This window comes from Temnothorax nylanderi, unplaced genomic scaffold (assembly GCF_030848795.1).
Source record: "Temnothorax nylanderi isolate EJ_2023f unplaced genomic scaffold, tnyl_v1.0 TNYL_tig0428_pilon, whole genome shotgun sequence".
Lineage (NCBI taxonomy): Eukaryota > Metazoa > Arthropoda > Insecta > Hymenoptera > Formicidae > Temnothorax > Temnothorax nylanderi.
Window position 1 is genome coordinate 5,265 of NW_027249490.1, and position 72,089 is coordinate 77,353.

Consider the following 72,089-nt stretch of genomic DNA (forward strand, 5'->3'; position numbering starts at 1 on the left):
CGTTGATTTTTATTTCTTCAGCATTATTTCAGTTATTAATACTGTCAACGGGATTCGGTTCTGAAGCATTTGCTGAAGTGGAAATAATTAGTAATCAATACTATTACTCTTTGCAATATAGTCATTATCTTCATTGTTTCCGCTTTTGCTCACTGCTTTATTATAATTGTCTCATCTGTTCTGTATCTATTCCAATTTTTTGTTTTTATTTTACTCTTGTTTACTTCATGTATTTCCTTGTATTTTTCATCATTTGCCTAAAGTCTTGACTATGGCATAATAAACAAACTCAAACTCAAACTCAAACAATTCGTTTGGAGTGGGTAGTGGATGATCGTCAACAATTAACTACGGGTTTAACGTAACACTATAGTCTCCGCAGAGGCGTACCTGGCCGTTCTTTTTAAGTACTGGAACTACAGGTGTAGCCCATTCTGATGTATCTATTTTAGTGAGAACTCCTTCTGCTTCTAATTTACGTATTTCTTGTTCCACTAACGGGCGTAAACAAAAAGGTACCGGACGTGCTTTACAAAAAACCGGCTTCGCGTTTTCCTTTAATGTAAGTCTACATTGTACATTTCGAATCTTTGAAATTGTAGGGATCGTAATTGACTGATACTTCTGTAGAAGAGCGTTCAACCGATTTCTGTCTGCAATTTCTACTGTATTTACCGAACTGATATGATTTAGAAAGCTTTTAATGCTATTTTCTTCTCGTAATTGTGCTAGCCATTCTCGGCCTAGTAATGTATTCCTCTTTTTTTTTAGTAATATAGAGATTCAGTTCACGCAAATTATCACCGCACCGTACATTTACAATCATGTACCCTAATAGTTTAATTTTTTGTCGGCAATACGAAACTAAAGTTAATTCTGTAGGATGGATGGACGAACTTGGAAATAACTTACGTGCTAGGCTTACTGCCATCAATGACACTGCTGCACCACTATCAATTTCGAATTTTATTTCCTTATCGTTAACTAGAAGCGTTGTAAATATTTTCTCTCTGAATTGTGCATGTTCCAGCTGTAATATTTCCGTGACTGCGTTCGTTTCACGATTACGCTGAAAACAGACCTTCTGTAAATGACCACACTTACCACAAGAGTTACATTTAACATTTTTGTTTAACGAACATTTAGAAGCTAAATGATTTTGTCCGCATCTGTAACATGTAACTGAATTATTCGCAGAGGATGTATTTGAATTTTTTGTCTTGCCTGTATTAGGCTTATTATTCGCTTTGCGTACGTTTGTATTATTATTCGCTTTATTAGACTTATCTGTATTATTCGAACGGCGCGTAGATCTCTTCGCTGAGTGCACCAGGCCCACTTCCATTTCCCCTTGGAGTTGCAGTGCCCCTTTCTCTGACAATTCCATGGTTGTGGCTACCTGCGTTGCTTTATCCAGCGTCAGGTCCGGTATTTCCAGTAGGCGTGCTTGGATCCTTTTGTTGGCCAATCCGAAGACTAATTGGTTTCTTAGAGCTGTCCTGAGGTAGTCCCCGAACTTACAATGTAAGCTCAGTTTTTGTAAGGCTGCTAGGAATTCCTGTATAGATTCGCCCTTCTTCTGCTTGCGCTGGTGGAACTTAAAATTTTCCGCTATTTCAAGTGGTGGTGGATCGTAAAAACCCTTCAAAATCGTGACCAAGGTGTCGTAATTCGTTTCGAACGGGCTTTGCGGCGCTAGCCGGTCACAGAGGACATCGAAGGACGTCGGTCCGACGTAATGAAGTAAATATGGCGCTCTCGTTTCCTCCTTGATCGAGAATATTCGAAATGCTGCTTCGAGCCTCAGAAGCCATCGAGATAGATTGGTAATTGTAGAGTCGAATGGCTCAATTGTAAATGTATTGGGTACTTGCCCAGTAGTCGCCACAGCCATACTTGCTGTGTAATTATCTGTGTAACGTATTCAGATCACCGGTTACAAACTCCTATTGTTCTCGCGGTACCAGTGTTTGCAGCGCCCTCACTGAGTGACAGGGCTCATGGACGAGAACTAAAGCGCATAGTGTGAGTGTGCGGCCATATTGAAAAAGTACGTATATACATATACGTGTTACGCAAATACCGGATCAGAGACTGTCAGAGACGAAAGTTCTATTTTTCATAGCAGAATTAATGTACATACATCTCTATACCCTAAAGTGAAATAAGTATAAGTTTGGAATTTGGTGAAAGCGAGAACTTATAGTCCGATCCCGTGCGGTAAAACACAAATTAATGTGAAAATGGTGAGAGCGTGTTGTGTGCTCAACTGTACATCGACAGGCACTATGCCATCGCATACTTTTCCAAAAAATCCACAAATGCGTGATAAGTGGATGGCAAATTTGGTCTTGAAACCGCATAAAGAAGATGACATTTGTAAATTGCGAGTGTGTTACAAACATTTCAAAGAAACTGACTACACCGGTAGTTGTACACTTCGCAGGTTAGTTCGGGCTGCTGTTCCCTTCATGGAAATATGCGAAAGAATATGTGACGAAGAAACAAACACTGTGGAACATGAACAAAACACACAGCAAGAGACTATGACAGTCTTACAAGAGAATATTGAACAATTACAAAATGATATGGGAAAATTGTGTGAACAGCAAGAGAAACATCAAGAGAATGTACAAACGGACATTGCAAAATTGTCTCAAATGCAAACGCAAGATCATGATCAGCTGCAAGAAATTGTAAAAGAACTGGGATCGTTAAGAGCACAAATAGGACAAAATTCACAAGCAAGAAGACCTAACCTTGCAGAAGTAACACGAAAGAAGAATTTATCCTCAATGGCAAGGAAATTGTATAAAAATAATGTCAAACTGCAAGCGCAGAAGAGACGAATGAAAAGAGTTATTAAGAAGATGAAAGAAAAAAATGTAAATAATGTAAATAATAAAATAACATTAGATAAAGGTCAAGATGATAAGACAAGAAAAATACGAGAAGACTTCATAAATATGATGTTGAGAAATAATGATGTTTCACCTCAGGTAACATAATTCGTCTCTATTAAACCTTCCACAACATATTTAAATATTCGATAATAATGCCTTTAATGCCTATGTTTGATTTTTATTGCTTTGTATATACATATATATACACATATATAACATTACATATATATACATATACATTAGTATAATATCTTTTTATATACCTCAGTTAATATAAATATTATTGTATATACATTTTATAACTATAGCATTTATAAATAATGAAATATTAGAATGAGTAATTGTGACTTGCATCACTTGTATAAAATTTATATTTATCATGCAAAAATAGAGTGCACATATTGACATTTTATTTTTTTCTATATTATATATATATATAATATAATGTGTATATATTTTCAATATATATTTTTATATATAGTGTATATATTTCTTTTTATATTGTTTTTACATTTTACATTTTGTTGTATTATTTTTACATAGGCAAGACGATATACAATAGAGGATAAAATATTTTGCTTAGGCATTTATCGTAGATCCCGTTCCTCTTATAATTACATATCCAAATATTTATTGTGTCCTTCCTACAATACTCTAAACACACAATTAAATCGCATTTCGATCGATACTGGGTGTAACAACGTTATTCGAAAATATCTCACATTAATTGCAAAGAAGATGGATCCGAAAGACTTATATATTGTACTTGCTTGGGATGAAATGGCTATTCAACCTGCTGTTAAATATGAAGTTAAAAGCGACAAAATCGTCGGATTTGAAGATTGGGGGATGAGACGAACACGAAGATTTGCAGACCACGCTATTGCATTCTACATCAGGTGTCTAGCATCTGGTAATAAAATGCCTATTGGGTATGGCTTCTGTAATAGCGCAACAACGTCTATTCAACTTTCGAGATGTATAAAGGAATGGCTTCAACATCTGCAAAGATGTGGTTTTAAGACAATAGCAACTGTTTGTGACCAAGGAGGACCGAATATTGCAGCAATAAACACATTAATTGCAGAAACACGTGCACAACATTTAAAACATAATAGTAAGTATATTATGTGTATGTGTATATATTGTGTGCGTGTACACACATTATATTTACAAAGTTCACTAATTATTATATAATATGTACATACAACACTGGTTATCTTTTTTCAGAAACGCTGCCGGTAGAGAATACATTTTATGTGGGGCATGATTGTATTGTGCCTTTATACGATTACGTACATCTTCAAAAAGGTGTACGTAATAATCTCTTAACCAAACATTTACTTCTGAATAAAGATGCCGAATATTCTGAGCGTGAAGGCCAATGCGCTTCTTGGGACGATATATCAACGGCATATGCAATTGATCAAAAGTGTTTTCAACATCGGCGGAAGATGAAAAAATTAACAGACAGTCATATTCGTCCGAATTTAATTCCCAAAATGAAAGTGAAGTTTGCAGTACAAGTCCTGAGCCATACTGTAGCGGACTTTATAGACATGATACTTACTTTGAGTAAAGACGGTAAGAATAATTATTTAGTTTGTGTAAAACAGATACTTACCTTTATATTACAAAACAATATGTGTTACTAACATGTTATTTTTTATGACAGGTGTCGTACAAACAAACAATGAAACAATGCATTTATCAAAAAATGCCGCTGCAACAGCAGAAGCACTATTCTTCTTTGACAGCCTTTTTGACTCCTTCAATGGAAATAGTGAGCAAGGACTTAGTAGTATTATTACACAAAATAGTGGACATATAAAATTTTGGCAAGAAGCATTGCATAAACTAACAAGGGAACTACCACAACTGTCCGGCTCCGATTTGAATTTCCTTTAAGTATGTTGTTAAACACAAAAATCCAACAGACACGTATTTTTTTATAGGGGCCCTAATTCATCTTTAGGGGGTGAAACACCCCTTCGAAAAAATCGGTTTTTCTCTTTCGGGCCGAATATCTCTTTTGTGTGTGCGTGTGTGTGTCACAAAGAAAAAGCTCTGAAAGCCATCGAATAAACAAGTCCTGGAACATAAAAATACGAAGTAAAATTCGTGATCTTCTCTGCACGCACGCACGCACGCACGCACGCACGCACGCACGCACGCACGCACGCACGCACGCACGCACGCACGCACGCACGCACGCACGCACGCACGCACGCACGCACGCACGCACGCACGCACGCACGCACGCACGCACGCACGCACGCACGCACGCACGCACGCACGCACGCACGCACGCACGCACGCACGCACGCACGCACGCACGCACGCACGCACGCACGCACGCACGCACGCACGCACGCACGCACGCACGCACGCACGCACGCACGCACGCACGCACGCACGCACGCACGCACGCACGCACGCACGCACGCACGCACGCACGCACGCACGCACGCACGCACGCACGCACGCACGCACGCACGCACGCACGCACGCACGCACGCACGCACGCACGCACGCACGCACGCACGCACGCACGCACGCACGCACGCACGCACGCACGCACGCACGCACGCACGCACGCACGCACGCACGCACGCACGCACGCACGCACGCACGCACGCACGCACGCACGCACGCACGCACGCACGCACGCACGCACGCACGCACGCACGCACGCACGCACGCACGCACGCACGCACGCACGCACGCACGCACGCACGCACGCACGCACGCACGCACGCACGCACGCACGCACGCACGCACGCACGCACGCACGCACGCACGCACGCACGCACGCACGCACGCACGCACGCACGCACGCACGCACGCACGCACGCACGCACGCACGCACGCACGCACGCACGCACGCACGCACGCACGCACGCGCGCACGCACGCACGCACGCACGCAGCGCACGCACGCGCGCACGCACGCACGCGCGCACGCGCGCACGCACGCACACACACACACACGCACGTGAGAGGCAAGGGGATTACGCACTTTAAACCAACACCCCGAAGGGATCAGCTTCCTGCTACGTCCACGTCGTTGATCCTGGGTGATGCCGAGAGCAGGACACGCGCACATGGAAAAGTTATGCTACATGAAAATTTATGATTGATTCAGGGTCTTTTCGATTTGATTCTTTTAGCTGAAGGTTCAAGCTTCAATTTAAGCCTAGTTAGAGACTTCTAGCACCTCAGCTTCACTTTCTACATGTCATCAAAAACGGGCAAAAACAGGGTTTTTTGAGTCTTTGAGTCCGTTTTCCTCAAAATCTCGACGTGATGGGCAATTTTCGAGGCCAGATTCGTGTTCAGCGATGAAAAAGCTATAAGATAAGCTTATTCCGATGCTTGAATCATTTTGCGTGTTGACTTGTGTTACTTACGCACATAGTATGGATGAGCATGGATAGCGTATATACGGAGGCGTTTGTAATTAATTCTTGAAAATGGTTTATCGTAACATAACTTTATCATATATGGTTGAATTCGTAAAAAAATAACCTCTTATATGGTGATAAAAAATTTTTAAAATTTTGAAAAAAATGTATTGGTGTCGGGGGTATATTTAAAATAAAAGAAATAAAAAAATTATTTTGTCATTATTTCAAAGTACTTTTGAAGCCATTTAATTTCCATTTTGGAAAAGTTTTCTATTTCGTATAGTTTCGGAGATATTCGGCCCGAAAGAGAAAAACCGATTTTTTCGAAGGGGTGTTTCACCCCCTAAAGATGAATTAGGGCCCCTATAAAAAAATACGTGTCTGTTGGATTTTTGTGTTTAACAACATACTTAAAGGAAATTCAAATCGGAGCCGGACAGTTGTGGTAGTTCCCTTGTAAGAAAGATGGAATATGTCGAGAAAAAAAGTTACAAATATTTAACGAGAAATAAGCCTAAGTGTTTGGTAAACTGGAGGCAAACGATACAAGGTGCAAAATGTTTATGGCAAATGCTCCAGGCATGCGGATTTACCTCACTCAATTTAAAATATTTAAATCAAGATCATGTAGAGAATTTCTTTAGTCAAATTAGAAATCATGGACATCAGAACACAAATCCTACACCATACTTATTCAGCACATCGTTTAAAGCACTATTAACATGTAATCTGACATCAAAACATTCTATATCAGCAAATTGTACAGTAGACAAAGAAAGCTTTTTACCATTATTGGCCTTATAGTCCGGTCAAAGTAGACATTCAAGGTTACAATAATTCCGATAGAGCTGAAAATTTGTACGAATGTTCGGAACACCATTATAAATGAACTGTGAAAAGTCCCCATACATCCCGTGCCTGGAAAAAATTTTATTCAAGGTCAAAGGTGGCAAAAATGGGTTTTTCGTGTTTTTCAGCCGAATGGTAAGTTTTATCATAAAAATAACTTAGACAATAATTGTAGATCGTGCAATTATCTATAATAATTGTCTCTATACTTTTTTCTGTAAGAGTCACCGTTTCCGAGATATAATCATTCAAAAAGTTGAAAAAACGGTGTTCTTCATAATATGCACACGTTTCCACGCCACCTGTGAGGTAGTGTACTTGACGCGTTTTTTTTAACGTGGTTTCCCCGGTAGGTCTATTCCACGAACTATTGTGACCGTATTTAATTCAACACTATACTATTTAATAATAAAAAATGGAAAATGTTAAAAATAATGAAAGAGGTGTGAATTGTAATGAATTGGGTTAAATTATTGGTCTGATTCATAACCATCAAATACTTCTGCATCTTCTTCTTCTTGTTGTTCTTCATGTTGTTCGTCTTCTTCTTTTTCTTCTTCTTCTTCTTCTTCCTCTTCCTGCTGAGTGCAAATAAATTGTTCCAAGAGCGATGGATCAGATGTTTTCTCGCTGATATTGTATGAACCCTCTTCTGATGGCGATTCAACATTGGAACACGACTGACCTTGACAATTAGTACATGCTAATGAACAAAACAATCTAACTTTTTTACAGCCGCATTTAACATTACATCCCTTTTTACAATTGCAAAAAATTGTGTTGAGAAGTTTTTCCGGTGCAGGTGAGAGTAAAGTCTGGATTGGTTCCAATGTATTGTCGATCAACTTCCAACCCCAGTCCTTTGGATCTAGTTGATTACCAAGCCACACTTGAACTTGATAATATACCCGAAATAGATGTTGTTGGGCAGAAGCAGAGGTTGGAGGAAGACAAGCTAACTGCACTCGTTTTTTGTTACGAGTATTTTTTACAAAACATACGTAGCGGAACTTATCTAAGCAGGTAATTTTTTTTGGAGCTCCGTAGATGGAAAGAAGAAAGCGCATTCCATTGGTGATTACTTCTTGTGGAGTAGAGTTACTATTTTTAAAAACTTCAGCACAACCAACTAAATCTTGTTTCTCAAACATTTTCAGAACTGATGTTTTACCCCTCCTGTAAAATGCTGATGTCGTATCGCAGCCACTTATTGCGTGTAAAAATAAAATGTGGTTTTTACACTTTGCAAAAGCAGATAAACTTTGGGATGAATATATATCAGACTGATGTTGAGCTTTCCCAGGTTTTAAAAAATAAATTATTTTGTTAGCTGGAGTTCGAGCAGTAAGTAAAACCAGTAGATCTACGTCCTCACCAACAACAATAGTTGTGTTTGTCAAGTTGAATTGTTCTACTGCTGTTTCGATTATCAGAACGTCAGCATCGTTATCAGCTTGTTTGACAAAAACATTTTCACTGGTCAATCTTTCTTTCAACATTGAAATGAACCGAGACTTGTTGTTAGTATTTGCAAGAAATTTTTGCTGGCTAGTGGGAACTGTCATAAATTGATCAAATAAGATATCAGAAGATGAAGATGTTGTTGTTGCTCGACGACGTTGTTCTGTGGCTTTAATATTTCTCGTGTAATCAGTATAGCCATCAAATACTACAGTTACTCTAGTGCCAAAATGTCGACGTACATACTGTACATATTTATCCAAAATAACGTTAAATGTTTCTTCGCAATCCCACACAACGCGGTGTAATAAATATCCTCCATCGATGATGTATGTCACATTAATGTTGTTAATATCAATGTTTACTGTTTGAAAACAATCGTAAATGGCTGACTTTTGCGTTTTACGCATTCCAATATCATCGAATAGTGATAACGGGTAGGGAGCCAATTCATATTCGAAATATTTTTCAATTTCATCTTCAAATGCCGTTGTTATACTCATGCGTTGGAATAATAATACCGGGTCAACAGGTACTTTCTCATTGTGAACTTTTATGGTGCTACTCATCGCTAAAAGAGGGACTACTTTGTCAGCGCGTTTTAATTTAATATTGTTAAATGTCAGTCCTGTTATTTTAGACATAGAGGCGATTCCAACTTCGCGAGCTTTTTGACAATTGATTTTATCATCACCAACGACTCCACTGGCAATAGATATAATTTGGTCAATTTTAGGGAAAGGATCATGTAAAGAAAACCACTCGAAAAGTTTTTGCACGTCTTTGGTGTCTTTCTTCACTCGTGAATCACTTGCATCAACATGCTGATCAGTAGTATCCATCCTAACATTCGCGAGTTCTTCTAATCTTTCACAAACAGTATTCATAGCATGCATACTATAAACCCATTTGCTTATTACACTCTCTTTCGTACTTCTCCCTCGAGCAATACCTCCATCTGTTTTCATGGCTTTCATCATGGATTGCTCGATCACCATGTCTGTTGAAGTACCACAGCTTAATTTGTCTGAACGTCTGAATTTTTGGTAAGCACTAGGATCAATGAAGTTCTGTAATTGTTGCATATCCTGTAAATATAAGTGTGCAGACTTAGCATAAGGAAAATGTCCAGACGCATGAAAATAAGGGAGCATTTCTTTAACGCAGTTCAAATGAGCTTTCCAATCTCCCATACGTTCAGCTCTTATAAACTCTTTTGCGAGTGAAACCATATTAAAATATTGTACCCATAATTTTGCAGTAGGTCCTCGTTCTTCATATTCTTTTAGTTTTTGATTAAACTGATTAAGTAATGCTCCGGATATTTGGTCATCATTTTCAACATCATGATATGAAATAGTGTTATCTAATATGTTTTCAACATTGACTATAAGATCTGCATCCATGATGTCATCGATATCAAGTTCTTTTAATATTATTATTGCTAAAGTAAGCTGAAGTAATGTGTGAGCTCGAACAGCTCTCGCGTAAGCATGATCATTGAGCATTTTTTCTAATGACTTAGATGCATAAATCTCAGAAAGTACTTCTTTCATGCCACTTCCTTGCATTATATAACCAATAGCTCCAAGAAACGACATAAGTAAATGAAATCCTCCGAGCCTGATGATGATTTTCGATAATTCAGAGCTCTCAGGTGCAGCTGATACGATTTCTCGAGCTTTTGCATATAGAGGTTGATCAAAAGTTACTATACATACTTTGTGGCCATTATACTTTGCATTCTCTAATGCACACAGTAAAGTTGTGTATATAGTATTGTAGTTACTGGCTGGCTGGTGAATAAATGGTAAAAATGTGATCTGAGATTTAGAATAATTCATAAGATTATTTGTTAAACGTTCAATAAAACCATGCCAACCGGGTAACGATAAATTTTTCCATTTGCCATAGAACCATTGCACATCGATTTTTTTGAGTAAAGATACTGATGCTTCACTTCCATAAACAAAATCTTGGACATTTATTTTACTGTAACCTACTATACCATCATTTTGATAGATCTGTATTGGCACTTGAGCTTTTGCCGCAAAATCTTTTGCTGAAAAAGCTTCTTTTATTCGTGGTATAGGTTCTTCTAGTAAAACAGAACTTTTTGGAGTAACAATTTGAATTAGATCCATGATGTGCAGCGTGTTGTTACCGTCCAGCGTATTTACATTTATATCAGCATTGTCAGCAACGTATTGAAAAAATGTGCCGCTTTCTGGTGGTAGGATCAGAGGTGTACGATGAAAAACTGCTGCTGCCTCGTACATCATTGTATCATTATAAGATGCGCACAAACCAAAAGACGAAAAAATTTGTATAAGACGTTTTGACCCAAATCGTCGATGAAAAAAAACTGAGAGACCCAATTGTAATTTTGATTTGAAAGACCTCGGTCGAACAGCAGTCATAATACTATGACTGATGTTCGTGCATATTAGTTTTAAATGATCTAAATTTAATCGTTTATTCTTTAAAATTACTTGCTCTAAAAAATGCGTCATCGACTCCGGAATTTCACTGTTCAAATCTTCAAACATACGGCCTGGTGAGGGGTAATTTGAATTATCAAATGCTGCAGATTGGATATCTTCGCGGATGATTGCTGCAGCCGCTTCTAGGATCCGTAATCGTTCTTCTTTTTCGTTTAATTTTTTTTTTCGTACCAAGCTTGGTTCAAAATTTCATGATGATTGTCTATAAAACATATAAATGTTGATGTTCCTGATTTTTCAGTAATAATAATTTTATTCCCATACTTCAGCTTCAACCGTATCTTAATTGTCCTGTTATCTATAGCAGCATTTTTACAAATATCTTTCAATTCGTTTAATGTAAATTGACAATCTTCACTATTTTCTATGTATTTAAATATTTCGTTCATTGCAAGATTTGTAGCTTCAACCTTAGGCCGACCGACTTTACTCCCAGTGACCGGTTTCAAGAAGGAGCTGTAGCAGTCATTATGATATTTAGCCTCAGCAGCAACTAAATCGTATTCAAATTCAATTCGAGCTACGATAGCTTTTGCCACATCATCCTTACGAGCCCGAGCTACTTTTAAAATTGATTCTTTGAATGAAAGTGTAGTTACTTTGAAGATTTTACGACGAGAATCCAGTGACTTTCTTTTCTCACACTCTTCATTCAACTCATTGCCGCTGTTCGCGAAATCGCTGATTAATCCCGGCGATGGTAGCGGGATGAGAAGGACGCGCGTGGAGGATGTTAACGAATTAGTCCTTTATTTTTTGTGTAACTCAGACCACAGTCTGAGCCGTCTTTAATGAAATATGTACAGTCTGACCTGAGAAACGATGAGCGGTGTATAATGAGAAGTCTTTTGATGCGCGAGGCAATTGTATAAATTGCCTCGCTCGTGGTGATTCGCCCGTGAGCCGTTGAGACACGTGGCGGTCGGCACTCGCGCACGTGTGAGCCTGAGTCGTCGTGTTGATGTACCAGAGCTGGCTGGGGTGAGCGGTCTCTTTACACGTTAGTAAAGCTTCTCGGCAGCTTCAATCACTGCAATGGGCACTGTAATACAGTTCTACTAGCGAAACGCACAGCGTGGTTGTCGTACGTCTGATCACAGCGCGGACATGTTTTCACACTGGCGCGAGGGAGAAGTTCGCGATGAGCGCGCCCGTGCTTGCGCAAGCTGCCGCGTCGATCCGGCCTCTCGATACCCGATCGATGCTGCCATCTGATGAGATGGCGCAACGTGATAACGTAATCTCGAACATTCCGCCCGCCATCAGCAACCTTGTTGATGATTCCTTACTCTTGATCCTTTATCCTGATGAAATGGGTAATATGGCAAGCTTGGCAATTGGCCGGGTGAGCGTCGTGGTGGCCGTCTTGAGGGTAACCACCCTAGTAAGTCCATCCTTTCCGGGGTGCAAAGCCGTTACTCTGGCGAGTGGCCATTTGCACGGTGGAGAGCGTTCCTCGGTGATCAGTACGATAGAGCCCACCTTGATGTTGTTGTTAGGATGATGCCACTTGGATATTGCCTGCTGGCGTTGCAGATAATGCGCCGACCATTGCGCCCAAAATTGTTGAACTTGCTGCTGGATGAGCTGCCACCGAGATAGTCGCGAGGTTGCCAGGTCGATCAGAGATAGCTCGGGTATGGTAGTGAGTGGACCTCCAATGAGAAAATGACCTGGGGTGAGCGCTGAGACGTCTTCAGGGTCGTCGCTCAACGGTTCCAAAGGCCTTGAGTTGAGAATGGCTTCTATTTGCGTAAGCAACGTTGTTAGTTCTTCCGTCGTGAGTAGAGTCTCCCCGATGGTCCGTCTCAAATGAAACTTCACGGACTTTACAACCGCCTCCCACTTGCCCCCCATGTGTGGAGCACCTGGTGGGTTGAACTCCCATCTTATGCCGTCAAGTTGCAACACTTGAGCAATCCGTTGATGTTCTTGAGCGCCTTGGACGAACATTTTCTTGAGCGCGGCGTCTGCTCCAATGAAAGTTGTCCCGCAGTCCGAGTACATGGTCTGAGCAATTCCCCTTCTCGCTGCAAATCTTCGGAAGGCTGCTATGAATCCTTCTGATGAGTAGTCACTGACTACTTCGAGGTGAATTGCGGAGGTGGAAAAGCAGACGAACACACAGATCCATCCCTTGTATGTTTTCGCACCTCGTCCCTTCCATGTCTTGATGGTGAGCGGTCCGGCATAGTCGACTCCTGTATGAGCAAACGGACGTGACGGCGTAACCCGAGAGAGAGGTAGTTGGCCCATCAGTTGATGAGCACGGATCCCCCTCTGCCGAGCACACACGACACACCGTAAGATATGAGACTTCACCGGAGCCCGTCCGCCGATGATCCAATATTGTTGCCTGACATGAGCCAATGTCAGCTGTGTTCCTCCATGTAGAGTAATCAAATGGGCGTGGGCGATGATTAAAGTTGAGAACCGTGAGTGGCGAGGTAAAATCGCCTGATGTTTGTTGTCTTGAGCTAGTGCTGATTGGTTGAGGCGGCCGCCAACTCGGATAACCCCTTGAGCGTCTATGTACGCAGTCAATCGACTGAATGCGTGAGTAGGTGGTAGTCTCGAATTGGCCGTGAGCATCTTGATCTCATGCGTGAAGTATGCCGCTTGAGTAGCCTTGATCCAGAATAGTCTGGCCTTCTCCAAAGCTGAGTGCAAGTCCAGTGACTTGGCTCGGCGCTTTCTCAAGAGAGAGATAAACCTGAAACAGAGAGCTGTTACTTTCAATAATTTATTGAGGGTTGAGTACCTATATATGAGGTCCCAGTGGTATTCCGACTGAGATGCCGCTGCATGTAGCGCAATGCCAGGACGGGCCTCACTGCAGCTCAACTCGTCCGACAGCGCGGGTTGTGATGGCCATGCTTCAGGTGTGAGTATCCACGGTGGTCCCGTCCACCATAATGAGTGGCTTTGAAGTTGAGAAGTAGTCAATCCTCGTGATGCGCAATCGGCTGGATTGGATGTACCAGGTACGTATCTCCAGTGTGCTTTTGCAGTGAGATCTTGAATCTGAGAAACTCGGTTTCTCACAAAATCCTTCCAGCGCGATGCATGAGATTTGATCCACGTGAGTGTCACAACAGAGTCCGTCCACAGGTGAATTGCTGTAACGTTCAACTTCAAGGTGGCTTGAACGTATCGCATGAGCCTTGAGAGCAGCAGTCCTGCGGAGAGTTCAAGTCTCGGGATGGTGAGCCGTTTGAGCGGTGCTACCTTAGTTTTGGAGCACACCAATGAAATCGTGGCGCCGTTTGAACCGCGGACGGTGATATATACGACTGCAGCCATTGCTAGTTGAGAAGCATAAAAAAAGCCGTGAAATTCCACTGACGAGGTACTCCATGTGTTATACCATCGAGGTATTGAGATTCTGCTTAAGCTGGTGAGTTCTTTTCTGATGGTGAGCCACCGTGATGAGAGCTGGGATGGCAGTGGTTCATCCCATCGGAGCTTATGGAGCCATAGCTCCTGCAAGAGCATCTTCGCCTTGATCACTACTGGTGATGCAAAGCCTAGTGGATCGAATATCTGAGCCACTTCAGACAAAACGAGGCGTTTGGTGAACTGATTGGTGTGCGATGAGATCCTTGTTGAGAATGTGAATGAATCTTCGTGAGGAAGCCAGTTTAATCCGAGGATTTTGGTTGTGCAATCGTCAAATGCAATTTGTGAGCCCTGTTCCTTTTCTGCTTGAATCGCAGTGAGCACATCTTGATGAGTCGCGTGCCACTTTGATAATGGAAAACCGCCCGCCATGCACAAATTCTTCAGTTGCACTGCAATTTCCTTTACCTGCTGAACTGTGTCGGCGCCTCCAAAAGTGTCGTCAACATATCGACCCTCAGTGAGTGGCGGCACTGCAAGGGGAAACTTATGGCCTTCATCCTTCACCAGTTGCAGCAGTGTTCGCACTGCTAAGAACGGGGCACCCTTGGTACCATACGTGACCGTTGTTAGATAATTTTCCACTTCCTTGAGTTGTTTGTCTATCCATAGAACCCGTTGTAAATTCCAGTCATCCTTATGTACGTTGATTTGCCTGTACATTTTGGTGATGTCAGTTGCCACTAAATGCCGAAACTGTCGAATCCAGAGCAAAACGTCTGTGACGTCTAAATGCAGCTTGGCTCCCGTATACATGAGATCATTAAGTGAGCGACCGGAAGTAGATGCACTCGAGCCATTAAACACCACACGTAATTTTGTGGTTGCACTGTCTGGTTTGAGCACGCCGTGATGTGGCAAGTAATATTGCGCGTGCTGGCTGGAAACGGGTGAAGCCTCCGTCATGTGATTGAGCTCTCGATATTCTGTCATGAACTGGTGATAAAGGCGTCGATAGTTGTCATCTCGTGCGAATCTTCTTAGTAGGCCCTGCAGGCATCGATGCGCAGTGTGGTACGAATCCCCAAGAGTATCAGGTGATGATTTTAACGGAAGTCGAACCGTGTATCGACCTGTTGAGTCCCGCGAAACAGTGCTCTTGTAATATTCTTCACATCTTTGCTCGTCAGGCGTAAGATCATGAGTATTACTTGCAGGCACTTCTTCTTGTGTCCAGAATTTCGCCAGCAACTCGTCGAGAGCATCTTCTCTCTCCTGAATCGAGGCATGGTGCACTGCAGCAGATGCCGATGATGATGTGTCGACAGGTCCGAGAACGAGCCATCCAAAAATTGAGAGCTGCGCAATTGGCATCAATGGATCTTGTTTGATGATGTTGGGCTTGATGATCTGCCCATATGAATCAGCTCCAATGATGATATCCACTGGCCGTGGTGTGAGAAAGTCTGGATCGGCCAAGATTAACTTGGTGAGATGCGGCCATTCCTGTGGTGCAGCGTTGAATGATGGCAAGATGTTGGTTAACGTCTGCAGAATGTGAGCTTGAATGATGACGTCTGATCTTGAGTGAAGTGAGCGGAGCTGGAGTGAGGCAACTCCTCGAGTTTGAGTTGACTTTTCGCCCCCAATTCCAGTAATGATGATGACAGAATGATGACGAGGAATGTTGAGCTGACGAATGAGTGATTCAGAGACGAAGGTGAGTTCTGAACCTGAATCGATGAGAAGCCGTACGCGCTGAGTAGTCACAAATGAATTTATCTGAGCCAGGGCCGTAGCTAATAATGTTGAGTGTGATGAGCGGGCCAAAGAGGAGTGAGCGACGATTGCACCATCTTCCTATTGAGCTGACGCAGCTGAGCTGGTGCTCGGCTTCGCTGATAAGTTCGCCTGATGAGCTTCATGCAGCATCGTGTGGTGTCGGTTGGTGCACTTCTTGCACCCCCGTGAGCTCTTACATGAGCGGACGTTGTGGCGGCCGAGGCAATTGAAGCAGAGCCTCCGTGAGATGACAAGTTTCTGTCGTTCGACCGGTGAGAGATCCCTAAATTTTGTGCACGTCACAACGAAATGCGTGCCGTTGCAGCAGTCACACGGGTACACCGTGGAGCCGTCTGATGATTCCGTGCGGGCCGGTTGAACTGCCGCATGGTGAGCTGTCGACGGGCGCCTGGACGTTGAGGCGGCCGTGCTCCCTGAGCTGGCCGTGGACTCTATCCTCTCGAGTGCTCGTGCTCGAGAGGTGAGAAACTGCTCGAGCTGCTCGAATCGCGGATACTCGCGCGTGGCTCCTAAGGACGTCTCCCACTGCTCCTTCGTCTGGCGATCCAGCTGCCTGGACAGCTGGTACACCAGGATGCTATCTCCCAGATCCTGTGAGACGCCCAAGGCTTGCAGGCCCTTTATTCCTTCCTTGAAGGTGTTGAGCAACTTGTCCAGTGATGCGGCGTTTCTCTGCACTGGTGTTGAGCTGGCAAAGAGTTGGTCCAGATACGACTGAATGAGCAGGCGTTTGTTTTCGTAGCGCTCGACGAGCATCTCCCATGACGGGTTGAGAGAATCTCCGGTGAGAGGCAGTCCGGAGATGAGCTGAGCAGGTGTGCCTTCAAGCGAGAGTCGCAGATAGTGAAGTTTTTCCACGTCAGTGATTTGTCGGCTATCAAGGATAACGGCCCTGAATAGGTCGCGGAACGTGGGCCATGTAGCGTAATCGCCCTTGAATGACGGGATGTTAATGTCCGGCAGTCTCTGCTGAGACTGTGAGGGCTGCGCCGCTTCAAGCGCCGCCTTCGGAGCAAGCCTCTCCGCTAATGCGCCCTTGAGCTTCGCCAGAGAGCGACGAGCCGCCATGCACTCTTGCGCCTCCACGGCGAAGGCGTTTTGCGAGAAGTACTCATGAGCGATGAGCGCAGCCGGCCATGAGACTTCGAAATAGGCGTGTTCCTTAAGGAACGCCTTGTGCACTTCCTCGAGCTGGATCGAGATCTGGAGAATTTCATCCACCGACGTGTCATCTGCGGTGGATGGCAACGTCTGGCTAATGGCCCGCACCGTTGCGATGCGATTCATCTGCGTCTGCACCTTCAGCGTGAGCTCCGCGGACAGTCGCACCGGTGAGGCCTGACGCTCTGAAATGCGCTTGTCGGCCGGCAGCTCGAGCAATGGCGGGGTCTTCCCACCCGTCCCGGTTTTGGCGGGATCCGTCATGATGAGCCGCCCCTGAGCTGTTCACGATGAGAAACCTGAGAAACGTCGAGACACGTGTAAGAATGCTGCACGAGACGAGAACGTTCGAGGAACGCGAGAGAAAGCGCTATGCGAAGCGAGAGCCATGTATTGAGCACGTGATACTGTTTATGAGACACTCGCGAGGGCGCGTGACTTGTGTAACACTCGCGAGCGCGCGTGAGAATGTCTGTCTTTCACTCGCGAAAGCGCTATAATGTCTACGTGGCACATCGCGAAGGGCATGCCCTTTTCACATGATCTGTGTCTGAGTTACACCATAAGTTCCACGCATCCGGCTCGAAGGACCAAATGTTCGCGAAATCGCTGATTAATCCCGGCGATGGTAGCGGGATGAGAAGGACGCGCGTGGAGGATGTTAACGAATTAGTCCTTTATTTTTTGTGTAACTCAGACCACAGTCTGAGCCGTCTTTAATGAAATATGTACAGTCTGACCTGAGAAACGATGAGCGGTGTATAATGAGAAGTCTTTTGATGCGCGAGGCAATTGTATAAATTGCCTCGCTCGTGGTGATTCGCCCGTGAGCCGTTGAGACACGTGGCGGTCGGCACTCGCGCACGTGTGAGCCTGAGTCGTCGTGTTGATGTACCAGAGCTGGCTGGGGTGAGCGGTCTCTTTACACGTTAGTAAAGCTTCTCGGCAGCTTCAATCACTGCAATGGGCACTGTAATACAGTTCTACTAGCGAAACGCACAGCGTGGTCGTCGTACGTCTGATCACAGCGCGGACATGTTTTCACACTGGCGCGAGGGAGAAGTTCGCGATGAGCGCGCCCGTGCTTGCGCAAGCTGCCGCGTCGATCCGGCCTCTCGATACCCGATCGATGCTGCCATCTGATGAGATGGCGCAACGTGATAACGTAATCTCGAACAGCCGCAAAAGAAGCAACATTGTTTAAAACAAAAAGATGATTCACTTACGCGTGCTCTAGTACGAGGAGGACTTATATTTGATGTACTAGCTTCTTCTTTGTTGTGTTGTCTTTTAACAGCTGCAGCGATGGAACTCTTTCGAGTATACAATTTACGACACTCTATATGAATTGTCACAGATTTCTGAGTTTTCAGATATTCCGAAAATTCATCAGCTCTTTCAGTACTTGCATCAATTAATGTCTTCATTCCACGATCAACAGTAACACTTTCATCTTTAGTTAAAAGTTTACTACAAATAAAACAAAACTGCGACATTTTTATTTATTCTAAGTTAAAAGGCACAAATGAGGTTAGGAAATATTAAAGATAAACATAAAACACGTGTTTTCACTACGGAGGAACGTTCCAGACTAATAGTAGGACCGAATCCGAGCCCTGTATCCGAGTATTCCGTCTATTAGGCCTTTGAAAAAAGAGCAGGTATACGACCCTCGCCACGCGGACAATTGAATGGGAGGCAGATGTTGCTCAAGGTTACACTGGCGTAGAAGGTGAAGGGCTGACTTTCTTTCGAGTTAATATTGTATTATTTTGTACGTATAAGTTATATAGACCGATAGAAAGCTATTGAAACTTGTGTTACAGCTCCAGTGATGTATGTACGCGGCGTACTTATGCATATTATGAAGAACACCGTTTTTTCAACTTTTTGAATGATTATATCTCGGAAACGGTGACTCTTACAGAGAAAAGTATAGAGACAATTATTATAGATAATTGCACGATCTACAATTATTGTCTAAGCTATTTTTATGATAAAACTTACCATTCGGCTGAAAAACACAAAAAACCCATTTTTGCCACCTTTGACCTTGAATAAAATTTTTTCCAGGCACGGGATGTATGGTGACTTTTCACAGTTCATTTATAATGGTGTTCCGAACATTCGTACGAATTTTCAGCTCTATCGGAATTATTGTAACCGTACCCCTATTTTTTGGGCTAAGTTGACCGGACTAAATTTGCGTTAGATTTAAGATCTCTTGGCGACAGAATTCTTTCGCGACTTTCGTGAAAATTGCGTCCTTGCGCGCCGAGCGTGGCGCAGCACTGTGTACTTCGCGTTTATTAACTCTCGTACTTAATGCTCTATTAATTCTTCAACTCTGACTGTTATTGCGAATCCTATTATTCGACTAACAAGGGGAGGACCAGGTAGTGCCCTCACCGATTTAAATAAATTTTTAATATGTTGTAGGGTTAACCCCCCACTAATTAATGGTAAAGTGGCACGATGCAATACTCGAGCATTCGCAAGATATTCGCATCGAAATTTACTTATTTAGTCCATTCGCCAGGTTGATTGAGCATTTTTATCGAGGTTGATGGCTTAAGTTAATGTTTTTTTTATGTTTTTTGGGTCGTAGAACAAGAATCTGTAAATAGTTTTTTCGTAAGACGATGCAATAAAACATTATTAACAATTTATTTGTTTAAATTGCCCTAGCGATCAAACTATACATCCTATAAAAAAATGAACTCGAGAAAATTTGTTCCTCTTTTCACGACGAACAAAATGGCGTTCGAATTTTTCCAAAATCTTCATTATTGACGGAAATATGTCAATTTTTAGGTAATTACTGCCTACGCGTCGCGGAGTACCCTAGGAGCAAAAAAGGATAAAAAAGGAGTAAAAAAAATAAATCAAATTAAAATTAAAAGAGCAAAACTCGTGTGGTACAATTGAGCGCGAGCGCGCACGCCTAGGGTACTCCGCGACGCGTAGGCAGTAATTACCTAAAAATTGACATATTTCCGTCAATAATGAAGATTTTGGACAAATTCAAACGCCATTTTGTTCGTCGTGAAAAGAGGAACAAATTTTCTCTAGTTTATTTTTTTATAGGATGTATAGTTTGATCGCTAGGGCAATTTAAACAAATAAATTGTTAATAATTTTTTATTGCATCGACTTACGAAAAAACTATTTACAGATTCTTGTTCTACGACCCAAAAAACATAAAAAAACATTAACTTAAGCCATCAACCTCGATAAAAATGCTCAATTGACCTGGCGAATGGACTAAATAAGTAAATTTCGATGCAAATATCTTGCGAATGCTCGAGTATTGCATCGTGCCACTTTACCATTAATTAGTGGGGGGTTAACCCTACAACATATTAAAAATTTATTTAAATCGGTGAGGGCACTACCTGGTCCTCCCCTTGTAAGTAACTTTCACTAGTCATTTATTTGCTTTATTATTTCGTGCTTATTTGTATTACTTCGTAATCGGGTATATTTTCTGTCTCTCGTGCCATTATATGTAATTTCAGTTATGTCCGATATTTCTACTTTATTATCTCGCGCTCATTTCTATTGGGACAAGTTCGATCTTGTAATTGATATTCTTTCCGGTTAGTTTCTCTAACTCCGTTAATTTAACCTGTGTTACTATCATTTCATGACTGCCTTATTTAATAATCACTCTCTTTTCTGATTTCCGCGAGTCAATAATTCTTTATTTCCAAATTATACCAACAACTGTCACCGATGATTTCACAATATGACTAATTTATAATAAACCTTGCTATGAATCCTTATTAATTTTCTGAGTGTGTGATTTACGATATCGATATGAAACATGAGCAAATCATATACCGAAATGGCAGCCAGCTCCCTAACTAAAAGAGAAAATGAAGAAAAAATCAAGGAAATTTAACCCTCCGTATGTGTACATGAGTCTACGGCGGCGTGGCGTCCGAGCAAAAATGTCTGCTTGTAAAACTTGCAAGTCTGCTAGAAATATTAAATAAGGGATGTTTATCAAAATGACTATAAAATCGTCAACTACAATTTAGACAAATGTTTTGTAAATTTTTTCAGATTTTTTAAAAATACTTTAGATAGGGAAAAATAGAGTCAAACGTGACAGACCCACATATGCACTGGGAAAGTAGCGGAAAACGTGTGTACACAGAGGGTTAATTTAGTACTAAATAGTAATTTAAATGTACCAACCTCTGCTGGATCGATAACATTTTCATGGCCAATTGCTGCCTCTATGCCCATTAACAATAATAACAATATTAATCGTTCTTCTATTTCTAGCAGAGGAGTACTGCTTGCACCTCCTCCTCCTGTACCTCCCTGATAACTTTTTAATTTTACCGCCTTTGCTTTAACATCAACGCGCTAGTCTCGCCATGACTATAAAGTATAGAACATTATTATTATAAAAGTGATAACTATAAATCATGTACTATTTAATATAGGGGAGACCGGGGCGAAGTCGGCCCTGGGGCGGAGTCGTTTTTGCAATTATCTCGAAATCTGTATGTTGTATGAACTCGCTATTAATCCTGTAAACGCGGCTTATGGTGCCCACGTGACCAACGGAGTTTAGTGAGGTTACGTGCTATGTTGTAATTCTTATCGAAGCAAACGTGTTTTCGCAGGTCGAAAGTAAAATTTCTTCCGCGTCGAAAGTTTGTAATATCTTAAGTATTATTGTCTCTCCGAATCTCAAAGTAAGTGATTCTAAAGAGTAATGCATGCTGAACACGAATCCAGTGCAGTTTTTTTATTTTCATTGATTTCTATTATTTTATAAGCGACCAAACCTAAAACTTGTGTTCGGGGCAAAGTCGTGACCAAGCCAAAACGAAGTCAAGAAAGCTAAATAATATGTGCTGCGTATGCTCGGAGATAATAGAAAACAGAGCCGATGAAAAACAGTGCATTTCGTGCAGGCGTAAGGCACACAACGAGTGCGTGCGCTCGTCAGACTCTGTTTTTACATGCTTTAACTTTTAGCGAAAAAGAAAATTGATTTTCTTGAAATTATTTTCCGCTTTCCATTTTTCTACTAAAAAACAATGAATAAAGTGTATTCTATTATTTTTTATGATCAAAATTATGTATCTTTATTTAAAATGCAGTCCGAGAATGAAGACACGACTCCGCCCCGGGAATTTTGACTTTTCGATTTTTGCACCTTTGTCGTTTTTACTCTATACCGGTTAAACAAAGCGACGTACACCAAAAATGCCTATATAAATTTTGTAGCCAAGGGTTCACTCTTTACAATGGTATAGGGGAGACCAGGGCTAAAACGTCTACGGGGTAAATACGTCTAATCAAATATCTCGGAACCTGTATATTGTGCGAACTCGCTATTAACATTGTAAACGCTGCTTATAGTACCCATGTGACCAACGGAGTTTCGGCAGGTTACCTGCCGTGTTATGATTTTTACGAGGGCAAACGTGTTTTCGAAAGGTGAAAGTTACATTTTCTGCGCGTAAAAATTTTGTAATATCTGCAATAATATTTGCTCTCCAAATCTCGAGGTACGTGATTATAAAGAGTAATGTGTAGTTTTTTCATTATCGTTGATGTCTAATATTTCGTGGGCGATCAAACCTGAAACTTGTGTTTGGGGCTAATCGGTCAGTAAGCAGTCCGGGTGCATTTCCAAGGCATTTTCGGGCTCACTGCATATGAAATATGGATGAGACGGGAATTACAACCGTTCAGACACCGAATAGAGTCATCGGACGTCGAGGAGTGAAACAAGTCGGGCGAGTGACTTCTGCGGAAAGAGGAACCCTCGTAACTATTTTTTAATAATGTTTCGCATAAAAATTTTAAATAAATTTTTATATTTTTCTCTTAAAAAACAATTATTGCATGTATCCTATTATTTTTTAGGATTAGATGTACGTATATGTATTGAAAATGCAGTGCAGACTGTTATACTCCGGCATTTTTGAGATTTCAATTTTTCCACCGTTGTCGTTTTTGCTCTATACCGGTTAAACAAAGCGACGTAGACAAAAATTTCCTATATAAATTTTGTAGCTAAAGGTTCACTCTTTACAGTGGTATACCCCATTTAACTACAATTATTTATTTAGTTGTTAAAAATCGGCACCGAAAAAAAACGGACTGTTTAGCCCCGGTCTCTCCTACTATATTTCACTAAAATGATTTATTTTGTTGTTAAAAATCGGCACCGAAGAAATAAGGCCGATTTCGCCCCGGTCTCCCCTACATATATAAATGTTACAATTCTAGTCCTTACTTTAATCCATTTATCGACAGTTTTTGTAGTCCCGTTTCCACAATTATTGAGACTATCGGAAAGTTGCTCCCACAGCATTCTACTTCTTTTCTTTGCGTCTGTACCTTGCACTCGATTCTGTGCAAGATCTGGGTGTTCCTCCATAAATTGCAACAACAAAAGTCGCTGCTCAGATGTAGTCTTTTTGCGTTTCTATTTTACAAAAAAGATAACATTTAAATATATATAGGACATAAATATACGTAATGTATATAATATGTATAATATATATAATATATATAATATATATAATATATATAATATATATATATATATATATATAATATATATAATATATATAATATATATAATATATAATATATATAATATATATAATATATATAATATATATAATATATATAATATATATAATATATATAATATATATAATTGTTTGAGATCACGAGTGCATCGTAGCGTGCATCGGTCTCGTCAAATGAAAGGGCACAATGCGCGTGCCTTCTCTGTATTATAAGTTCATCGTTTCAATAAAATCCTAATCCTAATATGTAAGTTCTGAATACTTTGCAGTATAACGTGGGTTTCTCTAAAGGCATTTCGCAATCGATAACTCAAAACGTTTCCAGAACGCTGTTTTCATGTCCTTACGCGATGGAGAAACCCACGCTATAAACAGTCACCGGTGTGACAAACAACAACATTGCTAACGGCCGGTTAGCAATGTTTCGTCTCGCGTCAACGCGATGCGGTGACGTAGGCAGCCGATTGCCAATCAGGTGCGACTCAATGCGTGTCATAGCCCTTTGCCGCCAATCACAAGGGAAAATCGGAGGTCACCGCCAACGCTTCAAAACAATTGGTTATTGCGAGAAGAAGCTCCCGTATAAAAGAGCTTGCTTCGTCGCGCACCCGGCTCTTTGTCAAAAGTCAATCGCATAGAATCAACGCTCGCTAAACCGCTTAACTACGCTAGTTAACACCGCTGTGTACACCGCCTTGAGTTCGCTCCTCGCTATCGCGCTCGCGAACCCGCTTTCTCCACCGCTGCATGCCGTACTAACATCTGTGCGCGCGTTTACGGCTTCTTGCTTTGCTAAAAGTAAAGGAACACTGTATCCATTGTATATATTGAGACTTTATTGTAATATACTTATTTTATTGGACTTATACGTATTTGACTTGTGTGAACCGCTTTCCTCGTGGTCGTCTTCCTCGCGCCATCAATCGCGCCTTCGCGCACTCTCGCACAATAATATATATAATATATATAATATATATAATATATATAATATATATAATATATATAATATATATAATATATATAATATATATAATATATATAATATATATAATATATATAATATATATAATATATATAATATATATAATATATATTAAAATGATAATTACAAATAATCATATTTCGGAGCCCATTTTTAATTTATGTATATTTTTTACAGAAATATTTAAAAACATATCGTTGCCGTTCTGTGAAAATTCACTATGTCTAAAAGTAGGGGAGACCGGGGCAAACTCGACACAATTTTTTCAAAGGCAATTTTCAACAATTAATTAAAATTTTCAAGCAAATTTAATGGTATACATTTAAAGAGTGTTCCTTCAGGTACAAAATTGCTTAAGGAAATTTTGCTATACATTGCTTAGTTTTGCCCCCAGGAAAGGAAAAGTGACCCAAAGACAAATTTTCAAATTAAAAAATGCCGAGGCAAACTTGACACTTTGCCTGATCGACACAATTTGATCTGGAACTTATTTTTTATTGTCTGAAACTAAACATACATTGTTTATCGTGTATTTAAAAAGTACAAAAATTCGGAATTAAGTAAAACAATCGTTGGAAATAATGAGAACAGAAATTGTTAAACATTCAATTATTTTCATCTAAACTCATGTCTGAAAAACAATTTATGCAAATAAATTCGCGATTAGACGTGCACACACATTTGTCATGGGCTATATAGCTGCATGATAAGCATCGTTTGTTATTGGGAGCTGATAAAACGGCGTGGTGTCGACTTTGCCCCAAACGTCGTTTTTCACTTTTGTTACTCCAAAAATATAAAAATTTTGAAAATATGCAAAAACTATTATCGGATTCGTATAAAGCATCAAATTTCCTATCAAAATCACTTACCGGTAGATTCGCAAGAGTAAAGCTTGATAAAAGAGTAGAAATTTTCGAGAAATCAGAAAAATTACTTTTTACCATCAAAAACGCTTGTCGCGCTAAACATTACACCATAACTCAGAATGTCACCAAATTCCGTTGATAATACTGGCACATAAAGACGCATTTACAGTAGGAAAGGCAAGTTTCTACGATAGATTTAAATTGGCAAAAAGCCTAGTGTCAAGTTTGCCCCGGTCTCCCCTACTGTTTTGAGGAAAACGCATTTTATTAGATTTTTTATTTTTTTTTAAATTTTTTTACGGCATATTAAATAAAGGTTAACGAATTAATTTATTAAGTCTTGTGCACTTCTCTATCATTATTTCAGTAATATTATTAATAAGATAAATATTTAATATATATATATATATATATATATATATATATGAGGATATAGTATCAAATGAATATGAGCTTTCTGATGAAAGTATCGCAGTCGAAAGAGATAAGCAATATTGCAGAAAATAATCCAGATGACGCATCAAATAGTATTGATTTTAAGATATTTTTAAGCTAATGGGCTGTTAAAGAACATATTTTGCAATTATCATTGCGCTCTTTGTTACAAGGAATTAAACAATATACATGTAAAACAACCTTGCTTCGAAACGCGGATCTAGCTCGCGGCTGGGCTGGGTTCGAAGGAGGTGCGGAGGAACGGACGCGAGGCGAGGTTTGGCAAAATGAAGTGTATCGTGGTTAGCAATAACGTAACAGAGTTTATTCTATAATGAACGGTCGCGATATTTACAACGGGTTGAGAATACAGTTTAACAGTCGCGGTATGCACAACGGTGCGATGAGCGCGGGACACCGAGTCAGGGCGCACGCGGTGCGCGCGAGAAGAAAAGAGTGACAATGCTCGTGGGGTGGCACTAGCGGCCGGATGCACGTGTGTTGCGATCGTGACGGGCGATCGGCTCGTCGCGGGCGGCGCGAAGTAAAGCGCGGTGCGCACGGGCGCGGATACGGCGACGAGATCGCTGTAATTCGGCGCGTTAGGCGGCAGGATAATTCTGGCGCGAGTCCGGCCACCGAGAAGCACTCTGTGGAGGCAGAGTACGGGGCTCTACCCCCGAGGCAGGCTACAAGCGTCTAGAGACGGGGCGGTATCCGGTGAGAAGCGCTCGGTGGAGGCAGAGAAGCGCTCTGCCCCCGTTCGGATAACTCCGTGTGCAAGGAAGCCGGTCGTGTATCGAGAAGCGCTCGGTAAAGATAGAGTATGCCAGAGGCTCTCTACCTTCGTTCTGACTAGCGGGTGCGTGGTGTAAGAAAGCTGGTCGTCTATCGAGAATCGCTCGGCGAAGACAGAGAGTGCCGGAGGCGCTCTACCTTCGTTTTGACTAGCGGGCGCGTAGTGGAAGAAAGCTGGTCGTCTATCGAGAATCGCTCGGCGAAGACAGAGAATGCCGGAGGCGCTCTACCCTCATTCTGACTTGCTAGAGAGATGCGGTAATTCAGGATCGGTGCGGTCGGTCGGAACGTTGATCAGGAAATCGCGCTGTGTGTTAAAAGTGCTCGCGTTATATAGGCGTCGCGGCGGCGTTACAGAGTAGCGGGGATAGCGGCGGCGATCGCGAGCGCCGGGATGGTGCGGCGGAACGGTCGGGAGTGACGGCGTCCCGACGCCGCGATCGCGCTCGGCGGTCTTCGGCCGCCTTCGGCACCGCTCGACGCGTCGAGGCGGTTGCCGCGGTAAGCCCGTTCGCGGACTTCCTAACGTTATATGCTAAGCGTTAAAAATGATGTGGGCACAACGTGCCCTGTCTTCGCCCTGCGGGTGGTCGGCCGGGCGGCCTCGGCGGGGTGTTATGCCGGAACAATGCATTTTTCGGAGTGCATCGTTACATCACCCCCCCTCCTTGAAAAGCGCGAACTTGGCGCTCTACGTCTTCGGCTTTATTTCGCGGATGGTACGGACGGAGCCGGTCGCATTGAAACGGATGTGCCATCTCTTCCCCCGGGATCGCATCTTGTGCTGGCGCGACACGTGAGCGTGAAAATGCGGCACCCAAATAATATGCCCGTCTTCCACCTCTACCGGGATCGGGGGTGGTGGCTGCGATCCCTCTGCCCGTCGGGGTCGTGTGTCGGCCGGGGCTGGTCGCGGCGGAGGGAGCGCGGGGGCCCTTGCCGTGACTGGTTCCGGCGGTGGTGTGTCGTGCCGGTCGTTGAAAGCGGCGGAGGGCTCGTTGCGGCCGGCGGTTTGTTGGCCGGTGCCGGTGGCGGTGCCAGGGCCTCGGTTGTTGGACAACCGGGTAAGACCGTGAGTTTCAGGTTGGTCTTCTGGATACTCTTGATCGTGGGTAGCGGCTTCTTCCGGCTTAGTGGAGGTGGCGGGGTGGTGAGCCACTCCATCTTTCGCCGTTGCTGTCCGTCCGAACGCTGCACCGCGCAGCCGATCGTCGACACAGGTTTACGGGTTGGCGGTGCGACTGCGGGTTTAGCGACGGCGGCGGTGGCGGCGGCGGCGGCGGCAGAGCCCGGGGCAAAGAGCCTCGTCCAGGTCGTGCCGAATCCTGGGTGGGCCGGGTCGTATTCCACCGGCTCTGCCAGGATCTTCTCTATCTCGGCGAGGATATCGCTCTCGATGCTCGACTTGCTTGGATCGGTTTCCATGGCTCGTCTGTGAGCTCTCTTTCTAAATACCGACATATTTATTGTATTGTTAATACCATGATATTCCGGAGTGGGGCAATTAGTCGGCTTCGTCGTTGTCCTCCGGATTTGTCCCATTGTTGTTGTTATCCTCGTTATCGACGTCGCTGTTTTCGCCGGCGTCGGTTTCGGCGTCGCTTTCGCTGTCGGTGTTTTCGGTCGCAGGGGAGGGGGCCGATTTCAAATTTTGCACGTGGATATGCCGTATCCACTTGCCGCTTCGGTCGCGCAGATCGACGATTACCGGCGATATTATTCGGCGCACCTCGAGGGGTCCGCGGAACTTTGGCGCGAGCTTCGCGTTAAACGCGGCGGCTTTGTTGGAGAGTGGGTATTCGCGTTTCCACACCCACTCCCCGACTTTCGGTGCCTATTGACGGCGTCGTAAGTTGTAATATTTTTCCTGTCTCTGAAAAGCGCGCGCCAAATGTATCCGTACGAGTTCGTACGCCTCCTCGAGGTGCCGTCGCGTTTCGTCAGGCGGGGCGGCGTCGGTATTCGGGGTGGCCGCTCGGTTGAGTGGGGAGGTCGGTTCGCGGCCGAAAATTAGATACGCGGGGGTATAGCCCGTGGCTTCATGGTGAGCCGTATTGTAGGCGAACTGGAGTTCGGGGATGCGCTCATCCCTGTTACGATGATTCCGGTCGACGTATTGGGATATCATGATTTTTACAACCCGGTTCGTACGCTCGACCGGGTTGCAATGCGGCGCGTGGACCGGCGCGTACACGTGTCGTATGTTATGCGCGACGAGCATCTTTTCTAATTTGCTGGAACGGAGTTGCGTACCGTTATCGGATAAGATCGAGTCTGGGCAGCCGTGGCGGAATACAATGGCTTCGGCGATGTGCGTGGTCACGGCGGAAGCGGTGGCGCGACGCAGGGGCCGCATCTCTAGCCATTTAGAGAAGCGGTCCTGCATTGTCAGGAGCCACGTGTGGCCCTGTTTTGATCGTGGCAGCGGTCCGATTAAGTCGAGTGTGACTTGCTGCCACGGGCGGGTGACGGAGGTGGCGTGCAGCGTTCCCGCCAGTCGGGTTTGCGCGACCTTGTGTCCTAGGCACCGGGGGCAATTTCGGACGTAGTTCGCGATTTCCCGGAACATGCCGGGCCAGTAATATATCCGGGCGATGCGCGCTATTGTCTTCGCGATCCCGAGATGTCCGGCGGAGGGAGCGTCGTGGTTCTGGCGGAGGATTTCGGGGCGTTGTTCCTTGGCCACGCATGCCTTCCACTGGTTTTCGGGCGGGATTTCGTTAAAGTTTAGGTCATGAAATACGTGTCGGTATAACTTTCCGTCTCGGACGTCGTAATCGGGGTGGTCCCGGGGGTTTTCTTGCGCGGCCCGTAACATCCGGCTGTACCACAAACAGCGGGGCGGTGTCGTGACGGCGGCGGTGGTGGGTTGCCGCGACAAGGCGTCCGCGACCCGGTTGAGGGCTCCTTTCCGGTATTTAATCTCTAGGTCGTGCTGTTGGAGCTCGAATGCCCATCGGCCCAGCCTGCCGGTCGGGATGTCTAACTTTTGCAGCCACCGTAGGGACTGGTGGTCGGTGATAACGGTAAAGGGATACCCCTCTAGATATTCACGCATCCGGCGGATCCCCCAGATTACTGCTAGGCATTCGAGCTCGGTTGCGCTATAGTTTCGTTCGGCCTGGTTTAACGTGCGACTCGCGTACGCGATTACTCTTTCCCCCTCTGGGAAATTCTGCGTGAGCACGGCCCCGAGGCCGGTTGTGCTGGCGTCGGTCTGCAGGACAAATCGCCGTGAAAAATCGGGGCAGGCGAGTACCGGCGCGGATGTCAGCGTGTCTTTTAGCTTCTCGAACGCGGTATCTTCCTCTTCCCCCCAGTTCCAGCGGGCGTGTTTTCGCGTGAGCGCGGTGAGCGGCGCGGCGACTGTCGCGAAATCTTGGATGAAGCGCCTGTACCACGACGCTACTCCCAGGAATTGCCGTACTTGCTTAACTGTCTGCAGCCGAGGCCACTGGGCGACTGCCCGGACCTTCTCTGGGTCGGTACGGATCCCTTCGCGATCGACTATGTGCCCGAGATATTGTAGGCTGTCCACGCAGAATTTGCATTTGGCCGGGTTGAGCCGTAAGTTCGCGGCGCGGAGGCGGCGGAAAACTTCGCGCAGTATGCGGAGGTGTTCCTCAAACGTTTTCGTGATTATAATTATATCGTCGAGATACACGAACACGTGTGGCTCGAGTTCCGGCCCGAGCACGGTATCTAGTAGCCGTTGGAACGTCGCGGGGGCGGAATGTAAACCGAAGGGCATGACTTTGAAGTGGAAGAGCCCCTTCCCGGGTACGGTGAATGCGGTGATCGGTCGGCTTGCCGGGGTGAGGGGGACCTGCCAGTACCCGCTCTTAAGGTCGAGCGTAGTCAGGTATTTCGCCCCTCGTAATTTGTCGAGCGTCGCGGTGATTTGGGGGAAGGGGGTAGGCGTCGGTCTCGGTTGCGTCGTTAACCCGGCGAAAATCGATGCAAAATCGGTGGCTCCCGTCTTTTTTTCGTACCACGACGACCGGGGAACTCCATGCGCTTTTTGAGCGCTCGATCACCCCCTCCCATTCCATTTTTTCGACTTCGGCGTTAATGATGGCCTGCATGGCCGGGTTGCGTGGTCGGTACCGCTGCTTAATCGGCTCGATGTTCGTTTTGGCGCGGATATGGTGGGCAGTTTTGTCGGTTGGCCCGGTTATCTGGTCGAAGAGGGGAAGTTCTTCCGCGAGGAACGCTCGGAGCCTCTCCTCCTCGGTCGGGGTTCGCGGGGCGATGCCCTCGGTCACCGCGGTGGCGGGTGTCTGGCTGCGGTGACTCGCGGTGTCCGGCGCGGGAATGGCGTGGCCGAGTTTGGCCCAAAAATCCACCCCGAGTAACATCGCGTTTTTCAGGTTCGGCATAATCGTAAATGAGTGCCAGACGGTCTTGCCGGCGGTCTGAATCGGCAATTGGACGCGGCCGGGCAGCGTTATTAGTTGCCCGTTGGCTAACTGGACTTGCCCTTCGTCCGGCGTTACGGGGAAGCCGAGGGTTTGCGCGAGCTGGGCGGTGTGCTCGTTGACAAACGATATGTCTGAGCCAGTGTCTAGTAGGGCCTCTAACGGGCGGTCGCGGATGCGCGTTTTTAGGTGCGGCCGGGGCGTGAATCTTACGGGGAGGACCGGGGGGCGGCCGGCGTTTCCGCGGTCCCGGTTTCGTTTCCCGGCGGCGGGTGACAGTCTTTTGTCAGTACGCCGTCCTTGCCGCATTGCGAGCAAAACTTCCGTGCGGGGCGGCGGCAGTCGAAGCGCGTGTGGCCGCGTTGCTTGCAACGCCAGCAGCATTCGTTTCGACTGTACACGGCGGCGGTGGCCGGGGGGTCGGTGGCGTTGCTTTTCGTGACGGTGCGCTTTTTATGATTCTGCTGCAATCGCTCGAACTTGCCTGCTCGTTGCTGCAGCTCCGCCTGCGGACGTCGCTTCGCCAGATACGGCTCTGATAATCGGGATGCATGTTTTCGTAGAGCTGCTCGACCTGCTCTTCGGTCGAGTAGCCCCCTGCCCTACGCATGAGGGTTAGCATTTGTGTCGCGTATTTTACATATGATTCCCCGTCTTTCTGTACGCGGTCGCGGATTTCATTTACCAGTTGCAGTCGTTATCGTCGCGGCAGGAATGTCTCTTTAAAATCGGCGATAAAATCTCCCCAGGTCAATCATCCGTCGCAGTTGTTACGGTACCACAGGAGGGCGTCCCCTTTTAGGAGTTCGGGCAGCCCGCGGAGCCAGTGGTCATCGTAGAATTCGTACGCGGCGCGAAGCTCGTCGATCCGTTCTAAGAATGCCCATGAGTCCTTCCCGTCGAAGTGGAGGCCCCATTTTCGCATTTGATTCATTATCTGGGTGGTGGGGGGTCCATCGGGCGGTCGGCCGGAATTATTGTTACGGGGGATGCCGGTATTCCGGTGGGTACGGTCAGCGTTATTGGGGAGGCGTCGGACGCGTTCGTCGGTATTCCGGTGGGCACGGTCAGGGTTAGCGTGGGGGCGTCGGACGCGTTTGCCTGGAACTGCTCGGGGTGGGCGTCGATAAAACGATTTAATCGGCGGCGTACATCGTCGAGATTGCCCTCGGTGTCGAGTCCGAGTGAGTTTAGTTCGGTTATCAAGTCGGGCTTACTTAGCCTATAGAAATACTCCTTCATTTTGCCGGTTTCCTGGGTCAGGTCCCTGTTCGGGCGCCATAAAACAACCTTGCTTCGAAACGCGGATCTAGCTCGCGGCTGGGCTGGGTTCAAAGGAGGTGCGGAGGAACGGACGCGAGGCGAGGTTTGGCAAAATGAAGTGTATCGTGGTTAGCAATAACGTAACAGAGTTTATTCTATAATGAACGGTCGCGATATTTACAACGGGTTGAGAATACAGTTTAACAGTCGCGGTATGCACAACGGTGCAATGAGCGCGGGACACCGAGTCAGGGCGCACGCGGTGCGCGCGAGAAGAACAAAGTGACAATGCTCGCGGGGTGGCACTAGCGGCCGGATGCACGTGTGTTGCGATCGTGACGGGCAATCGGCTCGTCGCGGGCGGTGCGAAGTAAAGCGCGGTGCGCACGGGCGCGGATACGGCGACGAGATCGCTGTAATTCGGCGCGTTAGGCGGCAGGATAATTCTGGCGCGAGTCCGGCCACCGAGAAGCACTCGGTGGAGGCAGAGTACGGAGCTCTACCCCCGAGGCAGGCTACAAGCGTCTAGAGACGGGGCGGTATCCGGTGAGAAGCGCTCGGTGGAGGCAGAGGAGCGCTCTGCCCCCGTTCGGATAACTCCGTGTGCAAGGAAGCTGGTCGTGTGTCGAGAAGCGCTCGGTGAAGATAGAGTGTGCCAGAGGCTCTCTACCTTCGTTCTGACTAGCGGGTGCGTGGTGTAAGAAAGCTGGTCGTCTATCGAGAATCGCTCGGCGAAGACAGAGAGTGCCGGAGGCGCTCTACCTTCGTTTTGACTAGCGGGCGCGTTGTGGAAGAAAGCTGGTCGTCTATCGAGAATCGCTCGGCGAAGACAGAGAATGCCGGAGGCGCTCTACCCTCGTTCTGACTTGCTAGAGAGATGCGGGAATTCAGGATCGGTGCGGTCGGTCGGAACGTTGATCAGGAAATCGCGCTGTGTGTTAAAAGTGCTCGCGTTATATAGGCGTCGCGGCGGCGTTACAGAGTGGCGGGGATAGCGGCGGCGATCGCGAGCGCCGGGATGGTGCGGCGGAACGGTCGGGAGTGACGGCGTCCCGACGCCGCGATCGCGCTCGGCGGTCTTCGGCCGCCTTCGGCACCGCTCGGCGCGTCGAGGCGGTTGCCGCGGTAAGCCCGTTCGCGGACTTCCTAACGTTATATGCTAAGCGTTAAAATTGATGTAGGCACAACGTGCCCTGTCTTCGCCCTGCGGGTGGTCGGCCGGGCGGCCTCGGCAGGGTGTTATGCCGGAACGATGCATTTTTCGGGGTGCATCGTTACACATGTAAACACTGCAGTTTTAACATACTGTTAGATCCAAGAACTCTTATACATACTCCTAGAAGTAGTATTGTAGAGAATTGTGCTGGTGGTCAATATTATCATTTTGGATTGAAAAAAGTGATACTAACAATGATACCATTACTTTCGCAAAATATTACAGATATCAAAATATCGATAAATGTTGATGGATTACCATTATCAAAATCATCATAACAACAATTTTGGCCGATTTTTTTATCCATAGCTGAATCTAAAAAGGTTTTTATTATTAAAATTTATTATGGAACACAAAAACCATCAGATTTGAATGAATTTTTTGCTAAAGTGGATAAAGCAAAGATATTATATGAAGAAGGAATCATTATTAATAACACAAATGTGTCATGTATGATACATTCTATTATATTCGATGCACCAGCAAAAGCATTTGTGTTGCAAATAAAAAGACATAACAGTTATTCCAGTTGTACAAAGTGTATAACTGAAGGTGTTAAAGCGGGATCTTTTCAGAAGCCACCCCAGTGTGGTAGATTACTACGAGAAAGACACGGAGACAAAGTTCACCATTTTCAGTTATAACCGATCAGAATTAATACATATATTATCATAAAAATACATTAATGTAATATTCTACAATTAATTCAAACCAATTTAAAATACACAAACATAGTCAAATCAATGACATAAGTTAATATGAAAGATTAATATGAAAGTAAAAGAAAATGAACCGAATATTTAAATAGTAAAGTTAATTGACCAAGAAAATAGCAATATTAATTAAAGCATATTAAATCACATAAATTTGATAATTAATCAATGTATACCATAAACTTTAGAATCGCGTAGAATTAAATGATTTAATAATTGAAGAAATGAATGAGTTACGATAATTTAATAATTGAAGTAACAAACGCGTTACGACTTCACAAATAATTGCGATTATGTAGTATTGTAGTTCTCTGGCTTCATCGTACTTCAAAATAAACCTCGTTCATAATGACAGATGTATCACACGATGTGGCGTAACGATTCCGAATGAGTCAGATGTAACATACCTTGTTGAGTTTCCTTGCGTGTAAGTCCCGTGTAGTTCCACGGTCGACACAAGGCGAGGCACGGGCCTCTGGTTACTTATAATGTGGTCACGCTTACGTGGGAAGCAGGCAGCTTATAATGTTTCAAATGATTTAAACTCTTCTCAATTATCTTTCGTTTGACTCTTGTTTATTATCTACTCGCACGGCGAGCAATGCTTCGTATTGAAATGAGTTTCAGAGGCGATGGTAGGATTGAGAGTGAGTGATCCTCCGATTCGAGGAATTATAAATAACCGTGAATCGTCAGTGAGCGACACCTGAGGTTCCAGGAATTGACGGAATCTCACGATCGCTTTCAAATAATCGTTCTTAACGACGTATGACTCGATAAAATGATCGCGCTATACATCCTCGAGCCGTAATAAATATAAGGAATACGAAACATACCTTAAGTCAAAGGATGCGCTGTTAGGGGATAAATCGTCATGATCCAGTTGGATCCTCTCATTCACTCGGTTGTAAGGCGAGGAATGCCGTGAAATCTCCGTAGAACGAAAAGGTGAGAGCCTCCCAGGATCCGTAAGGAACCTGCGTCTCGATTCGATGCTACGATCGAAAATGGTAATGCCTCAGATGACGGAAAGCACACATTACCATTTTGGCAATGCCTCAGATGACTGAAAGCACACATTGCCAACGAGCGGAAATGGCAATGCCTCAGATGACTGAAAGCACACATTGCCATTTACACGATTATCTCCAGCCTTTCCCGTGGTCCAGGCTGGACGAATAATCCGTGTGACTTCTGTGCATATAACGCCTAATATGCTTGTTCGCTTACGTGAACTCGCAACAAGATGTCGTACGTCACGGACGTCGGTCGTACTCCTGGTCTGCACGACACCTCCGATTCACCAGGTAGCAGGAAATCCTCAGATTAGATAGCGTAGGCGGAAGTCCGTCAGGTCAGTTCGGGATATCAAGGAAAGCAGAGTTTTCACGTAACAAGCAACAAGGACCGTACTACTTCTTACTCGTATAAATTTTCATTCAAGAGTGCGAGAAAATCAATACCATATCTCAGTCTTTTTTTATTATTGATTTATTAATTTTGCAAACGTCGTTGCTAATGTGCCAGTCACGTACGTTACCATGTGCTAATCGCACATGCCTTCAATCATGTCATACAACATACGAGACGAGTTTCACGCGTTTGATTTCACGCCCCTGACTCCTCTCGCATCGCGAACTTTAAACAGAAGGCAGTTACATTAGAAATAAAATATGTTTTCCTGAAATAAATGCACAACTACGAACAGATAAAGATTTTTGTTTGAGGAAGAATAAAAATTATCATATTGGGTATTCAGCTCTTTTAAAGCTACCAAATTTTGATTTTGTGAAAAATGTACCTTTGGATTTTATGCATCTTATATGCTTAGGAGTCATGCGCAAATTATTATATATGTGGTTATTTGGAGACCTTGAAGTTCGTTTACAACATAGGAAAGTTGAAGCAATATCATTACAGCTGGAAGATGTATTAAAATTACATATGCCATGCGAATTTGTACGTAAACCAAGATCACTTGCCTTTTGTCAAACTATGGAAGGCAACAGAATTTTGTGTAAAACGTACTATCATATACAATTTAGTGCAGTGTTTAAACTTCTTCGAAAGGATTTATATAATCACTAGCTGGTTACTCGAGGCTTCACCCGGGCGTCTTTTTTTTTAAACGACTTTATTTGTGTTATTACATTCTAGCTAATCTTATCCACCAATATGTGATTCATAAATACATATTTTCAATAACTTTCCACATCACCCATGAGGTACCTACTATATATTATTAACGCGTTTTTTTTAGTGGTATCCCCAGTATTTTAAATTCTTTAAAAGAGTCGTACTTACAAGTGGTTTTTCCTGTTCAGATTTTCCTAATCAACCAAATCTTAAAGAATTATACAGGGTGTTCCGTAAGTCGAGGTAAATCGCTCAGGAGATGAATGGGGAACCAAAAACAAGAAAGAAAGTTGATACAAACATAGATAGGTCCGAAAATGCGTTGTTTTCGAGTTATCGCCATTTTTATGTTAAAATTTGAAATTGCTTTGTTTTCAAATTTTGTTGTCAAAATTGAAACATGAGATAATTTTTATGAGTTTCATAACGTAACTAAAGTCAAATAAAAGTTGCGGACTGCTTTAGCACTACCCAGGATGCACTACGTGGAGGTACAACCCGCTTAGGATCCTTTGGCAGAGATCAGTACCCCTATTCTGTAATTCTTAACGACAGTGTCGTTATCGTTATGTCGTCGTTGCGCAGGTATACTATATGGAAAAAAAGTTGCGCAACGACGATATAACAATACCGATACTGTCGTTAGAGTTACAGAATAGGGCTACTGGACTCCACAGTTCGTCACTTTTGTGATATTTAGTGACTCCAAACCCTTTCTGCCGTGTGTGCGTGCGTGCGTGCGTGCGTGCGTGCGTGCGTGCGTGCGTGCGTGCGTGCGTGTGTGTGTGTGTGGGGGGGGGGTGTGTGTGATTGAAAGAGTATGTACAAATTATATGAGATGTTCGAAATAATCTCCTTCTGCATGAATGCAAGCTCTAAGCCTTCTTTCTAAGGAGTTCCGAACTTTTTGTAGCACTTTCGGGTTTACTCTAATGTTTTCAAATTCAACACACACACACGCGCGCGCGCGCGCGCACACACACACACACACACACACACACACACACACACACACACACACACACACGGCAGAGAGGGTTTGGAGTCACTAAATACCACAGGAGTGACGAACTATGGAGTCCTGATCTCTGCCAAGGGATACTAAGCGGGCTGTACCTCCACGTAGTGCATCCTGGGCAGTGCTAAAGCAGCCCGCAACTTTTACTTGACTTTAGTTATGTTTCGAAACTCATAAAAATCATCTCATATTTAATTTTGACAACAAAATTCGAAAACAAAGCAATTTCAAATTTTAACATAAAAATGGCGATAACTCAAAAACAACGCATTTTCGGACCTATGTTTGTATCAACTTTCTTTCTTGTTTTTGGTTCCCTATTCATCTCCCGAGCGATTTACCTCGACTTACGGAACACTCTGTATATAAAATAGAAGTAGAAAAGACTGAAGAATATAATAGAATTATAAATAGCCCGATATCTCAAAATTGGCGGAAGTTAGAGCAACCACGGACATTTATCAAAAAATTCAAAAATTTATCAAGAAAGAACTCTTTTACCGATTTTCGCCAAATTCAATAACAACCCTTCTTAAATGATACTCTATCCATCAAATAACTTATACATTTTTTAGGCAGAAATCGGTACCCCCTTCAACGACCCTCGCCAAATTCAAAACAACCTTCCTTTAATGATACTCTATATAAGATGGCATGTATAACTTATACACTTTTTAGGGAAAAATCGGCAACCCTTTCAGCGATTCTTCCTAAATTCAATACCAACCTACCCTTAATGATACTCCATCCATAAAAATAAAATTTAGCTCGATATCTCAAAATTTGCGGAAATTAGAGCAATCACGTAGATTTTTTTTAGACAGAAATCGGTAACCCCTTTATTATTAGCAATTTTTTGAATTCTATTATATTCCTCAGTTTTTTCTACCCCTATTTTATATATAATACTTTAAGATTTGGTTGATTAGTTTTTAAGTTAATGACGTTCAAACATACACCACCCGTAAGAATTTTATATATTAGTATAGATTTTTTAGTATTGCATGTGGCAATTAGGATATTATGTTGTTCACAATTTGAAGAATTTATTGACTATGCTCAGGAACTTCTACAACATTTTGTATCATATTTCAAGATATTATATGGTACTCACAATGTTTCACATAACGTGCATGGTCTTATTCATTTAGCACAAGATGCAAAAAAGTTTGGTACACTGGATACCTTTTGTTCTTTCAAGTATGAAAATTACTTGCAAATATTAAAAAAATTATTAAAGAAGCATGAATAACCATTACAACAGGTTATTCAAAGATATATCGAATATGAACGAAATAATATTGAGAAACCACGTGAATTGCACATGCCAAAATTATCTGATTTTGTAATAAACAGAAAATCTACTCATATTAAAGGTCCTTTACTTGAAGGCTGCTGTAAACTCCTCAGTATTACATACTAAAATCCTTAAATATAACCATACGTACGGATATATTAGCAGATATATGCTGTGCTGTGGCTTAAAAAATGGAAGCATTGTTCAAATAAAAAATATTGCTCATCATAAAGATCTTAATACAGATGTTATTATAAGAAATAAATTTTTACATAGAGAAGACTTATATGATAAACCATACCCTTCGTTTCTTCTGGGAATATTTGTAGTAGATAACTTATCAGACCTTAAGATATGGCCAATAAAAGATATTAAAAAAAAGGTCAGCTACCATTAAATAACTTTGCTGTTTTTCCATTGTTGCATTTATAAATTGTATATGATGTGTATATATATATATATATATATATATATATATATATATATGTACATTATATACATTGTAATTCGTTAATTCTGTAACTATTAATTTCTTTACTTGCGCACCACGTACCGCGCCTGACTCGTATCGCCGTTTATTAATTTGTTGACATTTTCACGTCTAATGACATATTTGAATTTACGCTAGCTGAAACAATGCGTTTGTAACTATTATTAACAGGATATTGTGATAAATATTACCACATGTCTCGGTAGTCGAATTGGTACGACGCCCTTCACGGAATGAGGGAGGTTCCAGGTTCGAATCCTGGCTGAGGTAATATTTTTTGCAATAAACTCTTTACAGTTTTTTAAAATAATTAAATTGCGTCGATTTAATTCTGGGGAGGGAAGGGTATTAATGTTCCGATAGCTGTGTTTCAAGTCCGACAAATAATTGGCGCGTAATTTATTAAGTTGGAATATATATATATGTATATTGCTAAATAATATGAAACGGCCAATTTCGAGCTAATACCAGATGTTAGAAAAAAATATTTAATACATTCAATAATCGTATACAGACTTGTTTACGTTTCGTGCCTTACTTGGCCTTCTTCAGAACAATAAAAAAATATAAAGAAAAACGCATTACAATATATCGCATTATTCTACGAACAAAACGAATCAATTCGATCCAACGCCACAATTTACATTAATCCGGTCTCACCCAAGTAATTGGACAATTAGTCATATTGAAGTCAGAAGTATGTTGTCAATTAATCGTCAATCTACACGCAGAATCGGTCGTTTCCTTCGCTGCATGACACTTATGCGTCCATGAAACCCGTATAGAAGTGAGATCCTTTGTCGCCAGACCATCTTAGTGGCAACTATATCAAAGTTAGAACTTACATAGGACCAAAACGAAAATTTGATTAAAAACGAGTTTAGCCTTAAAAACGGACTCACATAAGCGGTCGATGAAACAAGGAACTAGGGTGAATTCCTTCCATCGTCTCACAAAGCGTGTGTTCGTCGCGAAGGATAACAGACGACTGAGACAATACCCGCATCGCAAGGGCACAATAACCAATGATCATTGTTATTAACAGAACGTTTAAGACAACCGATTCAAGATATCAAAATAGGCATCGTTTAGTAGTTCCGTGTCCTTATTTAAATTTATACCATTAGTTTGTTCTTTAATATGTATCATTTCTGCGGTTAATCTCTTTTTGTAATTATGCTCAATTTCTAAGATGCGTGCATTTTCCCAGTCAAATGAATGATTGAATTTTGTGGTATGTTCTGATACAACAGAATGTTTGGACTCGTCTAATCTTACATTGCTTTTATGTTCTTTTAATCTGGTTTGTAATTGCCTCTTAGTCTGACCGACGTAAGAGGCATCACAATTTTTACAACAGATTTTGTAAATTACGTCATTCTTGGAAAAATGGGCGTTCTTATCCTTACGGACCTTAATGATGCTACCCAGATTGTTAAGAGTGCGGTATCCCACAGAATTTTCAGATTTATCGACTGCTGAGGCAATGATTTCCGAAGTATGTTTTAAATACGGCATAACAATAAAACTTTTTGTTTGCTGTGCACATTCGGAATCATTACCCGTATTATTATTCTTTATGGACTGAAGTTTCCTCAGTCTTTTATTAATATGCAAGAATATTAGATCGATGGGATATCCATTTCCAAGCAATACCTTGATGACAAAATTTAAATTTTTATTATAAAAGCTGGGATGTGATAACCTGATTGATCTGTCCACTAGGCTGTAGATTGTTCCTATTTTGTGTTAAATAGGATGATTCGAAAGGAAGGACAATAGCCTACCAGAAAAAGTTTCTTTGTGGAACCAATCTGTTATAATCGTGTCTCCCCTTACAATCAACATCAAGTCCAGAAAGCTAAGACGGCCATTATTTTCGTACTCTATTGTAAATTTAAGTCTATCATGATAACTGTTAAAGTGATCCAGAACATCCTGAACGTTATCCTTAGGAATCTTCATAATAATATCATCCACATAGCGCTTGTAAAACGATAGATGGATGTCCAATGCGCCCAAAAACCTTTCCTCCAAATCCTCCATAACAATGTCAGCCACTGTCGGGGATAAAGGGGAGCCCATTGGAGATCCAAATGTCTGCTTATAGGTGACACCGTTAAACGTGAAAAAGGTGGAAGCCAGTACAAATTTGACTGCCGTAATAAATTCAGCACGAGATAACCTTGTTTTTGTTTTTATAAACTTCCATCTCTTTTTTAAACCCTCCACGACCAACTCAGATGGAACATTCGTAAATAATGATACCGCGTCCAGTGAGATCAGAATCTCCGACTTCTGCACTTTTATTTTCGATAGGTCAGTACATAATTCAAAACTGTTGTTGACGTGGCTCTTAGGTTTTGGTAAACTATCAGCTAAAATTTCTTGCAGAAAAGCTGCAAGATTATACAGAGCCGTGTTAACCGAAGAGACTATTATTCTAAAAGGAACGTTCTTTTTGTGAATCTTTGGAAGACCATAAGCTTTTGGAAGTGTAGAATCGCTGGAATGTAGGAAAAAATATTGTTTCTTAGAAATATATTCCTTCTGTAGCCACTTTTTAATCAAGGCATTTAGTTCCCTTTCCATTTCCGCGTGCCAATTTCAAAGAAACAAACCGGATGTTATTTTTACAAGAGCCGATAAAGGTAATGTCACGGTAGCATTAGACAAAAATGAATATATTCAAAAAATGGAAATGTTACTAACAAGGGGAGGTCGCAGCTGACTACCCACCGATTTGGATCTCCTTTTTTTTTGTGAATCTGTATGGTAAGTACATACGTCACGTAAAAGCGTTTTGTCCAATGCGCCTTAGAAGTAGTATTTTTTTATTTTTTTATTATAAAGTGGGTTATGAAATAATACAAATACTTACAAATAAAATATTTTTAAGGACAAAAATCAGATGAAATAAAATAGATACATGTTTCGTAAAGATGGTTATTCTAACGCTGGCAGAAAATTTTGAAAGCATAAGTGTAAAATATTATCCGGGTATATGCAATAAATAATTATAATTAACAATAAGTCAATATAAACTAAAAAATAAAATGTTAATATACGCTAATTATTATGCTAAATTTGTATGTTAATTAACGATTATAAATGAATTTAATCGTATATTAAATTATAATTATTTATTGCATATACCCGGATAATATTTTACACTTATGCTTTCAAAATTTTCTGCCAGCGTTAGAATAACCATCTTTACGAAACATGTATCTATTTTATTTCATCTGATTCTGCAAGAAATTTTAGCTGATAGTTTACCAAAACCTAAGAGCCACGTCAACAACAGTTTTGAATTATGTACTGACCTATCGAAAATAAAAGTGCAGAAGTCGGAGATTCTGATCTCACTGGACGCGGTATCATTATTTACGAATGTTCCATCTGAGTTGGTCGTGGAGGGTTTAAAAAAGAGATGGAAGTTTATAAAAACAAAAACAAGGTTATCTCGTGCTGAATTTATTACGGCAGTCAAATTTGTACTGGCTTCCACCTTTTTCACGTTTAACGGTGTCACCTATAAGCAGACATTTGGATCTCCAATGGGCTCCTCTTTATCCCCGACAGTGGCTGACATTGTTATGGAGGATTTGGAGGAAAGGTTTTTGGGCGCATTGGACATCCATCTATCGTTTTACAAGCGCTATGTGGATGATATTATTATGAAGATTCCTAAGGATAACGTTCAGGATGTTCTGGATCACTTTAACAGTTATCATGATAGACTTAAATTTACAATAGAGTACGAAAATAATGGCCGTCTTAGCTTTCTGGACTTGATGTTGATTGTAAGGGGAGACACGATTATAACAGATTGGTTCCACAAAGAAACTTTTTCTGGTAGGCTATTGTCCTTCCTTTCGAATCATCCTATTTAACACAAAATAGGAACAATCTACAGCCTAGTGGACAGATCAATCAGGTTATCACATCCCAGCTTTTATAATAAAAATTTAAATTTTGTCATCAAGGTATTGCTTGGAAATGGATATCCCATCGATCTAATATTCTTGCATATTAATAAAAGACTGAGGAAACTTCAGTCCATAAAGAATAATAATACGGGTAATGATTCCGAATGTGCACAGCAAACAAAAAGTTTTATTGTTATGCCGTATTTAAAACATACTTCGGAAATCATTGCCTCAGCAGTCGATAAATCTGAAAATTCTGTGGGATACCGCACTCTTAACAATCTGGGTAGCATCATTAAGGTCCGTAAGGATAAGAACGCCCATTTTTCCAAGAATGACGTAATTTACAAAATCTGTTGTAAAAATTGTGATGCCTCTTACGTCGGTCAGACTAAGAGGCAATTACAAACCAGATTAAAAGAACATAAAAGCAATGTAAGATTAGACGAGTCCAAACATTCTGTTGTATCAGAACATACCACAAAATTCAATCATTCATTTGACTGGGAAAATGCACGCATCTTAGAAATTGAGCATAATTACAAAAAGAGATTAACCGCAGAAATGATACATATTAAAGAACAAACTAATGGTATAAATTTAAATAAGGACACGGAACTACTAAACGATGCCTATTTTGATATCTTGAATCGGTTGTCTTAAACGTTCTGTTAATAACAATGATCATTGGTTATTGTGCCCTTGCGATGCGGGTATTGTCTCAGTCGTCTGTTATCCTTCGCGACGAACACACGCTTTGTGAGACGATGGAAGGAATTCACCCTAGTTCCTTGTTTCATCGACCGCTTATGTGAGTCCGTTTTTAAGGCTAAACTCGTTTTTAATCAAATTTTCGTTTTGGTCCTATGTAAGTTCTAACTTTGATATAGTTGCCACTAAGATGGTCTGGCGACAAAGGATCTCACTTCTATACGGGTTTCATGGACGCATAAGTGTCATGCAGCGAAGGAAACGACCGATTCTGCGTGTAGATTGACGATTAATTGACAACATACTTCTGACTTCAATATGACTAATTGTCCAATTACTTGGGTGAGACCGGATTAATGTAAATTGTGGCGTTGGATCGAATTGATTCGTTTTGTTCGTAGAATAATGCGATATATTGTAATGCGTTTTTCTTTATATTTTTTTATTGTTCTGAAGAAAGCCAAGTAAGGCACGAAACGTAAACAAGTCTGTATACGATTATTGAATGTATTAAATATTTTTTTCTAACATCTGGTATTAGCTCGAAATTGGCCGTTTCATATTATTTAGCTATTGCTTGTCGAGCGAAACTTTTATATGTATATTATATACATTGTAATTCGTTACTTCTGTAACTATTAATTTTTTTACTTGCGTACCACGTACCGCGCCTGACTCGTATCGCCGTTTATTAATTTGTTGACATTTTCACGAGTCTAATGACATATTTAAATATTATCAGTATATTATAATGAGTAAATTATAAAAATACTCCCGTATGAGATATTCCGGAAATATCTTACCCCGATCAAAGTAAATGTGTAAAATACATCTTAGAGATATACTAAAGATATAAGGAAAAATGACATGTTTATTGGTTGCCACATCGCACAGTGAGCCGAGTCGCAAAAAAGCGGCCAAAATTCTATAACTTTTAGTAAAAATATATAAAAAATTTTAAAAAATCTACATATATTTCAAGCATTGTTCTAATCAATTTCGGTATTTAAATTACTCAACTTATTTTTCTTACACATAAAAAAAACTACAGAACGTAAGATTTTTTGCACTTCTTTATATTATACGTATTATGTACATTATATTTCAATTTTTTAATTAAAATTGTTACATTAACATTTAAATAAAGATCCTAATGTTATTTTTTCTTATAAATTTATATCTTTCCTTTCATAATTTTGCTGTAATTATTATATTAAAGGCTTCTTCGGGTATTAAACGAGTAATTACTGTTTGTGTATTTTTAATTGCATTAGTACTCTTTATTATAATGTTAACGGCTTTATTATTTCCGCTTTTTCTAAGATTTGAAATAGTAGCACTGTATGATAATTAACATTATATTGCTTTATTATTTCAACCGCTTTTCTCCTCTTTATTAGAAGAAATCTTTCAATTGGCTTTACAGAATTGCAAAACTCTTACAGAAAAGTACGCACAAAAATCTAGTGCTGGATACACGATTTCATATCAGAAACGAAAAAAAATAAAAAATTTGGGCACATACAGCTGTCACCTGACGACAATATTTGCTTAAACAAAAATACTGCAGTTTATATATACAAAATGATACTCAATTGTACTAGGGACAACATATATCCCCCTTGTGGTGGACGGCCTTGGCGCGGCGAGGGGGCTCCCCGTTCGGATCCGACGGGCCATGTCCGGTGGCTTCTGTTAGAACAGAAGTCACCGTGGTGGCCCGTTGGTGAGGTGCGGGGTCTAAGAGTCCACCCTTCCTGCCGCCGGTCTACGGACCGGAGGGGCGGGAAGAATGGGAGCCCGGCGACTCCCTTAAGGATCGGCCTTTGGGTTGGTCCCAATCGCCGGTAGGGAAAGGCGACCCTGACTTCAAACGCCCGGTCGGCCGGGACCGTTAGGGGGATTTTGATTCCTCCCGCCGGCCTAGAGGAAGGAAAACCTCGATAAAAAACCGCGGGGTTCGGGGTGGGTTTGGCTCCTTCACCCATTGCACGCCGGTGCTCCGGCAGGGTGGAGGAGCTGGGGTTCTTGGGGTGGGTTTGGATCTCTCACCCATTGCACGCCGGTGCTCCGGCAGGGTGGGTGATCCGGCCGCCCGGCCCGCTCGGACTTATTCCGAGGTCGGGACCTGGCGGCCAGGAGAGGGGTTTTTATGGGAGGGTGGTTCCCGTTCCCGAGGTGGGCAGGGATGCCGTCTTACTGAGGGGACGGGAGGGCCTCCTCTCCTTCCTCCATTACACGCCGGTGCTCCGGCAGGAGGGGGAGAGGGGGTAACCCTCTTTCACGCTGGCCCAGGACGTGGTCCTGGGCCGGATGGAGGAGAGGCCCACACTTGGTGATTGCACACCAGGGACGTGGTTCCATGGTTCGCCAAGTGTGGAGGGTCGCCTGGGCCGCTCGGACGTATTCTGAGGTCGGGGCCAGGCGACCTGGGTGGAAGAGGACTGGGTCCGGCTGCAGACGGCAGCCAGGAGAACAGCCAGGAGCAGACCAGCGCTCCTACTCAGGACAAGGGCAAGGAGGAGACGGAGCCGGTGGGACCATCTCGTCCACGTGCACCCTCACCGCTCATGGGTGATATCCGGATCGTTCTGGATCGCCTGGACTGCCCGATGTCGGTGACGGACACGGAGGAGACGAACGGAGGCGGCGGAGGGGAGAGCACCGTTGTTCTTTCCGACAACTCCCAAAACGACGGATCCTCGGACACAAGCGACGATGAGTTCCGGAAGAAGAACCTCGTCGAGGGGACGAAAAGACCCCCGTAAGGACCGGGAAGAGAGGTCGCCCGGTCACCACGGGAGAATATGAAAAAAAGAAGCGGAGGAACGCGCACAGGAAACGCGCGTGAAGAAGCGTCTCGAAAGGGAAGCCCTGGACCCCACGACCGGGGCAGTCCTATCGAGAGGAAGAATGGGCTACGAGATCCAAGCCTTGAAGGAGCTTAACAAGGCTCCAACAAGGGACCTCCCAGCCATGATATTGGAGGCGGTTAGGGCCGTAGATAAAGTGGCCGTCAACACCACTAACCTCTCCGGTACATACAAGGGGGCCTTGAATAAAGCGGCTGCTACCATCGCGGCGGCCACCAAATACCTGGCCTTGAGGGACGAGAGCAGGATACAGGACGACCGTGAGGCCAAACTGGAACTGTTGCGCGGAGAGATAGCCATCCTACGCGCGGAAAAAGAGAGCCTGGTTAAAAGACTGGAGGCTCTGGAAAAGGTCCAGTCTCAACCCCAGCTCCAGTCGCAGACGGAGCTGATCGTGGGCCCCTCCTCCTTGAAACGGGGGGGAGCCATGGAGGTGTCGCGGTCTCCCTCGCCGAACTCAACCATGAGGTCAAAGAGGAACAGGACGCAAAACCCTATCAGGGACGACACTGACTCCGAAGAGGAGGTAGTCGAGTCCACAAGAGAACAGGTGATGAAGGAGATCGAGATTACCGGCATGCCGCCGGTAATCCGGCCACCCGTCAAAGGCGTGACCAAAGTTATGGAGGGGGCAGTCCCGGGCCACGACGGGACTGCCTTGAGTTTCGACGCATCCCAAAGGATGGAGGTCGACGCGCCACGTGAGGTGGCCTACCATTTCAATTCCTATATGGGAATGGAGGAGGGGATCATGGAGAGGCTGTCGGACAAGATGTTCGACCTCTTCTCCAAACTGGAAGACCGGCTGTGTGAAAAGGGCGTGGTTACAAAGCCCCCAGTAGCCAAGCCGGCTAAAAGCGTCGCAGTCGCTGCCCCCAAATCCAAAGAGGGCAACACCACATCAGCCGCCGCCGCCTCCAAGAAAAAGGGAGGCAAGGTAAAGAAAGAGGAGGGAAAGGGGCAGAAGAAGGAGACGCCAGCCCCATCGACAAGAACGAAGTCTGCCGGAACGCAGCAGCCTAATAAGGCCACTGGGAAAAAGGCTGACAATAAGGCTGCATCGCAACTCCCCCCCCCTTCGAACACGGCTACGTCACAATCGTGGGCGGAGGTCGTGAGGAAGGGGAGCAAGAAGAAGATGAAGGAGCCGCCGAAGGCCGTAGCAAACGGCCAAAAGCCTACAAAGGCCTCTCCCCCGAAAGGGACGCTGAAGGGGCCGACGAAGAAGAAGGAGCCGCGTACCGCCGCTGTGACAATTACGTGCATGGAGGGCGAGTACAGAGGCATCATGAGAGAGGCCAAGGAGAAGATCTCTCTCGCAAATACCGATATCGCTGGAGGAATCCGCGTCAAGAAGGCCGTGAGGGAGGGGCCCTCTCGTTAGAAATTTCCGGGGTGGACAGGGCGGCCAAAGCCGATGCCCTGGCCCGGAAAATGAGTGAGGTGTTCGCTGGGAGAGAAAATGTCAAAATCGCTAGGCCCGTAAAGACGGCCGAACTGAGGATTTGCGACCTTGACGACTCGGTCACCCCCGACGAATTAGAGAGGACGGTTGCCGAGGCGGGCAAGTGTCCCCTCGAGCAAGTAAAGGTTGGCCAGGCCAGAAGGGCGCCCAATGGCCTTAGGTCAATCTGGGTGAGGTGCCCGGTAGCCGCGGCGAACTTGATCGCCAGAAATAACAGGCTGCTGGTCGGGTGGCTCAGTGCGAGGGTGCAGTTGTTGGAGCAAAGGTCCCTCCAGTGCTTCCGCTGCCTGGAGGGGGGGCACGTAAGAGCCACCTGGACCAGCAGTATGGACCGTAGCACCAGGTGTTACAGGTGCGGAGAGGCGGGGCACCGTGCCCAGGACTGCACGGCCACGCCTAAGTGCCCCGTCTGCACCGACAAGGGGCTTCCCGCGGGCCATCGTGCAGGCAGCAAGGCCTGAAATTGAAGATACAGACAACGAAACAAATATTTTTATTAATAATCCGTTTGAAAATTCTTGGAGTACTGAGTAAATAAATTTGTCCTCAATTGCTTCAGTGGGCGATAGAATCAATCCGCATTACTTTCCACAGATAGTTGAACGCCTAATAATTGATATAAGATTATTACCATTCTGGACAAATATCTACCGAGATCAATTCGGTTATAGTCGCGTACCTGCTTCTAGTGCATCAGTTGAAAGCGAATTCAACAAATTAAAATCTTTATTATTAAAAAATTGTCCATTGATGCGCATTGATTCTTTTCTTCAGAAACACGTAGATTACTTACGTGGAGTATTAAAAATTGTCGACGCACAAAACACCAATAATACAATGGTATCATCTGCTGATCCAAAAGAAATATTGTCAAAATTATTGTTAGTGGTACAAATTAGTACAAAATGGGTATTAAATATTTTGATAGGTCCGGTTTGATTTTGTCGATTTGGTCCTGCTCGCTTAGTAGATGTCCGAATCAGCGGATTCCGCTCTGACGCCCGGGAAAATTTGCGCCGCCGAGGAGTTCTGGGTGAACCACACGCAAGCTATCTCGTTTGCCAGTGAGCTACAAATGCTCTCACAGGGAAGTACCCTGCCTCGCTCTTATCTTTTCCTTCGCCTTATTCCGTTCATTGATAATAACGGTATTCTCCGTGTGGGCGGTCGTCTCCAAAATTCTTAGTTAAATCTCGAGGCTAAACATCCAATCTTTCTTCCGCGAAACTCCACATTTTCTCGACTCATTCTCGACGATGTCCATGCGAAGACTCTGCACGGTCTCAACTTATGTTAGCTATTCTGCGTCAACGTTACTGGATCCTCGGTGGTCGAACTCCAGTCAACTCCTTCGTACGACGAGGCGTTCACTGTGCTCGATACCGCGCTGCAGCCGCTCAGGAACTCATGGGCCAATTACCGCGACCTAGCGTAACACCAGCGCGACCATTTCTTAATTCTAGGATAGACTACGCCGGTCCGTTTAGCCTCAAAGCCTGGCGCGGTCGTTGTAATCTACAAGGGATTTCTCGTGGTCTTTGTCTGCTTCGCCACATCCGCTGTCCACCTCGAGCTCGCGACAGATCACTCAACTCAGGGTTTTCTTGCTGTTCACAAACGATTCACGAAGAGACGCGGAATCTGCACTACACTTAAAAGTGACTGCAGAACGAATCTGTCGGTGCCGATGCAGAGTTGCGTCGCTTATTTAATTCCGCATCCAAAGAACTCACGGATTTCACGACCACCCTCGCTTGACGGAACCGAGTAGCGATTTAACCCTCCTGCCGCCCCACATTTTGGCGGAAAGTGGGAAGCCGCCGTTAAATCCGTTAAATTCCACCTTCGCAGAGTCGTCGGCAACACCCCGCTGACGTACGAGGAGTTCTCTACTGTCCTCATTCAGATCAAGGCCATCCTAAATTCTCGTCCACTGTGTCCATTGTCAGACGACACTTCGGATACCAACGCATTAACACCGGCACACTTTCTTATAGGCGGACCTTTGTCCACAGTCCTTGAGTCTTCTCTCTTAGATGTCCCGCGATCTCGACTTACTCGCTGGCAGCATCTTCGTCAATTGATTGATCAATTTTGGCACCGATGGACCACGGGATATTTGAAGCGCCTTCAGGACGTTTCCAAGTGGCACCATTAAACCTTCTCAAAGACGAACAATATCCTCCTGCCAAGTGGCCGCTCGGACGGGTCATTCAAACTCACGCCGGAGCTGACGGATTAATCCGTGTAAGTACAGTTAAAACCGCATCTTCAATGTTCAAACGCCCTATTGTAAAACTATACCCGCTGCCGATTTCTTAAACGACGCATTTTCTCATCCATCATTATTTATTGTAAACTCATCAATTATTTATTATAAACTCATCCATTGCATTTCTGTCATATCGCATAACCTCTCGTCATCAACTCATTGTCGCATTGTTTCCCCATCGTTATTTCGCGATTATTATTATGCCTTGAACTGTATTATTCTTTGTATCAACAAGTCATATCATCGGCGTCGACTTCTCAACCCCGAGGCGGGCGGGAATGTTCGGACAATTCGTTATTTCGTTCGGAGAAATATTGTGCTCGCTCCTTGAATTTCATCTGTGCTTTTTACTTCACATAAAAACTCCAACCAATCACGTTCACGTGCCGAGCGACACTCTAACTTCCCTCTTGCCTCTCGGGTTGCGCCGAATATCATTGTACATTTGAAACAAAGTCGACGTTTCAACCAGTCAGTTAATTCCAGCTTGTTTTCGCCCCTCTTCGGGAAATTATCCATCCGTTCGCGAAACGTCATCATTTCTCATCTAAGCGAAATCGCGAGCAGTCTCGAATAAGCGGGCATAGCATTCAGATTAATTAATAAACAGTGTCACTTAGTTAGAATCAGACTTTAATTTCATTTTGCACCTTCGAACAATCTTGAACTGCAAGCAAGGACTATTGTTAATTTGTTTTACTGAATGTAATATATCAATCAGATACCATATTGAAGTTATAAATAACATATTATGATCTAATTGAAGTAAGAAACGAAATATATATCCATAAATTATCATTTCAATTTTCATTTCCTTACTTACTGACATTGTGATATTTTAAGTATCTATTAATTAGAGACACACAAATGAAACATGTTTGAAACATACACTTTTTTACTACACAAAATAAGTACACAAAATTTGAAAACTTCAAAGAAGGAGAGGAGAAATGCCGTTATACTACAGATTTACCAAAATTTATTTTTATGTTATTGCTAATTTCGTGAATAATTAATTTCCAAACACCAAAGTATAAAATCAACGTCTTTCATAATAATGGACTCGATTCGACTAATATTTTAGCATAACTTGCCTACAATACGAATTGCGCTACAGATCAATTTCTCATTCTCTTTACAACTTTTACAATTTTTACAAGACAGCGTACGTGTGCGATTTTAAATTAAACACTTTCCTTTTTAAAGATCTCTTTGGCATCAGCTCCCTGCCGTCAATATATTTGTCTATCTGTCATGACGCGGCGACGGTCACGTCTGTCACTATCCATTTCTAGGTTATAACTGACTGACAGCGCGCTGAACGCACTACCTGCACTGAGCGCAGTATGCACACGTACATACATATGATAATGAAAGTGACGTTGAGTCAACAGCCATCTGCAGGAAAAAGTAGTAAAAATGACGCTGAATCTAGAGCCATCTGTAATCGAAAGTAGTTAAAGTGACGTTTGACGACGTTTCTTAAATGTTCAGCTTCGGACTTTGAATCGTAATATCTGCGTTTCGTACAGCACGTAAAGAAAAAATAAAAACACTTTTATTATATAAATTTGGTCCAAGCTATCCATTAAGCCTAGTTAGAACCTGACCTGTTCACTGGTTATCGAGATCTCAAAATCTCGGGTACTCGCAACTCGTCGCGTCGCGTAAAAGATCCACGGTGCAGTCTCGCTTCGCGTATACTTGGCGCCAGACACTACTGTGTCTCTTGATTTTTTTTCTTTTTGAGATCGTCATATTCGTACCAAAAGAATCTGGTATACGTTACAGCCGTATAATGTCCTAACACTTCAAAAGATTTGTTTTGATTTCCTTTGTAATTGTGGCGGCCGAATCATAGCGCCACGGGGCACCGCGCCGCGATGCTACGCGCCTGGTGAGCCGCCGCTCGAGCCGCCGCACGGCCAAGCCGCCGCACGCGCCAGCGAGTTCGCCGCGCCGCCGCTAGGCGGCTAACGCTCATGCAGTTTCGCGCGAGCCAGATTTCGCTGGGGAGCTTTAAGAGGACCACCCGCTGAGAGGACTTTAGAGCCTTTTCTCGAGTTGAGACGCCTTTTTGTACAACAGGCTATCAATCGAGATTGTAAGGTCGGAAATCAGTTCCTACGGAACTATAGAGCGAGCTCCTTGTGGGCCTCTAAATCAGAGTGAGCTTTTTAGGCCTCTGCATTACGAGGTGTGCCCCGGGCCTCTGGTAACAGAGAGAGCTCCGGGCCTTCGGTTCCAAACAACACCAGTGTTGTTGGATAGGCTTTCCGCAATTGTATTTACGAGACTCTTTTATTATTTTGTATAATAGATACTATTTATTTGGTCTTTTATACAACTTACTGAGACCATAACGAAACGTGTTATCGAGTATCTAATTTCTTAAGCGAACGAACGAACAGACAATAGTACCAACTGTGTATAATAAAAAACACAAAAACCTTAGAACTAGGATTATATAATTAGATAGATAGAATACTATATAAAGAATGACATTACTATCTTAACACCCTCTCTTAATGTCATTTTTTTTCCCTCTCTGAATATTATCTTTAATTATTGTTATTACAACAACAAACTTGCAAACTTAAATAGTTTATACATAGGATATCTCTTTTTATCACTCTAAGCCTAAACGTATACGATTATTACAGAACAAAACACTCGTCAAACCTTTAGTTAACATATCCGCTTGTTGCTCCTTACCGTTAATATATTCTAACCTTATAATTCCACTTTTATATTTCTCACAAATAAACTTGTATTTTAAATCCATGTGTTTAATTCGTCGATTATTTTCCGGATTCTTAATTAGATATATGCAAGCTTGATTATCTTCGAATATCACAATATTATCAGTTATAATATTAAAATCTAACAATAACTTCTTAAACCATAAACTATCAACAACCGAGTTACATAATGCTACCAGTTCTGCCTCAGTCGTTGACAATGCAATACATGTTTGTTTACGAGTAACCCAAGATACTGTACAATCAAATACTTTGATTAAATATCCAGATACAGACTTTCGGTCATGAGTATCTCCTCCCCAATCTGCATCTACGTAACACACTAACTGTTGATTTTCCTCTTTTCTTGTATAAATCAAACTCAAATCTATCGTTCCCTTTATGTACCTTAGTATTCTTTTCAAATGTTGCCATACTGCATTTGGATATTTATCTTGATATCTACTTAAGTAGTTTATAGCAAAACTTAAATCTGGACGAGAACCCAGCATTAAGTACATTAAGCAACCTATTATTCTCTTTCCATCAAACAACTTTACTTTACCCTTTTCAAATATTACACTTATATTAAACATTTCTAGTCTTCTAACTGACAATAGATTTTTCTTTAGATTCGGGACATAAAAAACGTTTTTAATAGTACATCTGATTTTGTTGCCATTCACACAACTTTGAACATTGATATTTCCTACACCTATTGCTTCTAAGTAACTTTTGTCTTTGGCAACTGCTATCTTTATTGGTTCATTTAATTTCATAAAGTCACTGAAATATTCTTTGTTGTTTACTAAATGATCAGTACATCCCGAATCACAACGAAGAACGAAATGTTATCATTACTTACTGCCTCTGTATTACTATCTCTATTACTTAAAAAGCATATGCTATCTTCACGCGTATTATCCGCTTCGGCATAATGTCCTCTTCTTTGTTGATTGTGGTTAGCATGTCTATAATTTGGTTGGTTGTTCCATCCTCTATAGCCTCTACCTCCTCTGTTTGTGTGGTGGAATCCTCTTCTGTTTTGTGGTCCCCTAAATGTGTTGCCTTGATAATTCGGTTGATCTTGAGAAGATGGCTTCTTACAATGTTTCTTGATATGTCCAATTTCACCGCAATTGTAACATCTTATTGACTTGTTGGTGTTGAATGCAGCTGGCTTCGTTGGTTCACTCTGGCCATCATCTTTTTCTCTCTTCTTCTCAGAATCTATCCTTAATCTTGTCTTCACATAATTCATGTCCAATGCCTCCATTGCCATATTTTCAAGAACCGTCACCACTGTTTCATATGACTTTGGTAATGCGAGTAGTAACGTACAAATAGCATCTTCTTCTTTTATTTCAGCTCCTGATGATTTCAGCTTGTTCCACCCGACACGTTTCGCGTGGAGGAGTTACGTAGGGACAAAGAAAACTCGTCACTGGCTTGATCCTTGCCTTTACTGAAATGTATAACCTGTACAAAAACTGTTCGCACTAGTCGATTCGTGACCGTTACGCTCGATGTTCTTAACCGTTCTCTCGCACTTTCGGGGCGTGAGTATCTGTGTCCCGCGCTTTCGGACAGTGCTGCCGGTCCGCGCTCGCCTCGGTCGATGGTGATGTCGCCTGCAGTCGGTATATGACCGCGCGATAATCTAATCGGCAAATTATGCTCTAGCGCTAGCTCTAACATGTCGCCCGCCTTGAAAGACTGGGCTTTCAAAAGAATATAGATATATGAAATGAGAAAACAAGGCTCCTTGGTACGCAATGCGATGGATAAACCACGTGACTTCGATTAACAAAACTAATATATAAGCGCATAAGATTATTTGCCTTAATATCTTAAACTTAAATTTAGGCCTCGATGGGCAACAAACATATTTTCGCCAAAGCGCGTTTCGTGACTCCTTTAGAAGTCTTTACACTGACGACTCGCGTTATTCCGTCCTGGCCGGAGTGGCATTCCACTATCCTTCCTAACGCCCAACGCATGGGTGGTGCTTGCTCGTCGCGCAAGACAACCATTGCTCTAATCTCAATCTTCGACGCTCGATCCTCGCGATTCCACTTAAACCTCTGCTGCAGATTCGATAAATATTCATTCGACCATCTTGCCCAAAACTGTTGGGTCAATTTTGCAACGTATTGAAACCGAGTAAGCCGATTGGATGGCATCTCGGACCAATTTGGTTCCGGAATGCTTGTAAGTGCCTCACCGATTAAGAAATGACCATGGGTCAAGGGCGCGAGATCGGTGGGGTCATTAGAGATAGGCGTTAATGGTCGGGAGTTAAGAACTGCCTCAACCTGCGTGCACACGGTGTACATTTCCTCGAAAGTTAATAACGCCTCGCTTAGAATTCTACGCAAATGTGTTTTGACCGATTTAATCCCGGCCTCCCATAGGCCACCCATGTGAGGGGAATACGGCGGAATAAAATGCCATTGTATGGCTTGTTTAGAGCAGTAATGATCGATCGTCGATAGATGAGATTGTTGCGACACTAAATCATATAACGCACGCAACTCATGATTCGCACCCTTAAAGTTGCTACCATTGTCAGAATAAATGTTCGCACACTTTCCTCGCCGAGCTATGAACCGCTTTAGAGCATTGAGAAAGGCGGGAGTGCTCAAGTCGGAAACTAGCTCCAAATGTATGGCGCGCGTACTCATACAAACGAATAAACATAAATACGCTTTACATGTTTTATTGCGACTAAGTTTAATGCTAAATGGGCCTCCGTAATCTATCCCGACGTTGAAGAACGCACGCTTGTGAGTTACGCGACTCTCCGGCAAATCTCCCATGACATGTCGCGCGAAGACGGGTCGCGATCGAAAGCAAACGATGCATTTATAGAGAACTTTACGAACCGTAGATTTGGCGGATAGGATCCAAAAAGACTCTTGTAGAATCGACAATAACGTTTGTGCACCTGCATGCAGCGATTTATAATGAGCATCGCGAATGATAAGGGTAGTAACGGGATGATTGGATGGTAAAACGACGGGGTATCGACGTGAATAGGATACTGGGGCGTTACGCAGGCGTCCACCAACTCAAATAAGGCTCTCGCCATCCAGGAATGGGTGCAGAGTAATGAGAGAGCTATCGTGACTGACTCTCTGCTTAGTCTGTAGATCGAGCACTTCTTGACTAAAACGCTCCGCTTGCACCATGCGGAGAATGGCCGTCATCGCTCGGTCGAGTTCACGCACAGTGATCAGCCTGATTCGCTTAGCCTGCGAAGGTTCTGGACGCTCCTTCCATCGCAAACAATAAGCGATGACTCGTTTCAGCTTTGACAATGATGAAAATTTCTCTAGGATACTATTTGCTTCAATGACTTGAGTAGCTAATACGGTAGCTTTCTTGGTTTCGGGGATCTCGCCGCTTGGTTTCGGAGCAGGCATGTTAATGTGCTCCTCGGGATGCAGTAGCCATTGGGGTCCGTGCCACCAAAGGCGCAAGTCCTTTAACTGACTAGGCCTGATGCCGCGCGAGATGACATCTGCGGGGTTGTCCTCGGATCTGACGTGTCGCCATTGCTCCTGTGAAGTTAACTGATGAATCTTTGTTAGACGATTCGCCACAAAGGCCTTCCTGACGTGAGGCTCGCCATGAATCCATGCCAAAACTATGGACGAGTCGCACCAATAATATCGATCCGGAAGCGATATCGTGAGGGATTGAACCGTCGAATCTGCTAATTGCGAGAGTAAGAGTGCTCCCAATAACTCGAGACGCACAATACATAGTGTTTTTAGTGGAGCGACTCTGGACTTCGCACACACCAATCGGATAGTGACCTTTCCCGTGGCATCAACTGAGCGTAGATATATACACGCTCCATACGCGCTCTCCGAAGCATCCGAGAAACCGTGGAGCTCTATGCGAACCGGATCCTTGCAGATGATCACTCGAGGTATGGAGATGTCATTGATGGTGCTTAATTCCTGGACGTATGTAGTCCATTCCGTGTGCAGGTCGATTGGCAACGACTCATCCCACTCCAGATTGAGTTGCCATAATTTTTGTAAGAGAATTTTAGCCTTGATGATAGCTGGACCGACGAGTCCCAGGGGATCGAATATTTGGGATACGGTTGACAGCACTATGCGTTTCGTCACGCGAGAATTTGTATTATGCGCGGTGACACGATATTTGAATGTGTCCTTGCTTGGTGTCCAACCAAGACCAAGAGTTTTTGCCTCCTGACCTTCCTCTGCAATCATCGTAAAATCATCGGCGTCTGCATCAACCAAAGTTGGCTCGTTCGATTTCCATTTGGATAACTCGAAACATGCGGATCTCAATACCAATATGAGTTCATCCTTGAGCGCTCGTAGCTCATCGAGATCGTCACGACCGGTCAACAGATCGTCAACGTAGAAGTCTCGAATAATGATTGAGCTTGCAGCTGGGTAGGATTCACGTGCGTTGTGGGCGGCTTGATGTGAGCGACCGTATGGCCAGAAACGCCGCTGCTGCGTTGCCATAAATTACCGTGAGAAGTAGATGATCCAGAATGGGCCCGTCGTTGCTAGGTCTCCATAGAATGCGTTGTAGATGCCTTTGCTCCGCCTGGAGATTTACTTGGCGATACATCTTGATAATATCAGCCGTTATGACGTACAGGTGCTGTCGAAAACGCAATACGATTGCGAATAACGTTTGTTGGATATTAGGACCCACTCGAAGAATGTCGTTCAATGATTTCCCTGAGGAAGTCTTCGCCGAAGCATTGAATACCACGCGGAGTTTACCCCCTTCGTGGGTAACGACCGGATGATGCGGAATGTAATATACCGCAACAGGCTCCTCTTGATCAGGATTGACTACAGACATGTGATTGAGCTCGGTGCATTCGTTCATAAACTTCACGTAGCCCTCTCGAAGCTTCGCGTTCTTCTGTAACCTTCGTTCTAGCTTGTGAAATAGCTTCAAAGCATAGCTGCGTGATTCGCCCAATTCGCTGGGATCGTCCTGGAAAGGAAGGCTCACGGTGAAACGCCCTGTATCGTCCTGCCAATGAGTCTCCATAAAATGACGTTCGCAAGCTTCGTCGTTACTCGATATAGCGGCTTTATGATCCACTTCCTCGATCTTCCAAAATTTCTCGATTTGATTACAAAGCCTTGCCTCCGATGAGAAGCAACAAATAGACGACATTGGTGGATCGCTCGGCGCAACGTCTCCCGAAACGACCCATCCCAGATGCGTTTTCTGTAGGATCGGTAGGGATTTGCGAAGCTTGATTTGCCCGATGCATAACAGCTCCCAAAACACGCTCGCTCCTAATATAGCATCGACTCTATCGGGAATGTAGAATTTCTCGTCGGCGAGCTTGATATTGGGGGGAATACGCAACTGATCTACAGCAATCTTTGAGAGAGGTAATCGCTCGATTATTTGCTTTACTATCAGGAATTGAACCTTGGCTCGATACGCGGTGTGTCGAGACCGAATTATAGTGGACGCGCATTCCGTGAGATTAATCGATGAGGCTAATCCTCCTACTGAACAATTATATTTGTGTGTCTGAAGCTGCAATAGATCACAACATTCTTTCGTTAGAAAGTTGAATTGCGATGCCGAGTCCAACAATACCCGACATTCATGCGCGTTACCGGAAGCATCGTGAATCCATACGCGTGCCGTTGACAATAACACTCTGGATTGCACCGGGAAACTTACGCTATTACAATTAACGCTCGTATCATGTTGCCCTGAGTTCCCCGCGCTAACGCTACTAGCATTCGCGATTTCTGAACTTGCCCCCTTGTAGGTATGGCCGCTCGGATGCAACAACGTGTTATGCTTGGCGTTGCAATTCTTACATGTAGATGATTGGCAATCTTGCGCGAAGTGATTCGGACGCAAACAATTACGGCAGAGTTTTCTCTCATTTACCGCGGATAATCTCTGAGGAATGGTTAAGTCCTTGAACTTATTGCACGCGTACATCGAGTGTGATTCCTCGTCGCAAAATGTACATTTTCGCATCGATCGATTTTCCTTGCTCGTGCTCGCGAAGACGGTTGAGCCGTCGACTTTCTTTTGCTGCGATATTGATTTGTTTCCTTGTGGTTTTCCCGAAACTAACTTGCTTGTCTCAGGCTCGATTATGGAGCATCTCTCCTCGAGAAACTCAGTCAAGCTGGCAACCGTAATATCTTCCTTATCCTTTATGTGGGATCTCCACTCACGGCGAGTGGTGGAATCAAACTTCGCGATCATTAAGTGATTAATAACTGTGTCCCAGGTATTTGCCCGGAGTGACTCTAATGCGCGAATATGACGAAGAATACCGTCGAGAGTTTGTCTCAATTGGATTCCCGATTCCTTTTGCATGACCGGAACATCCAGCAATAATTGTAAATGCCTGTTGGAGATAGCGCGTTTATCCTCGAATCTTTTCGTTAAGAGATTCCAAGCGATCGGGTAATTCTCCGCGGAGGACTCTAAAGACTGAATAACTTCTGCGGCTCTGCCTTTCAGAGATGATTTAAGATAATACATACGTTGAATATTCGTTAAATCGTGATTAACATCTATGAGCCCGTGGAAGCTGTCTCGAAACTCTAACCATTGTTCAGGATTTCCGTCGAACACCGGAAGGTTCATAGTTGGCAGCTTGACCTTGATACCGTGATTTGCATTTCCATAGTCAGCATGCTCGCGATTTGCCCCCGCAGGGGGTGCTAATGTTTTTACGAGGGCGCGAGCACGACCAAGAAGGAGACAGTATCGATCCTCGATGACCGGACGCTCCGCATCATTCTCGTCTAACGTTTCGATTTGCGATTGTATTCGATCAAACTGAGCCCATGAGTTTTGAACAAATTCGATTTTCGCTTTTAAAGCCTCTATCGGCTCGCCACTTTCGCGAAACCCGGTTATAAACGTTTCAAAATGTGTGAGACGCGACTTGCACACTCCGCGCTGACGCCTTAACGTCTCCAAACCTTCAGGCATCTTGAATTCGCAAGGGCCTCGAAAATCTCGAAGTTCGACGTCGAAACTCGGCAACGATGAACAAAATGGCTACGCTGCTTTCTCTGCTCTCGTCGCGCGTGGCTCTCGGACTCTAAGCAAACAAAAGCGAGATAACCCTACTTCTATATAAAATGCGTAAACTAAAACTATACCACCTCAGCTCTCCGTCACAAGAGCGCGAGTATATTCCGTCGTCTGTGCTACAAAGGGGAGCCTCTGCTTCGACTCGCCCTTCCTTCCACAATGGATGCACGCTTTCCGCGTGTGCACGCTAGCTGGGATTGTTTCGACCAACTCTCGCTCGTATGCTCGTACTGCGGTATCCGGCTCGAAGGACCATAATGTTCCACCCGACACGTTTCGCGTGGAGGAGTTACGTAGGGATAAAGAAAACTCGTCACTGGCTTGATCCTTGCCTTTACTGAAATGTATAACCTGTACAAAAACTGTTCGCACTAGTCGATTCGTGACCGTTACGCTCGATGTTCTTAACCGTTCTCTCGCACTCTCGGGGCGTGAGTATCTGTGTCCCGCGCTTTCGGACAGTGCTGCCGGTCCGCGCTCGCCTTGGTCGATGGTGGTGTCGCCTGCAGTCGGTATATGACCGCGCGATAATCTAATCGGCAAATTATGCTCTAGCGCTAGCTCTAACACAGCTGACATAGAACATGATCATATTTTGATAGGAAATCCTCTAACTTCTCTCCTTCATTCATCTTCATTGACATTAATTTTCTTCGAAGGAATAATTTTCCGGGTAGACTTCTTTTCTCGTGTACATCTTGCAGACTCATCCACATATCATACGCTGTTGCCTTGTCTCGTATTGTATTTATTTGCGCATCATCTATACATTGTACAAGTATAGATTTGCACTTATTCTCTCTCTTTCTTGCTTCTTCCTTTTGCATCTGAGTCTCGTAGTTCTCATCGCTATATCTAACGGCTATCATCTCTTCTACATTATTCTCAATCAATATTGTTTTAACTCTAAACTTCCAGGCTTCATAATTTTCGCCGTTCAGTGGATCAATGTTATAGAAATTACTCTTACTTATATTCTGAGCCATTTTAGATATCGTACTTAACCTCGATGATTTGTATCTTACGTATTCTCTGCAATCCTGTAGCCTGGGCCCATAACCTGTTGTTGGATAGGCTTTCCGCAATTGTATTTACGAGACTCTTTTATTATTTTGTATAATAGATACTATTTATTTGGTCTTTTATACAACTTACTGAGACCATAACGAAACGTGTTATCGAGTATCTAATTTCTTAAGCGAACGAACGAACAGACAATAGTACCAACTGTGTATAATAAAAAACACGAAAACCTTAGAACTAGGATTATATAATTAGATAGATAGAATACTATATAAAAAATGACATTACTATCTTAACAACCAGCACACTCGGCAAGCTGCCGCGTAAGAGGAAGCAGCGTGACTGTCCCGGCCACGGGCAAGCACCGGCACCAAGTCCGCCCGCTCCCAGTGCTCGGCCTTCCATCGAGCCAACGCCGGAGACGTCTCAACCACGTCTCGAAGGGAAAGAATCTTTCCGAGAGTGGAAGTTAATTCCCATTAACCTGTCGGACTTGCCGACACCACGTTTTTGGAAACAACGCCTGGCGGAGTTAGCCTCGCCGAAGATATTAGCCTCGCCGAAGATATTAGCCTTGCCGAAGATAATAATCTCGCCGAAGAAGAAGTGCCAGCAAACGCAGACCGATTCCTTATTGCCACCCTCACTGGTGGTATTTGATCCACCGAGTCCGCTACCAAGTACGCCGAAGCGATTGCCCAGGACTCCGGCCAAAGGTCTGATTCCTAAACGATACACTAGGATCAGCCGCCAGAGACGCTCTTTATTAAGGGAGCTATTCGGAGAATAACTTTCTCCCTGCATAGCGTATCCGGAGACATAACCCTCCGGGCGCCTTGCACACGTGCTTCGCACGTCGCCCCGCATCTCGCGGGGCCCCCAAAGAAATCAAAAATAAATTTACAGGTTCTCCTCGGACGTCACTGGATCATAAGATAAATCGTGGGGCTGAGATTGTAAGTAGCACCCCACAAAGTGGTGACCCCGACGTGATCCAGTATGACGAATCCGACCGAGGGAACCGTTGACATGGCAAATCTTAACGAAAAACGTGCACAAATCAACCGTATAGGTTTAAAAGTGCCCCCCTTCTGGGCAGATGAACCGGAGCTATGGTTTGCGCAATTAGAAGGCCAATTTCAACTTAGAGGCATTACACAGGACAGCACCAAATACGCTTACGTGTTGTCGCACATCGATACGAAACATGCCAAAGAGATTAAGGACTTAATCACAAAACCTCCGCAAGCCGATAAATACGCGAGCATTAAGAAGGCACTGATACAACGCTTATCGGTATCTCAAGAGCAACAAATTCGTCAGTTATTAGAACATGAAGAGATGGGTGATCGAAAACATCGCAGTTTCTACGACATTTACAAGCCCTCGCTAGTTCGGCCATTCCGGAACAACTCTTGCGCACGTTATGGATGGGTAGACTACCATCTCAACTGCAAGCTATCCTGGCAACAAGGACCGCGGATAACTTAGAAGCAGTAGCCGAGCAGGCAGACAGAGTATTTGAAGTCACCTGTAGAGCAGTTACAGTCGCCAGCGTACAACCCTCGACGAGTACTCCTACGTTGGAGGACCAAATTAAAGGACTGGCCAAACAAGTAGCAAGCCTAAACACTCGATTGGCTCGGTCCGCGGAGAAGAGCAAGAAACGCGACCGTTCTAAGAGCCGTCCTCACAGGAAACAGAAGGATACGGACGATAAAATATGCATTTATCATAGAAGGTTCAAAGATAAAGCCCGGAAATGCACACAGCCGTGTGAATATAAGAAGCCATTGTCTTTGGAAAACTAACTGGGCGGTCGTTGTTAGCGGCAAGCGACCCTGGCCCGAAACGACCCTGCCGCCTGTTCATGACAGATCGCAAGACCAAGACGCGATACCTAATCGATACGGGATCCGACGTCAGCGTTTATCCTCGATCGTTGGTGCAGAATCGTCGTTTGATTGGCACTAATGGACTTTTTGCGGCAAATAGATCCGTCATTAAAACATATGGAGACCTCGCCATACAACCAGATCTCGGTTTCCTGTGACGTTTTGTCACAGCTGATGTGACATCGCCGATTATTGGATCGGATTTCCTGGCGCACTTCCACCTCCTTCCAGATGTCAGAAAGGGGCAATTGGTGGATGCCAAGACAGGGTTAATAGCCAACGGGTCAGCAAACAGGAATGGAGCGCCGTCCGTCAAATCAATGATAGAGGACTCACCCTTTCACCAGCTATTAAAACGTTTCCCACGCATTACGCAGACAACGGGAACACACATGCAGAAGTGCTCACATTCCACAGTACATTTCATAAAAACCACACCGGGACCTCCAGAGGCCTGCCGAACTCGGAGACTGGCACCGGACAAGTTCAAGGCAGCGAAGGCAGAGTTTGATCTCCTTCTGGCAGAAAGAATCATTCGTCCTTCTAAGAGCCCGTGGGCCTCACCCTTGCATATGGCTCCAAAAAAGGGAGATTCATGGAGGCCCTGCGGAGACTACAGAGGTGTGAATGCTCGCACGGAACCGGACCGATACCCGGTCCCGCACATAGAAGATTTTACGCATTTGATGTACGGAAAGAAAATATATTCTACACTGGATCTGGTTAGGGCTTATAATCAAATTCCAGTACATCCAGAGGACATTCCGAAGACGGCAATTATTACGCCATTCGGATTATTCGAGTTCTGTTACATGCCCTTTGGTTTGCGGAACGCTTCACAAACCTTTCAAAGGTTTATAAACGAAGTCTTACACGGTTTGGATTTTTGTTACGCCTATATCGATGACATCATAGTCGCTTCGGACTCGGAAGAAGAGCACCTCAAACACTTAGAGATACTATTCAAACGCCTCGAAGAATATGGTATAAAACTTAATCCAGCGAAATGCGTGCTGGGAGCTACTCAGGTAAAATTCCTGGGATAACTAGTGTCCGCAGAAGGCGTACAACCGTTGGCAGAGAAAGTCCAGGCCATACAAGATTTCAAGAAACCCGAGAACATTAAACAACTGAGACAATTCTTGGGAACACTAAATTTTTATCGGAGATTTATACCGAATGCAGCAAAGGACCAAGCGGCGTTGCATGACGTTCTACGTGGTCCGAAGATGAAAGGGAAAACTCCAGTAGAGTGGACCCCGCAGCTAGAGCTGGCGTTTAAAGACTGCAAAGACAGTTTGACGAAAGCTACACTATTGGCACATCCGAAAACGGGAGCAAGGATGACCCTGACCACAGATGCCTCAGATACGGCACTCGGAGCAGTGGTACAACAAGAGACTGAAATAGGATGGCAGCCTCTCGCATTTATGAGCAAAAAGCTCAATCGAGCTCAGAAGCAATACAGCCCGTATGACAGAGAACTGTTAGCAATCTACACAGCGGTAAAACATTTCCGCCATTTATTGGAAGGACGTGAATTCACAATTCTAACGGACCATAAACCGTTAACATACGCTTTTCGACAAGATTTACTACGAAGCTCCCCCAGACAGGCTCGACATCTGGATTTTGTTGGTCAATTTTCAACAGATATACGACACGTGGCCGGCAAAGATAACGTTGTCGCAGATACACTGTCTCGTATCGAGGCCATCGAAAAGGCACCAGATTTTGAGGAGTTAGCAAAGTCGCAGAGGGAAGACATAGAGCTGAAAAAAATCTTAGACGGTGACAAACAGTCGTCATTAAAATTGAAACAAGTTTAGATACCAGGCTCCTCAACGACACTTTATTGTGATACGTCTACACCGGTCATGCGTCCCTTCGTCACTGAACCATTTAGATGGCAGGTATTTCAAGCCCTGCATGGTCTGGCGCATCCCGGGATTAAAGCAACGGCGAGACTAGTGAAGCAAAAATATGTATGGCCATGCATAGAACAAGACAGTCGCAAATGGGCACAAGCGTGCTTGCAGTGTCAGAAAGCCAAGATATTCAGACATACAGTCACACCGACAGGAAATTTCTTAGCGCCCACAAGAAGATTTCAACATATCCATGTGGATATAGTGGGCCCAATGCCAATTTCACTGGGTTACAAATATTGTCTAACGATAGTAGACCGTTTTTCAAGATGGCCAGAGGCGATACCTATTCCGGACATAACGGCTGAAACGGTTGCTAGACAATTATTCGTCAACTGGGTGGCCAGATATGGAACTCCGACACGCATAACGACGGACCAGGGACGTCAATTTAAATCCGATCTCTTCAAAAGGCTGGCAAAGCTAACAGGATCGTCTCACCTGCGTACTACGGCATATCATCCAGCAGCTAACGGAATGGTAGAGAGAATGCACAGACAATTAAAAACTGCCATCAAAAGCCATCAAACGGAAGAATGGGCAGACATTCTCCCTGTAGTCTTGATGAGCATCAGAGCTGCCTGGAAAGAAGACCTTCAAGCCACACCAGCGGAAATGGTCTATGGGGAATCCATACGATTACCTGGACAATTCTTAGACGAAGAAAACACGGAGCATGATTTGACAGAAGTTTCGCTACACAATTAAAAAAAATAATGAGAAACCTACGACCAAAAATTAGAAGACATGGTCAAAAAGCTACATTAATATACAAGGACTTGGCTACATCACAGCAAGTCTTTCTGAGACATGACGCGCCGACAAGAGCTCTCCAGACACCATATGATGGACCTTATCAAGTTCTCAGTAGAGGAGAGAAAACTTATAAACTCCGCATAAACGGACGAGCTGTTCGAGTATCGGTAGACAGGCTTAAACCGGCTTACGTGCTGGAACAAGAAGAAGAAGCGCCTCAATCCGAGCAAAGCCCCGAGAAGACGCAGCCAACACGTACGAGAAGCGGACGAGCGTCACGTCCACCAATCCGTTTTCAAGATGGACTTTAAATCAAGCAAGGGAGTGATGTGGCGGCCGAATCATAGCGCCTCGGGGCACCGCGCCGCGATGCTACGCGCCTGGCGAACCGCCGCTCGAGCCGCCGCACGGCGAGCCGCCGCACGCGCCAGCGAGTTCGCCGCGCCGCCGCTAGGCGGCTAATTCTCATGCAGTTTTGCGTAAGCCAGATTTCGCTGGGGAGCTTTAAGAGGACCACCCGCTGAGAGGACTTCAGAGCCTTCTCTCGAGTTGAGACGCCTTTTTGTACGACAGGCTATCAATCGAGATTGTAAGGTCGGAAATCAGTTCCTACGGAACTATAGAGCGAGCTCCTTGTGGGCCTCTAAATCAGAGTGAGCTTTTTAGGCCTCTGCATAACGAGGTGTGCCCCGGGCCTCTGGTGACAGAGAGAGCTCCGGGCCTTCGGTTCCAAACAACACCAGCACACTCGGCAAGCTGCCGCGTAAGAGGAAGCAGCGTGGCTGTCCCGGCCACGGGCAAGCACCGGCACCAAGTCCGCCCGCTCCCAGGGCTCGGCCTTCCGTCGAGCCAATGCCGGAGACGTCTCAACCACGTCTCGAAGGGAAAGTAGAATCTTTCCGAGAGTGGAAGTTAATTCCCATTAACCTGTCGGACCTGCCGACACCACGTTTTTGGAAACAACGCCTGGCGGAGTTAGCCTCGCCGAAGATAATAACCTTGCCGAAGAAGAAGTGCCAGCAAACGCAGACCGATTCCTTATTGCCACCCTCACTGGTGGTATTTGATCCACCGAGTCCGCTACCAAGTACGCCGAAGCGGATGCCCAGGACTCCGGGCAAAGGTCTGATTCCTAAACGATACACTAGGATCAGCCGCCAGAGACGCTCCTTATTAAGGGAGCTATTCGGAGAATAACTTTCTCCCTGCATAGCGTATCCGGAGACATAACCCTCCGGGCGCCGTGCACACGTGCTTCGCACGTCGCCCCGCATCTCGCGGGGCCCCCAAAGAAATCAAAAATAAATTCACAGGTTCTCCTCGGACGTTACTGGATCATAAGATAAATCTGGGGCTGAGATTGTAAGTAGCACCCCACAGTAGTTAACAATGCCGCATAACGTGTAACTATTTCACCGAGTTTGATTATTTTTGTCAAACTTTCAAGAGATATTTCTTTGCGTTCAATATTATAAGTTGGATCCGAAATTATACTAGTATCCAAAAATAAATGTGGACCATAATCGTGTGTTCTTTCTAAAATAGCAGAACATTTCCTACACGATGCTTGGTTAATATTTAACCCTTTGTAACTCCTGGTAACAATACTGTTACAAACCGGCAAAGTTTCCATTTATGAGCAATGGCAGCACCAATTGATGAGTCACGCGTAGGCATATCAATCGAAGCTATCGATCGCGTTCCGCCGACGTTTCGCGAGACAATAAATGTACAAGACGAATTTATCAACTAATGATTACTAACTAACTATTTACAAAGCAGTACCAAACATACCGCCCACCAAAATACGAAGTATCTTCTTACAATGAATTTTCTGGGGGCTTGCCCATCGGCAACGGGCAGAGGTTCACCAAAAGTCGTAACAAGGAGCCATCCGCCACCCTCACCGTGGCGACACGTGGGACGCCATCACTACCCGGATGTAGTTTTTCTATTCGTTTTTGCCTCCGTCGCAAAGGGGACGCGTTCTCGTCCTTGATGAGGACCAGAGAACCCTCGTGTACCGTATTAGTTTGACTCCACCATTTGGGACGTTGCTGGAGAGTATGGAAATACTCCTGGTGCCAACGCTTCCAGAAATCCTGATGGATTCTTTGTATGAGTTGCCATCGGCTCAAGCGATTCAGCGGTAACTGAGTTAAGTCAGGACTAGGGATGGATACGAGTGGCTTCATTGTAAGGAAATGTCCCGGCGAAAGGACCTCAAGATCAGAAGGATCTGTGCTTATGGGACAGAGCGGTCTAGAGTTCAACACGGCTTCTATTTGTGCCGAAACTGTGCTGAAATCCTCTATCAAAAGGATTTGATCCCCCACCACCCGCCGAAGGTAAGTTTTGAATAACTTGACTCCCGATTCCCATAGCCCGCCGAAATGCGGTGCAGAGGAAGGATTAAACGACCATTTGATTTTCTCCTGTTCCGCCGCAAGTTGCATATGATGCTCGAGTTCCCGAGAGGCGCCTAGAAAATTAGTGCTGCAATCACTAAATAATAACGAGCAACGTCCTTGTCGGGCCACGAAACGGCGCAATGCGGAGAGAAAGGAGTCCGTCGACAACGAAAAAGCGATCTCGAGATGGATCGCTTTAACAGCAAAACAAACGAATAGGCAGACGTATACCTTGTAAGACGAGGTTCCACGAGCTCTACGGTTAGTCATGAGGAAAGGTCCCGCAAACTCCACTCCGGTAACTGAGAAGGGCTTGACTTGATTAACTCTTTCAACCGGCAAATCAAGCATAGGGGGTTGTACTACGTGCGGGTTGGCTCGGAAACACCTATAACAACTAAAAAGTACCCGTTTGATCGCGCGGTGTACGCCCAGAATTAGAGATCTTATAGTGTAACAGAGATTCGCAAATGATCACGTGATCGTAAGATTGCGCTGATTGGTCAGGGTTAACTGTGCTCAGGTACCTGCTGCCATATTGAATTATACATAGCGACAACGCGTGTGACACATGTGTTTCGTTGTCCTCTTGTAGAGGACGAGGTTAGTACATTTTACTTTGACATCTTTTTATTATTAATAGGATTTTATTTAATGAATTATTTTTATTGCATTATTAAATGCTTTGCATTAATTATTGCACATTTTTTGCACAGAATTTAGACTCGCTATGCCAACCTTTGAAAGAAATACACATGCTGATCACTACCCATTATTAAGGAGTCCGATTTCTATGGAGCAATTACGGACAGAATCAAATATGGAAATAATATGATTTTATAATATAATTTAGAATTGATATGAAATAATATAATTTTGTAACATAAATTTGAATTGATATGAAATAATATGATTTTGTAACATAATTTTGAATTGATATTAAATAAAATACACAGGTACTTAATAAAAAAATGTTAATTATTTTATTTCAGATTAACCTAGCTTCCGACGCGCGGATCGAGCTCGCGGCTGGTCAGGGTTCGGAGTAGGCTCGGAGGAAGACACAAGGCTCGGTTTTCCGGGTGAATTAACAAAGATTTATTCTACGGTAATTGGTGTTATATACATGAGTCGCGCAGTTTAACGACGGAGCGATATGTACAAGGTTTATTCGCGGACGGAACGCTATGTAATTAACAAAGGTTTATTCTACGGTGTTTGTTAATATATATATATATATATATATATATATATATATATATATATATATAGGAGTCGCGTATTTACAAGTTTTATTCTCGGACGGAACGATATGTACAATATAGACGGACCGCGGGATTGGCGGACGCGTGTGCGTGCGGAATACGGCGCGGTTCAACGCGGGAGCGCGGGCTTGCGCGCAGCTGTATCGCGGTGCGGGCGCGGGTCGCGGCGCTTGAATACCGTGCTTTGTTCAGTGGAGTAAGCGCGGTGACGAGGATACGGACCTCGGGAAAGGCTACCGTGCGACCGAGACTCTCGGCAAGCGTAGAGAGCACCTCTCTACCCTGTTTCGCGGCGGTGCGTAAAGGGAGGTGAACGGTATCGGGCGGCTGAGACACTCAGCGAGTATAGGGAGCAACTCCCTATGCTGGATCGCCTGAATTCCGTCGCTCAGGGAACGGTACCGTGCGGCCGAGACCTTCGGCGAGGGTAGAGAGAACCTCTCTATCCTGACTCGCGATGGTACGGTGTGTGGATGGCCTTATCAGACGGTTGAGACCCTCAGCAAGTCTAGAGAGCAACTCTCTAGACTTAAGACGTGCCGATAAAACGAGGAGCGGTCGGGAACGAAAAGTCTTCGAGATACGTCACTCGACGGAGCCAGAGAGCAACTCTCTACCTCAGGACTTGTTCGCTTTCGGAAAATTTGGATGCCGAGAGCAGCGGATGATCGGTTGGATCGGTGTGCTGGCTCACGGTGGAATACAATTTATTGTTAACAAATGGCCCGTTCATATACTCGCGGCTGTGTTTCGCAAGTGGTGGAAGTATGAGCGACGGCAATCGCGAGCGCCGGGATGGAGCGGCGGGACGGTCGGAAATTACGGGCGTCCCGACGCCGCGATTGCGTTCGGCGGTCTTCGGTCGGTTTCGGCACCGCTTGGCGCTCCCAGTCGGTCGCCGCGGTAAGTCCTTTGCGTGGACTTATTCGAACGCGGTTTTGTACAAGATTAAAAATATGGCATACCGTGCTTTTCCTCGCCCGGCGGATGTTCGGCCGGGCAGCATCCGGCTGATATTCGCCAGGAACGATGCGATTACGGGGCGCATCGTTATAAGTACATCTATTTAACGTTTACAGAGAAATTGCGCAACATGGGGAATCTACTTATAATAACATAGTCAAAATAATATACTTAATAATATATGTAATTTGAAATTAATTATAAATCACTTTCAAGAATAGGAACTAAAATTATAGAAATATCACAGAATTGTGAGGAACAATGTATCCATTTAAAATAAAAAACAAGTTGCACAACATGGAATCTACTTAGACAATAGTATACTGCCCAATTTTTTCTTTGCATCATTAGACACTTTTTTTACAAAATACTCCTTATTCTCTTTTCCAGTATGAGTAAAATAATTGTGTTCAGACACATAAGTGTGTGGCAAAATAAATTGTAGTAAAAAAAATTGGGCAGTATATTATTGTGATTAATATAAATATAATAGAAAATGAATAGAATATTTAGATAGTAAATTAATTGACTAAGAAAATAGCAATATCAATTAAAGGCATAAATTCAAATAAATTTGAAACACAATTAATTTAATAATTATTCAATGTATCGTGAACTTTAGAATCACGTAGAATTAAATGACTCGATAATTTAAGAAAGGAACGGGTTACGATTTTATAATATTAGTTCTCCGGCGTCATCGTACTTCAAATAAGGCCCGTTCAAAATAACAGATGTATCACACGATGTGGCGTAACGATTCCGAATGAGTCAGATGTAACATACCTTAAGTTAAATAATGCGCTGTTAAGGGATAAATCGTCATGATCCAGTTGGATCCTCTCATTCACTCGGTTGTAATGCGAGGAATGCCGTGAAATCTCCGTAGAGCGAAAAGATGAGAGCCTCCCAGGATCCGTAAGGAACCTGCGTCTCGGTGTGAAAGCTCCTTAGAGCGACAAGGTGAGAGCCTCCCAGGATCCGTAAGGAACTTGCGTCTCGATTCGATGCTACGATCGAAAATGGTAATGCCTCAGATGACGGAAAGCACACATTGCCAACGAGCGGAAATGGCAATGCCTCAGATGACTGAAAGCACACATTGCCATTTACACGATTATCTCCAGCC

The 72,089-nt window shown here is 44.0% G+C and overlaps 6 protein-coding genes and 2 pseudogenes across 6 annotated transcripts; 3 read left to right on the top strand and 5 right to left on the bottom strand.

Moving 5' to 3' along the window:
* Positions 1 to 12,191: 12,191 nt before the first annotated feature.
* On the bottom strand, positions 12,192 to 13,511 carry LOC139782605 (uncharacterized). The gene has a single exon (XM_071721624.1). It carries the CDS (start codon positions 13,377 to 13,379, stop codon positions 12,423 to 12,425), a length of 957 nt encoding a protein of 318 aa, XP_071577725.1. The 5' UTR covers positions 13,380 to 13,511; the 3' UTR covers positions 12,192 to 12,422.
* LOC139782606 (uncharacterized) lies at positions 13,379 to 18,351 on the bottom strand. Its single transcript, XM_071721625.1, has 5 exons — positions 18,167 to 18,351; positions 16,442 to 17,725; positions 13,885 to 16,195; positions 13,660 to 13,836; positions 13,379 to 13,403 (listed from the first exon to the last, which is right to left on the bottom strand). The coding sequence occupies exons 2-5, from the start codon at positions 17,688 to 17,690 to the stop codon at positions 13,379 to 13,381; spliced, it is 3,762 nt and encodes a 1,253-aa protein (XP_071577726.1). The 5' UTR covers positions 17,691 to 17,725; positions 18,167 to 18,351.
* A 7,539-nt stretch (positions 18,352 to 25,890) lies between these two features.
* LOC139782607 (uncharacterized) lies at positions 25,891 to 37,072 on the top strand (annotated as a pseudogene).
* A 1,711-nt stretch (positions 37,073 to 38,783) lies between these two features.
* LOC139782608 (uncharacterized) lies at positions 38,784 to 39,572 on the top strand (annotated as a pseudogene).
* Positions 39,573 to 48,580: 9,008 nt separating this feature from the next.
* LOC139782609 (uncharacterized) lies at positions 48,581 to 49,072 on the top strand. Its single transcript, XM_071721626.1, has one exon. The coding sequence runs from the start codon at positions 48,581 to 48,583 to the stop codon at positions 49,070 to 49,072; it is 492 nt and encodes a 163-aa protein (XP_071577727.1).
* Positions 49,073 to 55,486: 6,414 nt separating this feature from the next.
* LOC139782610 (uncharacterized) lies at positions 55,487 to 56,047 on the bottom strand. Its single transcript, XM_071721627.1, has one exon. It carries the CDS (start codon positions 56,045 to 56,047, stop codon positions 55,487 to 55,489), a length of 561 nt encoding a protein of 186 aa, XP_071577728.1.
* Positions 56,048 to 56,695: 648 nt separating this feature from the next.
* Positions 56,696 to 60,614, bottom strand: LOC139782612 (uncharacterized). The gene is made up of 2 exons (XM_071721628.1): positions 58,233 to 60,614; positions 56,696 to 58,123 (listed from the first exon to the last, which is right to left on the bottom strand). The coding sequence occupies exons 1-2, from the start codon at positions 60,612 to 60,614 to the stop codon at positions 56,696 to 56,698; spliced, it is 3,810 nt and encodes a 1,269-aa protein (XP_071577729.1).
* A 7,527-nt stretch (positions 60,615 to 68,141) lies between these two features.
* LOC139782613 (uncharacterized) lies at positions 68,142 to 69,083 on the bottom strand. Its single transcript, XM_071721630.1, has one exon. It carries the CDS (start codon positions 69,081 to 69,083, stop codon positions 68,142 to 68,144), a length of 942 nt encoding a protein of 313 aa, XP_071577731.1.
* Positions 69,084 to 72,089: the final 3,006 nt, after the last annotated feature.

What these genes read in the sequence shown, in the direction of transcription:
- LOC139782610 (XM_071721627.1), bottom strand. Translation starts at nt 56,047, where the DNA reads ATGGGTGGCCTATGGGAGGCCGGGATTAAATCGGTCAAAACACATTTG.
- LOC139782612 (XM_071721628.1), bottom strand. Translation starts at nt 60,614, where the DNA reads ATGCCTGAAGGTTTGGAGACGTTAAGGCGTCAGCGCGGAGTGTGCAAG. An exon ending in TTATCAAGATGTATCGCCAA is followed by an intron (nt 58,124 to 58,232) that starts GTAAATCTCCAG and finishes ATGGCAACGCAG; the next exon opens with CAGCGGCGTTTCTGGCCATA.
- LOC139782606 (XM_071721625.1), bottom strand. Translation starts at nt 17,690, where the DNA reads ATGACGGATCCCGCCAAAACCGGGACGGGTGGGAAGACCCCGCCATTG. An exon ending in CCGCCACAACGTCCGCTCAT is followed by an intron (nt 16,196 to 16,441) that starts GTAAGAGCTCAC and finishes TCATCGATTCAG; the next exon opens with GTTCAGAACTCACCTTCGTC. An exon ending in GCATTCAGTCGATTGACTGC is followed by an intron (nt 13,404 to 13,659) that starts GTACATAGACGC and finishes TGTGCTCGGCAG; the next exon opens with AGGGGGATCCGTGCTCATCA.
- LOC139782609 (XM_071721626.1), top strand. Translation starts at nt 48,581, where the DNA reads ATGAGTGAGGTGTTCGCTGGGAGAGAAAATGTCAAAATCGCTAGGCCC.
- LOC139782613 (XM_071721630.1), bottom strand. Translation starts at nt 69,083, where the DNA reads ATGCTTGATTTGCCGGTTGAAAGAGTTAATCAAGTCAAGCCCTTCTCA.
- LOC139782605 (XM_071721624.1), bottom strand. Translation starts at nt 13,379, where the DNA reads ATGGGCCAACTACCTCTCTCTCGGGTTACGCCGTCACGTCCGTTTGCT.